At 42.9% G+C, this 71,216-nt stretch overlaps 3 protein-coding genes, 1 long non-coding RNA gene and 1 pseudogene across 6 annotated transcripts in view; 2 read left to right on the top strand and 3 right to left on the bottom strand.

Moving 5' to 3' along the window:
* The first annotated feature begins 3,248 nt into the window (after positions 1–3,248).
* On the top strand, positions 3,249–17,588 carry LOC114052564 (zinc finger protein 883-like). 2 transcript variants are annotated; one of them, XM_027875228.1, is made up of 6 exons: positions 3,249–3,309; positions 6,111–6,345; positions 6,996–7,081; positions 10,052–10,178; positions 12,566–12,667; positions 15,657–17,588. In XM_027875228.1, exons 2-6 carry the CDS (start codon positions 6,312–6,314, stop codon positions 17,405–17,407), a joined length of 2,100 nt encoding a protein of 699 aa, XP_027731029.1. In that variant the 5' UTR covers positions 3,249–3,309; positions 6,111–6,311; the 3' UTR covers positions 17,408–17,588. The 2 variants fall into 2 exon arrangements, with proteins under 2 accessions (XP_027731029.1, XP_027731030.1); XM_027875229.1 differs by lacking the exon at positions 12,566–12,667.
* An 11,024-nt stretch (positions 17,589–28,612) lies between these two features.
* On the bottom strand, positions 28,613–29,802 carry LOC114052600 (annotated as a pseudogene).
* Positions 29,803–33,367: 3,565 nt separating this feature from the next.
* Positions 33,368–52,445, bottom strand: LOC114052563 (zinc finger protein 260-like). 2 transcript variants are annotated; one of them, XM_027875226.1, is made up of 5 exons: positions 51,546–52,445; positions 50,682–50,767; positions 48,474–48,600; positions 47,738–47,830; positions 33,368–35,991 (listed from the first exon to the last, which is right to left on the bottom strand). In XM_027875226.1, exons 1-5 carry the CDS (start codon positions 51,577–51,579, stop codon positions 34,217–34,219), a joined length of 2,115 nt encoding a protein of 704 aa, XP_027731027.1. In that variant the 5' UTR covers positions 51,580–52,445; the 3' UTR covers positions 33,368–34,216. The 2 variants fall into 2 exon arrangements, with proteins under 2 accessions (XP_027731027.1, XP_027731028.1); XM_027875227.1 differs by lacking the exon at positions 33,368–35,991 and adding an exon at positions 46,144–46,374.
* A 160-nt stretch (positions 52,446–52,605) lies between these two features.
* Positions 52,606–58,380, bottom strand: LOC114052575. The gene is made up of 3 exons (XR_003570284.1): positions 58,317–58,380; positions 54,186–54,293; positions 52,606–53,125 (listed from the first exon to the last, which is right to left on the bottom strand). It is a non-coding gene; the product is annotated as an uncharacterized LOC114052575 (long non-coding RNA).
* Positions 58,381–68,735: 10,355 nt separating this feature from the next.
* LOC114052667 (zinc finger protein 84-like) overlaps positions 68,736–71,216 on the top strand; it is a 16,732-nt gene continuing 14,251 nt past the window's right edge. The window contains 2 exon segments of the mRNA XM_027875377.1: positions 68,736–68,814; positions 69,093–69,178. Of these exon segments, the coding sequence (XP_027731178.1) occupies positions 68,775–68,814; positions 69,093–69,178 (126 nt within the window). The 5' untranslated portion in view covers positions 68,736–68,774.

Raw genomic sequence — 71,216 nt, forward strand, 5'->3', positions numbered from 1 at the left:
TAATACCAAAGGAACTATATCCATCTGAACCAATACTTTGTCAAAGTATCTTTTCTGTGCTTTTGTCTCTCATTTTGCTTCATTCTAGGGCCTGAACCATAGGACTGGCCTGTGTCAGGTCAGAGGCATAACAAGTTTTAAGAAGGGAAAGCCATTTGCACTGAGTTACCCATCATTCCAGAATCACAGAATTGGAAGGTCCTCACCACTGACACTAACCTATAACCGGCAGAGAATTCCTTCTATAGCATCCCTTTTTTTTTTATCCCCTTTGCTTGACTATGATCTGAGATTTAGAGCTGGAAGGTCTAGTCAACTTGTTCACTTTACAGAAGAGAAAAATATATAGATATTAAGTGACTTATCTAGGGTCGCACAGTAATTCTGAGGCAGGATTCAAACCCAGTCTTCCTGGCTCCAAGTCCAGTGCTCTGTGTACTTGACATATGATATGCTGATAGTTTAAAAAAAAATAGATTTAAGCTGGAGAGGAGTAAGCCTAGTACAAGGTCAAGAGGTCAGAGATCATATCGATATGGGCATTCCTTCCCCTGGAACACATCACAATCAATCCATGGCTGTGCCTATGCCACGTAGAAATGTGTCTTTCTAGGTTTCTCCTAACATCTTGAGGTTCTCATTTTGTGTAAGTGGGCTTATAAATTAAATAAAGCACTGTATTATCTCATAAATGTGTCAGTTGTTTTAAGTACAGCCCAGGGGAAGAGTGTTTTTCTTTATTATTTAGTGGGTTTATACTCAACCTGAACTCTTTGAATACAATCCTTTTTGGCTATGGGGTGTTCTTCATAAGAAAATGAGATCATCTCTTCTGTACCTTTCCCCCCCTTCAAATTAGAAGATGGAGATTGAGAAAAATAAAGGGAAACAATTGAGGACTTGTTTAACTCTGAGGGACAGCCTTGAAAATTAGAAGTTGTCATCACTGCTTGTTAAACAGAATGGAAATTTGTTGTTTAGTCATTTCAGCTGTGTCTGACTCTTCATGACTCCATTTGGGGTTTTCTTAGCAAAGATACTACAGTGGTTTGCCATTTCCTTCTCCAGCTTATTTTATAGATAAGGAACTGAGGCAAACAGAGGTAAGTGATTTGCCCAGGGTCAGACAGCCAATAAGTGTCTGAGGCCAGATTTGAACTCAGGAAGCTGTGTTTATTTTTTTTTTTCCAGGCCCAGCACTCTAGGGTCTCAAAGATTAAAACTTTATTTAAAAAAAAATCATTTTTAAAAGTCTTGATATAGCATGGAAAAGGCCAGCATTGAATTTTCATGAAGTTATACATTCTGTGGGGTGTTAAAATACAAATGTTGGGAAACAGCTAGACAGATAGTGATTTTGTGGAAGAACTTCGAATTCTAACAATCACTCACCAGAGAACCAAAGATTAAATGTAAAAGTTGCACCTTAGTCTATAAAAGATTTAGAAAACCTTAAAGACGTTGTGCTGTTTTACTTAAATCTGGCCTTTTATTTTCCATGAATTTTAACTTTATAAAATAACAAGTTAGCAAACATGTGAATTACTTCAGCAAACTGTCATAAAACCCATTAAGTAAAAGTAAAAATGGGCAGCTAGGTGGCACAGTGGATACAGTGCCAGCCCTGGAGTCAGGAAGACTTGAGTTCAAATTCAGCCTCAGATACTTAGTAGCTATATGACCCTGGGCAAGTCACTTTTTGCCTCAGTTTCCTCATCTGTACAATGAACTGGAGAAGGAAATAGCAAATCACTCTAGTTATTTTGCCCACAAAACCCCAAAAAGGGTCATGGACGCCTGAAAAGAAAAAATACTGATGAATCATCATTCATTAATTTGTTTGGGACTGTTCCTTCTTTTGCCATTTTCTTCTAGAGAAGTTTCTTGTGCTGTTTGATGCATTTTTTCTCATTTTTCAAGAGTCTTGCGGTGGCCACCTCTTCCACAGACAACTGCCCTTTTTTGGAAAGACTTTTTGGGACATTTGACTTTACGTCTGCCCTTTCTGAATTGTTGTCTGTGACACTTTGTTTCCTTTGGGTGATGAACTTGCCCCCCTGCGAGTCCTCTGGGAGGCAGTGGATGCAGACAGCCCCCTCCCCAACCTACTGCACTAGCACCAACGCTAAGGTCACTGTAGATGCAGCTGTGGTCTCCGTGACTGATGATGACTTGAGTCAATTCCTGTCACGGGGGCTTGAACTTGGACACACTGTTTCAACAGCGCTGAGGACCGAAGTTGCATAGTCGCCTCTTTTCTCACCTCCTTTCTCCTGTGACCATTGACAGAAGCTGCCAAGATGGTGCCCTGGGAGCAGGATGGCAGCTGGTGCTCATGGAGATCGACAGGACGTGCCGGCTCGTTCTGGAGCCAGGATGGGGGCGGATCTCTCCTTTCCACCATGTCACACTCCGGTCTAAGGCCCCCTCCCTCCACCCGGCCGCCCCCACCCCTCCAGCTGCCACGCCAGGCCCTCCTGTGCGGGGGCATCCTAGCTGGCCCCAGCCTGGCCTCCCCCGGCTCTACAAATCTAGCCCTACGGCTGCTCGTTCCTCCCGTGGGACCTCGGCCCGGGGCTGCAGGGGGCGCGTCAGGCCGGGGGTCACTCCTGCCCAGGCCTCTGCCCACCCTGCGCTGGTGCTTCCAGCCCGGGCCTCGCTGGGACGTCGGTGGCTCTGCTGCGGGCGAAGCTGCCCCGGCCCTCGGACGAAGTTCAAGAAGCGCCTCCAGGAGCCAGGATCAACGTGAAGGGATAGGGGCCCACGGGCAGAAAGGAAAAAGCCCTGCCCCCCCTCCACTAACGGGAGCTTGCATTCCCCACGGGGGACAGTGGGTATAGGGCCACGCACCAAAGGCCTCCGTGAGCGTCCCTGCAGCTCTGCCAGAAGGGCCTGAAGGGCTGGGGGCAATCCGCCCTCTGCCTTGTGCGCAGGCGCACAAGTCTCGCTCCGGCAAGGAAAGGGGACCGTAGAGCAGTCTGGTAGATGTAGTTCTGGACAGAGCCTGAGCAGCGCGGCCGAGGCGGGCTCTGACGGCACCTGGACTCCATTTCCCAGAATGCTTCGGGAGGCTCCTGCGGGTCTGGGGCGCTTCGCGCCTGAGCCATTCAAAGAGGACAGGCGCATCGCGCTGTGCGTTGGGAGTTATCTCGTGAGGCCCGTCATCCGACATTCGCGCCTGCCCGGTGCGTGTCTTCGGCTTGGAGCCCACAGCGTTGAGTGGGAGCGTTTGCAGACATCCACGAGCCCAGTTCCTCGCTCCCCTACCCCTCCTGGCGGGGTGCGTCTCCACGCCCCTGAGCCCTCAGGGTGAGTGAGTGCGCAAGCGCGTTGTTTGGGACGGGCCACCCACCCCCGCCCTCTTACTCAACAATATTCAGGAGAGGGAGTGCGCAGGCGCGGTCAGGGAAGGGCGGGTGCTTGGGGCGTGTCAGTAACTGATACGAGGTGGGGTGGGGAGGTGGAGTCCAGCATCCGTGTCTGAATGGGGGAAAAGCCGTAAGTTTGTCCCTAGCCTTTATTAGGTGCGTACAGTGCACCTGGCGCTGGGCTAAATTCGGCTTGGGGGGAGGGGGTGTATCAAGAAAGGCAAAAGGCAGTCCCTGCCTTCAGGGAACTTCCAGTCTAATGGAAGAAACCACCTGCGAATCTCCATTACAGATTTTGTGTAGGAGCAATCAGGAAGGGCTTCCTGTAGGAGACGGATTTGACCTTTCTTGGCATGGAGCACAGCCCGCCAGGGTCAGGGGCCAGTGGCTGGCATCCCTGGCTTGCAAGAATATGGGGTGCAGAGCAAGAAGACTGGAAAAGGAGTGGGGCTTGGAATGCCAAATAGATTTTATATTTGATCTTGGAGGCAATAGGGAGCCAATGGAGGTTATTGAGTGTGGGAGTGACCTAGTCAGACCTGCGATTTAGGAAGACCACTTTGGTGGCTGAATGGAAGATGAGCTGGATAAAGGAGAGCTTTGAGCCAGGCAGACTCCTCAGCTGCTATTGCAGTAATCCAGGCGTGAGGTAATGAGGGTCTGTATTCAGGCTGCCTAATGGCCAGGGGTGTGCTGGCAGGTTTTTTTTTTTTTCCAGTTGCCGATTCTTTCCCTTACTCCACCCATTGAGGTTCTAAGAAATATGATGTCCATCATACATATGAAATCATGCAAAACTTATTTCCTCTTTAGCCGTGTTTAGAAAGGGAAAAAACGATAAAAATATACTTAAATCAGCATTCGGAGTCCATGAGCTTTCTGGAGTGGGATAGCATTTTTCATCCTTTGGAATTCAAGTCCTTTGGAATTGTCTGGGATCGTTGTACGGATCACAGGAGCTAAGTCTTTCACAATTGTTTATCTTTGCAGTATTGTTACTTTGTAACGTGGTGACTACATCAGTTCATATGAGTCTTCCCAAGTTTTTCCGAAACTATCCCTTTCATCATTTCTTACAGCACAGTAGTTTTCCATCACGTTCATATTTGCTGGTAGATGTTTAACAACTGGCTGTAGGACATGCTGTTGAGTTGAATCTGTGTTATTAACATTTTCTTTATCACTTCCTTAAATCTAGGTGTAGACAGTCAATAAAACCCTAAGTCAAGCCCTGATTTGTAGCCTTTGCTGATTTCTGAGGTGAAATATAGCAATGGGACTTCATATCTGGCTCTAGCAACCCCCTGCGATGGTCAGTGTCAGAGAAGGAAGGGGCAAGGTTTTTGACAGGCCTAGAATATGTCTTGGGAAAGGAATGATGAGTCCAGGATGATACCTAGGTGTTGAGCCTGAGTGACTGGGAGGATGGTGTTGCCCTCTACAGTAATAGGGAAGAAGGGAGAGTTTGGAGGGAAAGAGAATGAGTTCAGGTTTGTACGTGTTGAGGTTTGGATGTCTGCTGGACATACAAGTCAGATGTCCAGCAGGCTCTTGGAGATGTGTGACTGGAGGTCTGGAGAGAGGTTGAGCCTATCGAAGCAAATCTGAACTGCATAGAGATGATTCTTGAATTCATGTGGAAATGGGGGGTGGGGAATGAGAGGCCCCAGGACAGAGCCTCACGGGATATCTGGGATCAGTAGGTGAAAGCTGAGTGAAGATCCGGTAAAGGAGACAGAGGAGGAGTGGTCAGAGAGGTAGAGACAGAACGAGGAGAGAGGATTGAGAAGAGATGGACAGTGTCAGAGGCTGCAGAGAGGTCAAGAAGGAAGAGGACCTTGCCATTAAGAGATCATAGTAACTCAGAGAGAGAAGTTTCTGTGGAATGATGAGGTCGGAGAGTTGAGGGGAAAAAGATGGAGGTACCTATTGTAGGTGGCATTCTCAGAGTTTAGCCACGAAAGGGAGGAGAGATAGGGATGACAGCAGCGATTGATGGATCAAGTAAGGGTCTTTTGAAGATGGGGGAGACAAGAGCATGTTTGTAGGCAGCAGGGACGCAGCCAGCAGATGGGGAAGGGTTGAAGACAAGTGAGAGTGGGCAATCTGCTGGAAAAGAAGGGATGGAAAGCAATCTGGAGTTGCTTGGGCATGTAGAGGGGTTGGCCTTGACAAGGAGAAAGGGGTAAGACAGGGCTGAAGGAGCAGATGGTGTTAGGAGGCATCTGGGTGATGTGAGGTAGGAAGGAGAGGAGAGCAGGGAGTTACAGCAAAGGGCCTCGGTTTTGTTAGTAAAATACAAATCAAGGTTCTCAGATGAGAGGGTTGGAGGAGGGGAGGCCATGGGAGGGCTGAGGAGGGATGAGAAGGTTTGGAAGATCTTGTGGAGTTGGGATAATGATGAGTCAATTAGGGCAGTGTAAAGGGTTGCTTAGCAGCCAGGAGGGCGTGTTGATGTGTGAAATCCTAACACTTGGGAGATGTTCTTCCTACCTTGCTGGTAGCCCCCAAATGCTCTGTCTTCTTGGTATTTGCTTTCTTGCAAAGTTCGTGAAGGTCATGTCCAGGATGAGTCCTGAGTTACCCTTACTTCTTGAGATTGGTTTCCCAGCTCCTTCGGCCTCCATCATTTCTCTAGCATTAGTACCTCCTGATGGTCCTCAAGGGGCTAGCCCCAGACGTACAGTGTTCAGCTGGGGGTGGGGATCTGAACCCCAGAGTGAAGGTTCCAATTAAATTTAGGCCCCCAGGCTCCAGCTTTACTGGGAGGTGGTAGAGGGATATCCCAAGAAAAAGACCACGACCCAGGAGAAGACACCTGCCCTGAGACCTTCCCCCAAAGCTTGAGGGCAGCCCCAGCACCTGGCATTGCTGGTGCGGCGATTCCAGCCTGGCTGGGCAGAGACTACTGCAGTGGAGGAAACAGCGAGGAAGGAGTTGTCCATGGAGGACTCGTCTCTTATGCTTGAGGACAGAGGTGAGGACGATGGTGGTGTTGGGGGGAGGCCGGAATCCTGCCCAGTACGGGAGACAGAGACAAATCCCTCAGAGTGATTTCTGAGCAATTGTTCTAGGAGGGAAGGAATGAATACAGTACCTAACCCCAGCCTCTATGTCTCTAGCTCTCCTCTGAACCACCCAGTAGATACCATTAGGTGGCTCAGTCACCAGAACTTCTGGCCCATTGAATTGGTTCCATTCTATCAATCATTAAGCTTGCCAGTGTGGAGTGAAAGGATGGGAAGGGGGACAGCGAGGTGGCACAGTGCATAGAGCTCCAGCCTTGGAATCAGGAGGACCTGAGTTCAAATGTGGCCTCAGGCACTTGACACTTAACTAGCCGTGTGACCCTAGGCAAGTCACTCAACCCCGATTGCCTCACCAAAAAGCAAAAACAAAAAAGGATGGGAAGGAGGATCAAGGTCACAGAGGAGGGTAGAATGAACTTTCAGTGGTGTTGTTGGCAGCTTGGGCCAAAGGACTAGGAAAGCTGTGGGAGGTGGGTTCACATTGAATGTGGGGCTTGAGAGTGAGGTGGGGCTTGGGGGGGAGGCCCTCTAGAGTGATCCTGAGCAGCCGCAGGCAGGGTTGATCTCCCTCCCCCAGGACTGCTTTCTCCTCCTGCAGCTGGTCTTCCTCAAGACAACAGTATAGAGGAGGAGGAGGAGGAGGACGAAGGAACGACTTCTGGATTCTGCTCTGCCCGGGTTCAGGTGAGTTCATGTTTACTCTCTCCCGTCATTTCATACCATAGCATTCCTTAGTGTTTAGATAGGTTCCTTCCCTTCTTTTCATTAGTTTAAGTTGATCCCCTTCCTGTCTATATCCTACCATTCTCCAGGGGAGGCTCTGGCTGTTGTCAGTGATGGGTATAAAGTTTATGGATGATTAGAGTTGGAATGTCTTCATAATATCAATAGGCAGATTTTAGGGTGAATGCAGCGTTGGATAAGGAGTTTTTTTGTGGTTGTTATAACAAGTTAATTAATGGTGCAAGTTCAGCATGTGACTATGGCTTGAGAAGTTGGACTTGATGATCTCAAATTTCCCTTCCAACTGGTTTTTAAAAGATTTTTATCTGCATTTTTTGTTTTTGCATAGTTTAGATTTCCCCTGTATCCCTTCCTTCTGCCCACCTCCACAGAGCCATGTTGTATAACAGAATTTTTTTAAAAGAATAAACAAAGATAAAGAGGAGAAAAAAATTAGCAAAGATGAATACTTTGAAAAATTCTGACATTCTTTCCAACATTCCACATTCCTTTTAAGTTTGCCACCTTTGTTTTCTACAGTTGTTTTGTGGTTTTCATTCTTTCCATCTCCATAGTTGTAGTCATTTCCTGGCTCTCCTTACCTCACTGCATCAGTTCACGGAAGTCTTTCTGTGCTTCTTTGGACTCCTGGTTGTCTTTTCTTATAGTACTGTGATGTTTCATTATATTCAAGTATTTCAGGTTGTCCTGTCTTTCCCCAATTGATGGGCATCTGCTTCATTTCCAGTCCTTTGCTAAAACAAAAAGTGCTCCTAGGAATATTTTGGTGTCTCTGCAGCCTTTCTTTTTGTCACTGATCTCCTTGGGGACTGTCCCTAGCAATAGAATCTTTGGAACAAAGAATATGGACATTTTAACCACTGTACTTGTATAATCTCAAATTACTTTCCAGAATGGTTGTGGCTCATTCACAGGAACACCGAGAATGCATTCTCCAGACTGAATTTCCAGTCACCTCCAACAGTGATCATTCATTCCTGTCTTTTGTCATCTTTGCTAGTTTGCTGGATATGATGCCTCAGTTGTTTTGATTTGCATTTTTCTTATTATTAGTCATTTGGAGCATTCTTTTATATGGTTGTTAATTATATTAAAATTTTATCTTGTTCTGGTTCCCTTTTCCATCTCCCTGTTTCTGCTAGTTGTCTGCATATCTTGGACACCAAACTTTTATCTGAGAAGTTTATTATCCTGGATACATTAATTTTTTGGTGCAAAAGCTTTTCAACCTCATATCACTTTTATCTTTTTGAATTGCTTCTGTCCTTTATCTGGTTAAGAATTCACATCCTGCCCATAGCTGTAGGAAGTATATGGTCTGCTTCCCTTTTTTTTAGTAAATGAATATCTTCAGTATTTGGGTTGCATATCCATTTTGATTTTATTGTCCAATATTTTTAAGATGGTGGTCTAAGCCTCATTTCTCCCAGACTGCTTTCCAGTTTTCCCAAATAGAGAATTCTGTCCTAGTTTTCTGTTTGTCATACATACACTAGGTTATTGAGTTCCATTAATTCTCCATTTTTAAAAATCAGCACAATGCTCTTGCTGGTTGCTGCTGTAGAATACAGTTGCAGTTCTAGGAATGTTGTTCTTCTTAATTCCTATCTTATTTCTCCATTATTTCCTTTGAGAGTCCGTACTTTTTTTTAATTTCTCCCAATGAGTTTTTATTATTTTATCAGATTCTATAGAGTATCCATTTGACAGTTTGATTGCTGTGCCAATAAAGTAGAAATTATTTACTTAGGTAGCATTGTCATTTTTATTATGTAGTCACAAGCCAGACATAAACTCTTTTTTTTCTTTTGTAAATGGTATTTTATTTTTTCCAATTATATATAAAGATAGTTTTCAGCATTCATTTTTTGTAAGATTTTGAGTTCCAGGTTTCTTCTTCTTCCGTCCCCAAGACAGCAAGCAGTCTGATATAGATTATACATGTAATGCCGCATATTTCTGCAGCTATTTAAAATGCTTCTTTCCTTCCTGTTTAGGCACTGGGTCTCCCTCTCTCCCCCAGGGCAGGGGCCCTGCTCACACAGGGATTACAGGCTCGCACCACCACGGCCCCCATTCCTTATTTTTAGGGATGCTTTGGCATCGGATCTATGCAAGGGTTCATTGTGTTTTGATAGCTTGATATGCAGATACTTTATGCATTTTGAAGTTATTCTGAGTGGGATTTCCCTTTCTGTTGTCGCTTCACTAGATTTGATGTCATCATGTGGAAAAGCTGTGGGTTTTTATCGGTTAATTTTGTGGCCTGCAGCATTGCTGAAGCTATTAACTGGCTCAGTTAGTTTCTTTGCCGATTCCCTAGGACTTTCTAGGCGAGTCGTCGTGTGGTCAGCATTTGAGGACAGTTTTGTCCCCTCTTTGCCTTAGTACCTTTGATTTCTTTCCCTCGCCTTACTGATGTGCTGGCATTTGTACAACTCAGCTAATAATGGGAAGGGGGAGAATGGACTGAAGGAGCTGGGGATATTGAGGTTAGAGAAGAGAAATTTAAGGAGGAATGAGAACTGTGCTAGAGTCTTTGAAGGCTGTCCTGAGGACAGCGTGGCCCAGAGGGCAGAATTAGGAGCTGTATGTGGAAACCACAGAGAAGCTAGTGTGGAGGAAGTGAGGCAGAAGCTGCCCAGGGTGGTCAGAGGCACCGTCTCGGCAGGGACGATCTGACTTTTCCACAAATGCTCGTTCTCGGCTGTGGTTTGGGGATTCAGGGGCAAAGTGCACGATTGTCTCATGGGTCGTTTATGGAAAGGAAGTTTTCAGGACGAACTTGAGCGATGAAGGGAAACTGCTGGGATCACTGAGTCGGGGACAGAGCGAGGCTGACGGTCACCAGGTCACCAGGAGACATGTGGAGGAGTGGTCCCCGCTTACGCAGGAATGTGTTTGATTTAGGAGTCAGTGACCTTCAGGGACGTGGCCGTGGACTTCACCCAGGAGGAGTGGAGACGTCTGGATCCTGCCCAGAGGGCCCTCTACAGGTTCGTGATGTTGGAGAACTATGAGAACTTCATCTCCCTCGGTAAGCACCCCGTTGGTCCCCTGGGACTCAGGTCGGGCCCCTGGGGAGCCTTTGCAGGCTCCCTTGCTGCAGATACTTAGCTGTGTTTTGGCCTGTTGTGCAAGGATATTCAGCACTATGTATCACGTGAGGAAAGACTCAGACCCTTTATGGCCAAGAGAATTTCTGTTCTTTGTTCCCAAGTGGAAGGTTTTTGCTTTGTACCCATGGAAATGCCACGACTTCCCTGTGCTAGCCCTGAGTCTGCAGCCTCCCTAATCCCTGAACCCTTCAGTCTAAGGTCTTCTTAGCATCCCAGGGGCATTAGGAAACTGCTTCCTCTTCACCCAGAGATCATTGGGGCACCAGGGAGCTCTGTGCTGCATGGATTCTGTTCTTTCTAGACCTGATGCCCCATGAGTCAAGCAGATGTCATGTCTTAGGGTAACTTTGTATCTCCCCACGTCCTCCATACAGTTCTTACTACACAGGAAATACCTAATGCTGGATGAATCCTAAAAATATACATGTACGCTCAGGGAAGACCACAGATTGCAGATCACAGGTGTGAACACACTGTTGCCCTGGCCTGAAAGCGCCTGCTGCTCTGAGGCCCAGCCAGAGTGGCGCACTGCGGTTCTTCTCACAGGATATTAACGCCACCGCCTCCTCTCACTGTGTTACTCAGTCGCTAGTGACGCTTGCCCGGGATCTTCTGGTATTCTCTCTACATTTTATTCCTACTGAGATGTACACGTGCCACATTCCCTTGATCGAATGTGTGCTCCTTGTAGGCAACAGTTATTTCATTTTTGTCTTTTTGTCCCCAATGCCTGGCACTGTTCTTGGCCCATATTAGAAGCTTAAGATATCGTTATCTTGGGGGAAGTCTGTGGAAAGGTCTTAACTTTTCAGAGTGGGTAAAATGAGCTGCTGCTTTCCCAGCCACAGCTCTATCTGTGACCCATGCTCAAATCCTCAAAAGCTCTGTGATCTCTTCAGTTTCAAAGTACCTTCTAATAATGCAGATTAAAATTCATATACTCCTGGGGCAGCTAGGTGGTACAGTGGATGGAGCACCAGCCCTGAAATCAGGAGGACCTGAGTTCAAATGTAGCCTCAGACCAAACACCTGACACTTACTAGCTGTGTGACCTCGGGCAAGTCACTTAACCCCAATTGCCTTAAAAAAAAAATTCACATACTCCTGACTCTCTGCTGTGAGTATCGTCCGTGTCTTCCCATTGGCCAGGCCTGGGGATCCTCTGGCCATGCTGGATGCTTTCATTGCTTTCTCCTTGTATCCTCGGGGAGCGAGGGGAGCCATTCTGTGCACGCCCCCGTGACTCGTCCCTCTTCTCTCCGTGTCATGCTTCCTTGATGAAATGTCTTTTCTGGAGTTCCTCATGTTTAATATGATGCCCCTGTGTGCCCTCACCATTGCCCACAGTGTCATATTCGTGTTTAATTCTCTGGACACTGTTAAATTCCATTCTTTTCAGCACCACAAACAGAGTGTTGGGCCTTTGTTTCCATTGGAAGCCTCTGGTCATTGAAGATTTGTAATTTCTATGTAAGTTCACCAAAGGTGTTCCCCATAGTGGTGGAAGAGGGATTCTCTGTGGACAGTATTTGTTAAGTGCCTGCTATGTGCAAAGTACTGCAGATACAAATACAGGAAAACGAGATGGTCCATGCTCTCAAAGAGCTTCGCATATAAAGGAGAGCTGAAAATCACAGAGTAGAAAGTGGGAAGGAGAGGGAAGGAGAGTAGTGGTTCACAGGGGTAAGGCTTCTGATGAGGAGAGAGCACCATGTGGAAAGAGAATTGAGCGGGGAGAGGTCCTCTAGGCAGAGATGTCAAACACATGGTCTACAACACTGCTAAGGATGGCTCGAACCAGATTTAAATGTAGTTCCTATCTGATTGTTATGTGTCGATATATTAATAAAAAAAGAAAATATAAACGTGTTGTTTTCTAAGTCAGTATGTAATCCTCAGGGACCCTTATATATGCTTTGATGGCCCCTGTTTCTGAGTTTGACACCATTGATCTAGAGTAGTGTTTTTAAATGCGTAAAGTAAAATACTTAGCATTACAAAGGAAACCAATTCTATTGATATGCAATTATCACAATATTAAAAATAACAACAGCAACAACAAAAAACCCAACCAGGTTAATTGATCCCAGGTTAAAAATCCCTGATAAAGAACCTGCCCACTGTTCTGCATATATGGAAGTGACGGAACAAACAGAGACCTCGGGCCAGGAATAGTGACCTGGACCCTCTGGAATACAATATAGAACATACTCCAAAGGTTGTTTCTTGCTTTACCATAAAGAGAACTTCATTCTTTGCATGTTTTCTGTTCCTAGCACTTTATCATTTCTGTGCCTATGTGTAGGGCTTCCTGTTTCTAAAGTGGATGTGATCTCCCTGTTGGAGAGAGGGGAAGCCCCACGGCGGCCCGAGGGAGGAGGGCGAGGGCCCCCTGGCCTTTGTCATGGTGAGTGAGTGAAACCTTTTCAGTCTTCAGAGTCAAGATTGCCAGTTTTGTCTCCTGTGATCTTCTCTAGCTATCCCTGGTTTGGTCCGGACCTCTTTCCCTGTCCGTGTTGTGTATCTTGTCCCCAGTTATCTCATGTGTTCATTTCATGGCCTTTTTTAATCTATATCATGTATCTCTCAGGAATGTGTTGTGGCTCATGGTGTGAGATGTTGGTCTAAACCTGATTTCTCCCTGACTGCTTTCTAATTTTCCAGCAGTTCCTTGAATAGTCTTAGGTACCACCTGAAGTTGTTACTTTTGCATCTTCTGTTCCATTGATGAACTTTTCTGTTTGTTTATTTATTTATTTTTACCAGCATCAGACTGTCGATGGGTACAGCTTTGTGTGCAGCTTGAGATCTGGCACTGCCAAACCCCATGCCTTGCTGTGTCTTTTCATTGTTTCTCCTTTGTCTCTTCAGTCTCCCCTTGGCTCCTGCCTTATCTATTCATTCCATTCACACGGCCACCACCCAAGCCTAGACTATTGCAATAGCTTCCTAATTGGTCTCTTGGACTCAAGTGTGCATTTTGTGTGATGTAGAGTACTCAGTTTTACAGGGTAAGTTATTCTTTGTTATAAGTCTTAATCTTTTTGCCTTTTGGAATAGAGTATACCAAGATCTTTTCTCTTTTGCCGTAGTTGTAGCATAGTCTGATGTGATCCGGACTGGGGTTCTTTGGCATTTGAACTCTTTCTGGATGCTTGGGGTTTTTTTGGTTTGTTTTTTGATATGGCTATTACGGATTTTGGCTGACATAACTTTTTTTTTTTTTTAAAGGAATTCTCTGTTGTCCTGATTTGTTTTGTTTTGTTTTTTTCTTCCGGGAGATGACTGGTAGATGCTTTCTATTTAACTTTGTCCACTAGTTCTAATGTATCTGGACAGTTTTCTTTTATGATTCAGTGAAATATGGTGCCAAGGTTTTACGGAATCAAGTCTTAAATTTTCGCCCGTTAATCTGTTTTCTAGGTTCCTTGTGTTTAATAGTAGTTGCCCTACATTTATTTCTGTTTTTTTAGTCTTTTGATTTTGTTCTTACTTTTCATGGTATCTTATAGAGTTACTGAGTTCTTATTGTTCTTTTCCATTCACTAACTGCTCCTTCAGTAGGGTTTTCTACCTCCTAAACATTTTATTCTCTGTCCAATTTTTTTTCTTTCATGTTTTACCTCTTATTTAATTTCTTCTAGTCCTTTTGGCCAGGTCATTCTTTTCTTTAAAGCTGTATTTGAACTTATAGAGTTATTCTCTTCTAGAATTTCAGTGCTTCTTAAACTGTGGGGTTTTAACCCACAGTTTAAGAAACTCCAAAGGGGTCACAAGTAGAAAAAGTTTAAGAAGCCCTGTTTTAGGTAATCCATGGTATTTCTTTATTATGTTAGGTACTGTCTTCTCTTTACTCATACCTCTAGGCTTGGTAACTGGATTGAGAATTTGTGCTTGTACTCCAAGCTGAGTGGCTGAGCTCTGCTTACCCTGTGGCCCTCTGGAACCTGGACACTACTACTGCCTCTGCTCATTTGCTTTGTAGTTCTTTGCTAACATAAAAAAGTACTGTTATTAATATTCTGATGTTTGTGCATCCTTTCCTCCTATCTTTGGCTTTTTTGTAGTATGTGCCTCACAGTAGATTCTGGGTCAAGAGATGTGGATATCTTAATTGCTTTCTGAGCATAATTCCAAATTGTGTTTGGTTCAGTTCCCAGTTCTACCAAGAGTACGCCACTGTCCCTGCATTAATTCAGAAAGAGACTAAAATATTGAGCCAGAAGTCTCGCTGATAGACATACAGTCCAGGGAGGTCAAAGACAGAATGGTTTTATATATATATTCCTATATCTCCACCCTCTCCGCCCATTATTTCCCATGAGAATTTCAATATTTATTTTTCCAAATGAATTCTTACTTTGTCTAGCTTCATAAAGAATGACCTTGGTTTTCTTGGCATAACACTAAATATATAAATTAATATAATTAGTATTGACAGTTTTTATTATTTAGATCCATCTCAACCTTGAACAATGCACATATCTCCAGTATGTAAGTTGTTCTTTATTTCATAATTGTATTTATGCTTTGAGTGTACCTTAGGAGATTGACTACCAAATATTTTATTCCTTTTGTATTTATTTTGATAGGAACTTCCTCTTCTATTTTTTCCTCCTGTATTTTATATTTGATATTGTTGGTTTTGTGGCTTTATTTTATATCCTGTAAATTAAAATTTTTCCAATGGGCTTGATGAGTTTCATTGCTGATTTTCTAGGATTTTTTTTTTAAAGAAACCATCATTTTATCAGTCAGTATTTATAATCTCTTTGTCAGTGTTTATGTTTTTAATTTCTTTATCTTGTCTTAACTGTAGCTTTTGTAGAACTATGCCAAATAACATTGCAGAAAATCATATCCATGCTTTAGTCCTGGTGAATTACTAATGAATATTGATGCAAAATGTTGGAGTAAATCCTAGCAAAAATGCTACAGCAACATAGGCAAAAAATTATTCACTATAACCAAGTTGGATTTATACCAGGAATATAAGAATGGCTCCAAATTAGAAACTTAATGTAATTAATTGTATTAAAAACAACAATGCCTCTAATTCCATGATTATATCAATAAATGCAGAAAAAGTCTGTGACCATATATAGCATTCATTTATGCCAAAATACTCCATAAAGTCTGGGCTTAGATGGTGCATTTTTAATATGAGGGAAATTATATGAATAAAATGAAAAGTTAGCATTTTTTATAATTGTCTTTCACTTCACTTTCCCTTAGATAGTACTTGTTCTACATGGCCCAAATTAACATCTTGCTCTTTGTGTAAGAGACATTAACTAGAAGTTTAAGATATAATGAAGGTTCTTTTCAGTCCAGCCAAAAGTAATGAGTGACCTTTTTTTCTTTTTTTTTTTCTTTTTTTTTTTCATTTCTTTCAGATTCTCATAGTTGGCAGACCATGTTTGAAACCAAGGACTCAAATGTAATTCAGGGCATTTGCATGGGACCATCCGCAAAGAAAAGTCTGCCAAATGACAGTCCCTGGCATCCCAAAATGAGAAAACTTGGGGGATATGACACAGAAAACCAGATGGGCAACCAGAATGGAAATTCCCAACAAGTAATAGTCACTCCCAGAACAACTCCTGTTGGGAGAAGTTTTAGTCTGGAGTCGCTCTTTCTCGCACTATGGAGAGGCAGTATGGAAGAAAGTCTTTCTAAATATAAGACACTTGGACCGAACTTCAGGGATTTTTCAGACCTAATTACATGTAATACTTTTTCTTTGGGAAAGAATCTTTCTAAGTACAGCACATGCAGGAAGCCCTTTAGTTACCCCTCAGACCTAATCGAATTTCATAGAGAACAAGTTGGAGAAAAGCCACATGCATACAATGAATGTGAGAAAGCTGGTAGCAGAAGGTCAAGTATTAATAAACTTCAGAGAATTTCTATTAGAGAGAAACATTATGGATGTAATCAGTATGGGAAAGCCTTCAACCACAGGGGGAGATTGACCAAATTTAAAAAGATTCATACTAGAGACAAACTCTTTGAATGTAATGAATGTGGAAGAAGCTTCAGCCAAAAGGCATACCTTATTTATCATCAGAAAACTCATACTGGCATGAAACCCTTTGAATGTAATGAATGTTGGAAAACTTTCAATAAGAGGGGGCATCTTATTCGACATCAGAGAACTCATACTGGAGTCAAACCTTTTGAATGTAATGTATGTGGGAAAGGCTTCAGCCAAAGGGGAAACCTTATTAGCCACCAGAGAACTCATACTGGAGAGAAACCCTTTGCCTGCAGTGAATGTGGAAGAGCCTTTAGTCGGAGGACACATCTCATTTATCATCAGAGAAATCACACCGGAGTGAAACCCTTTGAATGTAACGAATGTGGGAAAGCTTTCAGTGAGAAGGGAAGCCTTACTAGACATCAGAGAGCTCATACTGGGGTGAAACCCTTTGAATGTAATGAATGTGGGAAAGCCTTCCGAGAGAAGGGATGCCTTAAGAGACATCAGAGGATTCATAGTGGAGTGAAACCCTTTGAATGTAACGAATGTGGCAAAACCTTCAGTAAACTAGAAACCCTTATTAGCCATCAGAGAACTCATACTGGAGTAAAACCCTTTGAATGTAATGAATGTGGGAAAGCTTTCCAAGAAAGGGGATGCCTTAATAGACATCAGAGAACTCATACTGGAGTGAAACCATTTGAATGTAATGACTGTGGAAAAACCTTTCAGGAGAGAGGATGTCTTAAGAGACATCAAAGAACTCATACTGGACTGAAACCCTTCACATGTGATGAATGTGGAAAAGCTTTCCGAGAGCGGGGATGCCTTAATAGACATCAGAGAACTCATAGTGGAGTGAAATCATTTACATGTAATGAATGTGGGAAAGCATTCAGTGAGAAGGGAAAGCTGATTAGACATCAGAGAACTCACACTGGAGAGAAAACATTTGGATGTAATGAATGTGGGAGAAACTTCAGCCGGAGAGCAAATCTTATTAGACATCAAAGAACTCATACTGGAGAGAAGCCCCTTGCATGCCACGCATATGAAAAAGCCATTAGTGAGAGTACACGCTTCATTTATCATCAAAGAATTCATACTGGAGAGAAATCTGTTGACTGTGATGAATTTGGGAATGTCTTTAGCCAGCATGCATAACTTATCATCCATCAGAAAACTCGGAGGGCTTTAGCAAGAAGGGATACCATATTTAACAACAGAGAATTCATACTGGAATGAACCTTTTTTAACACCTTCATTTAGAACAGTAGGCCAAAGTAAATGCCCATGAAGAGGCAGCTGGTGGCTAAGTGGATAGAGCACTGGACCTGAGTTTAAATCCAGCCTCAGACATTTCCTAACTGTGTGACCCTGGGCAAGTTACTTAACCTGACTGCCTGAAAAAATGGATCCACTGAAGAAGGAAATGACAAACTACTCTGGTATCCTTGCCAAGAAAACCCCAGATGGGGTCATGAAGGGTTGGACATGACTGAAATGACTAAACAATAACAACAAATGCCCATTGATTGGGGAATGGCTAAACGTCGTGTTGCATGAATGCAGTGATATAATACTGCTCCTATAGAAATGAGTATCAATGTGTAACATTGCATTATCTTGAGTAAATTTAATAAAGGTAGACTGAGGGACAGACTAAGCAAGATCAGTTTATTAACGGTAATATGTATAACTGTTAACAAAGCAAGTCACAGTGGCAACCTCAGCAAAGCCAGTGACCCCAGAGAAGGAGGAGACCCTCTTTATTAACATATAACAAAGAAGGGGTCTTGGTAGGCTTGGAGACAAGGTGATAGGTTGTAGGGTCGGGACAAGAACATTATGATTGTTTATACTAAGAAAGATGAGCTGGCATCCAGGTAAGGCTCATCATTTTCCTCTAACATTTAAGGAATATTAATTGTTTATGGAACCCATCTGTATCTTGTAGTCTTTGCTAAGAGATCACAACTAACAGACTTGCTGTCTAATTCCTTCAACTACATAAAAACAGGAAAGGACAGATAACATATCTTTCGGGATGGTAATTTTATGGGGTTAAACCAACATATCCATGAGGTATCCTAGGAGATACCAGCAGGAAAGATATTAATATTTCTTTTAAACTAACTTTAAGCTGGCTTAGCTGGATTCCTAAGCTCAAGTCAAGCCAGGTGGATGCAGACCCAATTATAAAGTTAAATCAGCATAAAATCAGTTACATCGTGGAATCAGTAGAGAAGAAATTAGAAGTAATATTAATTTTTTATATTTTCAGCATATACTATCAGAGTTGTTTGGTGTGTTGATTAATTTTGCTTAACTATTTTCCCCCCTTCATTCTTTGTTAAATTGAATATTTCTCTGGAAAGGTAAGGAAAGAGGAATAGATTCAGAAAAAAAAAGGTGACATAAATGCAATATGTTAATAGTAACCTATACTAATATTATTTGCTTCCCTCCCGTCCCCTCCCCAGGTTACTAAACTGATAGATCAGAGGAGTGCTGTAGATAAGGTTTACTTCAGCTTTAGCAAATCATTTGATCAAGTCAAAAACTATTCTTGTGGGCTAGAAAATAGTAAAATTAGAATGTTCCAAAACACATGGAAATTCAGGTCAGCTCCAAAGAGTGGTCAATGAGTATGTCAAATTAGAAGGCATATATGATGTGCTTCATGAAATTGTGCTTTTACTGATGATGGACACAGACATAGATAGTAAAATTATCAAATTTGCAGATGACAGTTTGAAGGGATAACTAACTTAGTCAGCATCTAGATCCCAGGGTCTCAACTATTGGAATCGGGAAGACCTGAGTTCAAATCATCCTCAGACATTTACTAGCTGTGTGACTCTGGGCAAGTCACTTAACCCTGTTTGCCTCAGTTTCCTCATCTGTAAAATGTTCTGGAGAAGGAAATAGCAAACCACTCCAGTGTCTTTGCCAAGAAAACCACAAATGGGGTCATGGAGAGTCACAACTGAAACAACTGAACAACAAAATGTTAGTTTTTGGAATTTGGGCATAGTCCAACAGTAATTTTTAATATTGAAATTTCAATCTGAGTTGTTTGTGTGATATGACAACCAAGAAATACAGTGCCATCTTTGGCTACATAAAGGGACGCATAGTTTCCAGGAATGAGAAGGTAACAGTCTTGCTACCCTCTGTTCTGGTCAGACACTATCTAGATTATTGTGCTTGGTTCTGGGCACTGTGTTTTAAGGACGTTGTTAAGATTAATTTATTCCAAAGGCAGTGGAAGGTGGAGGGCTTTAGGTTCATTGCCATGTGAGTGTCAGTTCTGCGGTGTCATAATCGTGGTCTTCAAGCATCTGGAGGACTATTGAGTGGAAGAGGGATCACGCTTGTCCTGCTTGACCTTAAAAGGCAGAGCTAGGAGCAGGGAGTGGAAATTCCCAAAAGGCACCTTGTACTTGATGTAACAAAAAACTTCTCCCAAAATCGATTCAGACTTGGGGTGAGTTGTTTCAGGAGGCAGTGAGATCCCTTGAATTGAAGATACTAATACTGAATAACGGCAAAAGAATAAAATGAAGATTGAATAACCACTGAGCAGTTGTCAAGGGATTCTTTTTCAAATGTGGGTTGGACTAGGTCACCTTTCCAACTTGAAATTCAGTAATTTTGTCTGAATCTGTAATTCTGTGACCATTGCAAAGACTTCCAGTCAGAGAGTGTGCAATGGTAATTGTCAGAGAAATACTCACTGGAGATGTAGCAATAAGAAAGACAGCTTATAATCATTCCTGTCTTGGCATGAGGGACTCCTCTTTTAAATCGGTCACCATTTTGATGTAAAATGAGCAGTTATTTCCAAACTCCTTTGTTCCTCCTCTTCGTTTCCCCTGGTGTGCTGGCCATAGTGCGTATTTGCTTTGTTCTGCTTCTTCAAAGTCACTGGCATTAACAAATTCATGCCCCACTTTCAAGGATAGCTGTCAATCTAGATTGAATGCCTACTAAACTCTATGGGGTGTCCCAAAAGTCTCAGTCCAGTTTTGAGCTTTAATAAATTCAGAAATCTATATGCTGCAGACTTTCCTCAACATTTGAAGGTTTGATGATTTAAGGTTTTGAAACATTAATGTTTCTTATTAAAATTCACTGTAACCACTGTCTTGTGCAATACATTACTCCAGTTGCTTTCTGAACTTTGTAAAAACTTTAATTAGTCTCTCAATGATTGAAAAGATTGCATTTTTAATCCTAGCCATAAGATCACTCAAAAGTCTGAATGCAGATCAAAGCATACTGTTTTTCACTTTCTGTGTGGTTTTTTCCTTTGGGTTTGTGTCTTCTTTCACAACATGATTAATAGGGTAATATGTTTTGCATGATTGAACATGTTTAACCTATATCCAATTGCTTACTGTCTCAGGGAGGGGGGAGGTAAGAGAGGGAGAGAAAATTCAGAACTCAAAAAAATTTTTTAAATGAATGTTTAAAAAATTGTCATTACATGTAACTGGAGAAAAATGAAATATTATTTTAAAAAGATCATCCAAAGAATGAGTTTTTAATGCATTTCTAACAGCTTTTACATGACGTCACAAGAAAAAGTAATGGACGAAGATCAGGTGACCAAGCAAGAGAACCTCCTCTACCAGTCCACCAGCCTGAGACAACGTCTTTCAGAAACTCGTACAGGCAGCGAGTAATGACAGGGTGCCTCATCTTCAAATTAAAATTTCATTCAAAATTTACAAAATTAAAGCATAAAGAAATTTAATTAAATTTTCAAATGATATTTTTTATGTTTATAGTGTTTCTATTTCTGAAGTTGTTAAAGGTTAAAATGAAGACTTTTGGAACTCCCTACGTGTATATTGCTCGAAAATTGTTTAAAGCCCACTTGACAATAGTGCTGTCATTCAACTTCCTTCTTCCCGTCATGGTTAATAATGAAGTTTCTCTACCTAGCCTTCCACAAAGTTTACATGCTGTGTTTCTTTCTTACTTTTTTTTTTTTTAACCATAACTGAGAGAAGCTAATGAATATGGGAAGGGTTTTAGGCATAGAGGAAAACACTTGTCATTAAAAAAAAAGTCTTCCTGAAAAGAAATCTCCTTTGCTAGATCTTCATCCAAATCTTGCCCACTGACCCTGGTTGTCCCAATAGGAGCTTATGTTCCACCTGGGGAAATAGCATATACATAGAAACACATAAAAATATGTCGGTATAGAAACTGTAAAACAAACAAAACCCTTTTGTCACTAGCGGCTGAAGGGATCCAGAAATATTTCGTGTAGGAGTATGTCACGACTTTCACGTGGAATGACACCTTGACGAAGAGATGTGGGCCAAGGACTTGATGTGGGGGGTAAAGCGTGTATTATTCATAGGACAGAACCTTGTCTTGCTGTGAACATGACACAGCATGCTATCCATCCAGTAGGACAGCGCCCCCTGGCTGCGCACTGCTGCCTCTTGCACTCCTCATGCTGTAGTCCCTACCATTTTGTACGTTGTGTGAAACACAGGCATTGAACAAAAGCCAGGTAACTGATGTCTGTATAAGAGAAAATTAAGTGTATGATATCATCCCGGTACATTTTGCTGTACATTTTCGTGTTTAGGTTCTCCCACTGTTTAAAAAAAATCTGATATGTACAAGTCTCTGGGTAGTGTACCCACATTAGAGCAAAACACAGGTACTAGGAGAAAAAAAAAAGCAGAATGTTTGTGAATTGTAGTTGTCAGAAATAGCATGGCAGGCCTTATTTGTGAAGAATAATTGCTTTTAGCACATGGAAGTAGTTTTTCACATTTCTTTGTATAAAGTTTGTATTAAATTATTGTTTTGGGGGAAAAAATGTGTCACAAGCAGAATTTTGAAGGAAACAGGATTCTGAGAGGTTGAGTTCATGCTGTGTGCTTCATGCTGCAATACTGTGTGTGTATGTGTGTGTGTTGCCCTAGGACCTGCTTTCCTGATCGGGGAGCCTTTGGAAAGAATCAACATTCCATGAAGGGTCCCGCTATATGCACATCATTTCCTGCTCAATTCTCTGGAGCGCACCTGCTCACCAACAGCCTCGCCCCTTAAGAGGTCACCTCACCATACTCCCTTCTGTCCAGCTCCCCTTTATGTTTTGTCTTCCCAAATTAAAGTGTAAGTTCCTTCCTGACACTTAGCATAGTGCTGGCAAAGGGTAAGCACTTAATAAATGCTTTATTTGTCTTTATCTGGATGAATTAAAAAGCATTTTAAAAGTTAAATTTTTTAAATTATCAAGCATTTATTTTTTTCTTTCCCACCTCTCCCCCTGCTGAAAAAGAAATCAGGAAAGCCCTCATAATAAAGAAGCATAACCAAGCAAAATAAATTCCCATACGGGCAATGTTCAAAAATGTGCGCCTTATTCTTCACACGAGCCCATCATTTATCAGGACATGGGTAGCATTTGTTATCTTGTCCTCTAGAATAATGGTTGATCATTGGGTTGATCAGAGCAAGGTCTTAAAACTTCCTCTGTTTAATAGATAGCGGTCATAGTATAAATTGGTCCTGCTCACTTTACTCTGCATTGTTCCATAGTCTTCCCAGGTTTCTCTGAATAGTCTCATAATTTCTTATAGCGCCTTAGTATTCCATTATATTCATATACCATAATTTGGTCAACCCTTCCCCAAGAGGTGAGCACCCCCTTAGTTTCCAATTCTTTGCCACCACAAAAAGTCTCAATAAATATGAAAAAAGGTAATTAAGCACACACACTGTATGCTAGACATTATGTTAGGGGCTGGGGATATGAATACAAAAGTCAGGCAGTCCCTGCTTTCAAGAAACTTACATTCCATTAAGAGAGATAAATACATACAGGGTAACGAGGCAGGGAAGGGGCTTGAAGCTTCAGAAGCCACAGGAATGCTTAGCTGATCCATAAAACATTATGCTTCATAGTTGCTTGATCCGGGTAACTAGAGCATGAAGTGGAAGGTGGAAGTGGAGGAGGCGATGTGTGGTGGCAGAGCAGATGGCGGGATGGCCAGGATCGCCGGCTAAATGGGATGTGGAAAGTGAACTGGTCTGGGCTGGCTGGATTTAATGGACTAGGTGATTTTGCATTCACTCACCAATCAAGATGGTTCGGCCACATGGCAGAAGTTCCAAAACGGAATGGATTAACAGCCCCACTGACTGGGAGTGTGGTTTTTGAGGGTGTAGTCAAGGGTGCTGTTTTGGGCAGGGAAAGGTGGGGCAACAGCTGGGGAATAATAGGGCAATATGAGCAGGATAGGTGGTTGGATGGAATGGGAGATATCTACTTGTTAGGGGCCTATTAAATATAGTGCTGGAGCAGCTAGGTGGTGCCATAGTGCACAGAGCACTGGGCCTGGAGTCAGGAAGACCTGAGTTCAAATCCAGCCTCAGACAAGTACCATCTGTGTGACCCTGGGCAAGTCACTTAATCCTGTTTGCCTCAGTTTCCTCATCTGTAAAATGAACCAGAGAAGGAAATGGCAAACCATTCCAGTATCTTTGCCAAGAAAACCCCAAACGGGGTCATGAAGAGTCAGACACAACTGAAATGACTGAACAACAAAATATAGTGGGCTATTGGAGTTCACATTCAGTCTTCGATAAAGAATAGTTCACCCAAACTTCCCTTCTCTCTGTTCCTCATGCAGTACATTATCTACTGTCTATGAACAACAACAAAGCTACTATTAGCCCATGTCTCCCTCTTATCTACAAGGCTGTTGTGGGAGACTTGGTCCAGTGCTTTGCAGAAGGCTGGACATTCCCCTTACCTGCCAATTAAGAAACATTGTCAGAAAACAAAATTAGGCTTGCCTAGCAAGACTTGTTCCTGATGAAAACCTAATGGCTCTTAGTGACCACTGACCATTTCTAAATGGCTTACAAACTATCTCTTTAATGTGTTGTAGAAGTTAGCCGGGAATTGAAGTCAAGTTTCCCAGCCTACAGGCTTTACTGCAATGGGAGGTGGCAACGGTCAGAGGCAGCTTCAGAGTCAAAGGGTCACAGATCAGGAGCTGGAAGGGACCCCAAAGGCTACCCAGGCCACTCTCTCATTTGTGGAGGACGACACGGGTGAACTGATTTGTGCAAGGTCATACAAAGGTTTTCGGTCTGCTGTAAAGAGACAGGCCCTGCATCTTCCCTCTCCTGGCACGAATCCATCTGGAAACTAGCCTCCATTTCTGTGTCAGCGGGCAGTGTCACTTACTTCTTTGTGCCTGAAAGCAATGACAGATTAGCCAATCTGCTCCCTCTGCTTCAATGTGAGCTACACTTCCCAAGAACAGCTGGAGACAGCTTTTGATCCAAGGCTAACTCCTTCCACGTCTGTTCTTTTCCATCTGCTATAAATGCTGGTGGGAAAATAGCATGTGTTCAGAGTTCCCTTAATTTAGAGAATGCTCCTTGTACATGAACCTTTCCATACCATAGCTTGTAATGTGAATAGGAATAAAGTTTCCTTACTGACTTAGCTCTTAGATTTTGAGCGGTGAGTGTTTTAATTACAACAGACTGAAATTAAAATTTTAATTTAACTTTTCACTCAAAGAAATCCTTTCCATTTGCCTGATTTCTCTGAGTAAACTTTAGTTTTTGGTAATTCTTACCAAATGTTACCTTAAAAAAAACCCCTATCATTTCTCAGAAAGTTAAAATCTTCTCCACATATGAAATTTCATTTAAAGCTATCAGTTTTCTGTCTAGGTAAGTCAGAATAGCCAAGGCCACGGAAACAATTTCCACATGGAGCTCTCTTTTTCTCTTTCTGTCTTTCAATCTGTTTGCACTCACATGGATCTGGCCTCCCCAGATAATTCTGCATTTCAGTCCATCCCCCTTCATCCTGAGGAGATGGGCAGAATTCACCTTGTTCCCTGCTGCAACTTCCAAATTCGACCTTTGCCGCGGTCACTCAGCAAATTCCTCTGAAGTTCATGCCATCTCAATTTATCATCTAATCCAAGCCACAGTGGCTGTTGTTTACTGATCCCGAGGTAATTCTGTGCCAGTATTCCTCCTCTCCCCAGTCCCCACTCCTATCCTAGGAGACGTCAAGGCCCATGTTAATGCTGCTTTAAACACTTTAACATCCTGGTTCCTCAAACTTCTCAAATCCCATGAATGACTCCTCTACTCCATGTCAGCCATGCATAGGGTATCTCACCAATAACCTAACATGATCTTCCATGGCTAAAAATATATGCCAATCCTCCAACAATAACATCCCAATATTCCTATTCTCCCCATGGCTGACTTCTCCCTCTTGCCCAGGAAGCTGTTGGGAAAACCTCATTGTCCAGCAAGATGCCATCAGCTCATTACCCTCTGCCCCGCTGACTGAAGGATGGAACCATGAACTCCCAAACTTCCCATTTAAGGAGGGAGCGCAGCTCAGCGCATCCCATTTCTTTTCTGTCTGCACTGCTTTGGGACAAGTCTGACTTCACCATGCCCTCTCCTTGGGCACCTTGCTCCATTCCCCCGGCAATCCTCCTAACTTTTCAGCTCTTTCTGTGTATCTTCCTCTATCAGATTGTAAGCTCCTTGAGGGCAGGGACAGTCTTTCTTCTTTCATATTTGTATCCCCTGTACTTAGTACAGAGCCTGACACATAGCAGGGGCTTAGTAAATGTTGACTATGACCTTGAATCCTTCTCCTTCTAATTTTTTTAGGTCATTAATGCTGATCTGACTTTATTTTCCTTTTCCTAATATAAACCATGTGATTAGCCAGTTCAATTTCACTGTTTTTCACTCTCAAATTTCTTGTCCCCGTCCTATTGCCACACAAGGCTTGCTAAATCTTAACCCTGAATCACTTCTACCATCTACCTCCTCCATTTGTGCATGCTGCTAAACAGAGCTAGAGAAAATCATGGCACCAAAGTGACTGCGTCCAAGGCAGATGTATGTTGTCTAACCTTAACTGGTCATCAGTCCTGCAATACTTTTATTTCTCCCTAGTGGATTTTCTGTCCTACACATACAGTCATCCCAAAACTCCTCTTTAACAACACCCCTCACCTCCCCAAACATCTCAGCTGGAGACCTTGCTCTCATATCTTACTGATAAAATGGGGGTCCCTCACCATGAGTTCCCTCTTCTTCATTTTATAAGATCATAGATTTAGAGCTAAAAGGAACCACAGTAGACAGCTGAACCCAACACCCCCAGTAAACACTCAAACAAGGCACTGAAACGTAGAGACCCTGTAGTACATCACGCTGCCCATCCAAACCCCTCAATATCACCTTCATTATCCTTTCCTCCAATTTCTGAAGCGTCTGTCCTTTAACCCCTCTACGTGTCTACTTGATCCCTTCTTTCCCAGCAAACCCACTCTACTCCTCAATCTACTGGTTCCTTCCATACTGACTTCAAAATGGCCAAGTCTTACCCAACCTAAAAAAAAAATCAATAAATCCTGTCATGTCTTCAAGCTATCATGCTGTATCTCTCCTCTTTCTCAGGTAAACTTCCAGAAGCTGTATATATGCCTTATCTCCATTTCCTCTCCTTTCACTCATTTCTCATGCCTTTGCCATCTGATTTCTCATCTTCTGACTTCTCCACCAGAACTGCTCTCTTTAAGCTTATGAATTATCTTTTTAAAATGTTTTACTTAAACATCAAAAAAGAGCATTTCCAGATACACAACACAGCACAAAAGGATTCCAATATGAAAGTATGAATCTCCATTTCATAACACTTGCTTTTTACAATGTATATTACAAATCCTACATTTTATTTTCAAAACTGTCCTGCTTGTCTGTGCTTCCTTCTCTTCATTTTTATTGTTTTCCCACTTTGTAATAACAGATCTTGTTTAATTCTAGCACCTGGAGCTCAAGGGTATATACTTTATCAGTGTCATGGGACTGTTGTACACATTTGGTTGAGTGGTAACTATGCAACAACACAGCATCTCAAAATTAGGGATCTTTGCTTAAACACAAGCCATAAAACTTTTTTAAAAGTTGGAAGTCATTCACGGTAAGAGTCTGTTCAAAGTTGTGCAGTTTAATACTTAATGTAAACAATCCATCTCTCCTAAGGGCTACTGAGAGCAACTTTGATCTATGTCCTGGGTTTCATATCCTGTGACAGTATCTTGGCCAGCAATGTCACTGGCCATAATTGGGTCCCACTAAAACCCAGAAGAGTAAGTTTTACCATAGTTTTTGCAAATTTCACATGCATTTTTTTTTGTTAGAAGTAAACTGAGAAAATTAAATACTCACCTTTTGTACATACATGTTATGCTACAAAAATGTACCAACAAATATATGAAAATGATAAGAAAACAAATGAAAGGATAAAGCAAATACATTAATCATCTCCAACCCTACAAAGATTAATTACTTTTTATATTACATTAAAATTAGTTTGTTTTTTTTTAATTCTTACCCCTTACTAGCTGCGCGACACTGGGCAAGTCACTTAACCCCAATTGCCTTAAAAAAAAAAACCCAAAAAACAAAAAGAAATTCTTACCCAGAAATAGAAAAAAAGAAATTACTGTTTGACCTGAGGGAGCTTCCTAAGAAACTGAAATACTTCTGTCCAGAATGAGTGCAGGTATTTGGTCACAGAGAACAACACCATCATTAACCACACAGCAACAATGAGAAGAGCAATAAAAACCCTATAATTATTCGGACACATGGGAGAAAATACAATAAGTGGTTGGATGTTTTTAGCCTCTGGAAACCAGAAGCTACAGTAATCCATGAGGTCTAAGATACAACATTTTTGCTAAGTCACTTCAGTGGCTTTAAGGCTGACTGAAGTTGAAATAAAAATTTAATTTCTTTGGTAAAAAAGCTCCTTCACATCTCTCCACCACAAACAAAATACAAATAAGAACTCACCACAAAATTCCCCAAGTTTTGATTTAGGGTGATAATAGGCAACATGATATCAGAAGTAAAACTTAATCATTTTATATATAGTTTTAACTTGGATGAAAATTTGGGCCCCGAGGGTACTATATCCCCATTATAAAACCTTAAAGTGTGTGTATTGTAGGTATACGCATCTAGCTTTTAAAAATAATAATTGGATGGTCTTAGAGAAGCAACCTTAGTGTTTTTTTTACATCTGTCCAGACATGTCTATAACATTGTTATCTCCAAGGCCAGGATTTAGTCCTCTTCTTGGACTAAAGTTAGCCATTAACAGAATATGTGTGTAAGGCCAGAGAGGTATCCAACAGGAGAATGTAAATTAGGAAGGAAGGAAAGGAACAAAAGAGAGACTTTTCTGGAAGTCAGTAGCTAAGATACATGAAATTCCTGGAAATAATACAATGACTTTTCTCATCTTTCTCTTCCTTTGACTGGTTCTCAGGCAGAACAGTATTTCTTCTGGAAGTTCTTAATACCCCATACAATTTCGTGGAAAGGTTGGTCTAAGTTCATCCTAATTTTTGCAGATGCCTCCATGAATGACTGAGTTTGCTTTGCAGTTTGCTATCCTCCTTGTGTTACCCATCTTGAATGGTTAAGATCTCCTTTATCATGAACTAGAATGACTGGAAACTCATCGTGGTCTTTTAGTCTGAGGATCTGCTGATGCATTTTATAGATTTCTTCAAAGATTCCTTGATAGGTGACTGAAAAGACCAGCAGGAAATCCTCTCCAATCCTTATATCTTATATTCTCATCACCCTACACTCTTCTTGCCCTTTTGTGCCAAGAATATCAAACCACTTCCCTAAAATCTATCCAGTTTGGTGTATGAATCTTCAATTGTTAGATCATAATCTATGAGATAGGACTGGCTGAACTGGATAATGAATGCTGATTTGCTGACACTGCTTCCAATGACCACCACTACTTGATACTTCTGTCCAGTCAGGACACCATGGCCTTGGGGTGTTGCAACTATTTGGGCCAGTCCAGCTCATGCTTACGCCCTGGTCTCCTAACCCCCAACCAGAGGTGGAGCTAGAAGTTGTTCTCTTCAATAGCAAGGGAAAGTAGACTCAAGCTTATTCATAATACAAATAGTCTGTGAAATTTAAAGCATTTTAAAATGGGCCCTATATATATCACTAATTCTAATCCACTCCCTTGACCACTCCCATTAAAAACCATGAGGAAAAAAGTTTCATAGCAAATAAGCATAGTCAAGCAAATTGCATGTGTTAAATATCCATCTCCAAAATGTCTCTGTGCTTTGTGCCCATACCCTCTCTATGAGGAAGCAGGTAACACACTTATGTCCTCTAGGGACAGGTAGTGATTGCACTGATCTGAGTTCGTGAGTTTTTCCAAGTTGTTGTTTTTTTGCAATGTTGCTGATCTTGTAGAAATTGTTCTCCTGGGCTTGCTTCCTTCACTCAGCGTAATTTCTTGTGGTACGATAATATTCCATTCTTCATATATTACACCTTGTTCAGCCATCTCCCGACTGACTAAGGCAATCTAAAGCAATCTTTAGGTCCTAGTTCCTTTCTCTCCCCATTTTAATTTTAGGATGAGGAAGTTTGTTTCGTTTGTATGTTCCTTCCATGGTATTACCTTCCTCCATCTTAGCTCCCTTCCCCAAATCCCTGTTGAGTTTGGCTAATTTATACACCAAACTGCCTGTGCGTTAAACTCCTTTGCCCATTATATATACGAATAATATTGTTTACCCTCTCTTCTCTTTCTCTTCTCCAAACCCTGAAAACAGCAGTTCACTCCAGGGCTTTCCGTTTAACTCCCTCACTACCCTTTGAAGACATTAAGGTTCTTAAGCAACATGTGTTTCTCCTCATGAGCCCAAACAGAATGTTGGTACTACATAATCATACAGCGTATTCCAACTACTCAAATAAACTTACCTTCAAGGTTATTCTGTAATCTATTTGCATTTCAAAGTTCCTACTAAAATCTTGTCTTTTATCAGAAACACTTCAAAGTCCTTTGTTCCAGGAAAGGTCCATTTCCCCAATCCCTGGTAGGATTATACTCCACATTGCAGGTTAACTCTGAGTTGCCTTTTGAAATATTGTATCCCAAGGTCTCCTCTGGTTTTCAGTAGAAGCTGATGGATTTTAGATGAACTGTAACTGTAGTTCCTTGATATTTGAACAACTTCTTTCTGTATGCTAGGGATACACACATACATACACACACACACACACACACACACATATTTTATGTGAGACAGGAAGCATTGTGGCTCTAAGATTCCTAGAGTTTTTCCCTTCAGGAGGTGATTAGTGTATTCCAGCTTTAATCATCTAAATCTAATATAGTCTCCAGGCTTTTTTTTTTCTTTAGTTTTCTGGGAATTCAATGATACTTGTCTCTACTTTGCTTGTTTTCCTTATCAGTTCTTTCTGATATGATATTTTACTTTTTCCCCCTTTTTTCATTCTTTTGACTTTGTTCTAACATTTCTTGCTGCCTTACAGTCAATGATTTGTGCTTGAGGTAATCCAGTTTCTAGAGACTTTCTTAAATGAAGCTTAGGGAACAGTTTTAAACTATTTTATTACTAATTCTTTCCTCTAAAGCTTTTTCTTAATTTTTTATCTTTTGCTTCATTTCTTCTAGGTATTTATGTAGTACTTGTGCAACATTCTTTGACTTTCTGCTAGCAGTTCTTACAGAGTTGCTCATTTGGAGAATATATCTACAAAAATTTCTGATACAGGTCAATATTGTCTTACATTTACCCATTTCTCTAGCTTTATTTCCTAAACTAGGCCTTTGTGCCAGGGCCAGGCTCAGGCCCCTAGTGAGGTTTTGGTTGACTCTCCTTTGGTCCCACTTTGGGTCACCGGGGCTTTTAAACTGACTTCCACCTCACAGGGTTAGGCCCCCTAGATTCTTTGAGGTTCAGAGACCTGGGTCTTCTGGCCCCTCTCCAATTCCTCAAGAAGAGTATTGGGGTCCTCAGAATCCCTGGACCAGGGCTATTCTATTCTGAGGGCAGCTGCACTAAAGTGGTCCCTACTGGTTCCCACTCCCGGGGCTTCTAATGTCCCCACCCTGGGGCCTTCTTGAAAGAGCTCTCTGCTCTTGCTGCCTCCACACACATAGACTTGTAGACTCAACATGACCCTGGCCCAGATCTGGTTGTGCTGGGAGGCTATCCTTTGCTGGTACCAGACCTCCAGTGACTCTCTTTCCTACTGTCCTCAGGTTTCTGGTTAGCTTCTTATGCATTCAGAAATCACTTACGGTAGTTTCTCATGGCATTTATAGATTATTCCACATGCTGTGGTCTCCAGGGCTTTGTTGGAGTAGATATGTGGGAACTGAATAGTCTGACTACAATGGAGGTAGCCATTTTAGCCAATATCAAAGCCTTAAATTTCCCAATTAGTTTCTTTGCAGATTCCCTGGGATTTTCTATGGAAACCATTATGTCATCAGCAAATAAGGTATAGTTTTGTCTCCTCTTTGCCTGTCTTTATAAAGCCTTCATTTCCCCTCCCCTTTTGCTATTGTAGCAACTCTAAAAACATGCTATAAAATAGCAAGGAAAGAGGCAGCCTTCCTTTCCTTCTATATTTCTTGGGGAAACTTACACTGTTCCCACACTGCATATAATGTTAGCTTTTGTACCAATGCTTTTCTCCACAGTAAAGTTCTTTCTATGCCTTTGCTTTGTAGGATTTTTAGCATGTGTGTTGTACTTTGGCAAAGGCCTTTCCCCTATCTATTGAGTTAATTGTGTGGTTTTAGATGGTTTTTAATATAATTGTTCTAAATTGTTTTCATAATGTTAAACCACCCTTGAATCCCTGGTATTAATCCAACTAAATCACAGCTAACGATTGGGTGGAGGGGGTGTTTTTATTTTGAATGCTATGAAATTATAGTGAACAAGTTTAGCCCAAAGAAAGTATATATACCTTTGAAGTATAGATACTTCCTGACAGACTTGAGGGTACTGAGTGTGGAATACTGCATCTAATTTTTTTTTCATTTTTTCTATTATGTTGTTTAGTTTTGTTGAACATTTTTTTCATTACGTTGAACTTTTATCCCTCTTTATTATTTGTTACAAGGAGTAACTCTCTGGAAGGGAGAGGAATACAATAGGAAATGCAGGTGATGTAAAAATAAAAGACATCAATGAAAAAATTAATAGAAGTTGGTAGAATTTTTGAAGAGACATTTGAATAAGATACATCTGAGAGTCCAGTCTTTACTAGATGAGTGAGCCCCACTTACATTAGAAAGCAATGTCAAAAAAGTGAATGAACAGAAAAAAGGGAAAAGAGCATTTAGGGGGACAGACAAATAACAGAAGCTATCTAAGAAGTACACTCCCAACAGAAAGTATTGTCAAATGAGAGGCCCACCTCGGGGAGGGAGTCAGGGGAAGGTAAGCAGTAAAGTCAAATACAAGATAGAACAGACCAACTCCGCAGTAACATTTGGTATGGCAGACTAGTGTTAGGATCTCTTCCAAGAATAAGACCCCAATGTCCACAAACAAGGAAACATTCCATTCCACATCTACAGCATTCATACTTGCCGGCCCAATCTTTGGGGTCCATCAACACTGAGGATGATGGTACCTTTCTATATGGAAGTACTCCAAATGTGTTGGTTTTTGATATTTCATTGAGTCATCTACACTGGCCATGTACTCTCCTGCTAAACCAATTTTTTCCACCTGGAATAGCATTCTCTGGGCAAGACCTCAAGAACCTATAATCCACTTTGCCTCGGTACACTTGTCCTGGGGGTGAGCTATCCTAATTGTTAAGTGAATACAAACTCCACTGGCCTTCTTTATCTAGTTGGCCCCAGATCACGATATGCTTACCATCTTATTCAACCACTCACCCTATCTATTTTGACATGCCAAACAGGGCAACAAGCTATCTCCTGCATATGAGTTTTCTTCAGAGAATAAAGTTTTCCCTCTGCTCAAATCTTTCCCCACATTTATTATATTCTAAGAGTTTCTTTTAGTATAAATTTCCCAATGATACCCTCTGGCTGACAGATTTCTTAGTTTCCATTTAGGTTTCTTTTAATTATGAACTCAAACATCAAAAACAGAAGAAAAATATACAAAGGAAAAAGAATTTACATGAATATGTAAGCTATTATGTACACTTTAAATGAATATTAACTTTAACAGGATAGTAACAAATCTATCCTTGTCAGAATTCATTATGTATAATTCTGTGTAGTTTGTTTTAGAAACTTTTATTTTTTTATATCAGTATCAACCCATGCCCTCCCCCGCAACATTTCTCATGCAAGGTAAAAGCTCTCTGTTGTAATAAATATGATTAAGTAAAATAAATTAACACTAGTCATGTCTGAAAACTTCTGAATCTTTACTCCAGGAGTCAGCAAATTTTGGCCTTTGGAAGGCCCACCACCTGCTTCTGCACAGGTCCAGATAAGAATGGTTAATACATTTAAAAACACAATAAAACTTTATAATATAAAAACTATTCTCGAGTTTCAGGCCATAACAAAATAGGCGGTATGCCGTGCTGGGCCCAAACCCCTGCAGTAGGTCCATCATTTCTCTGCTAAGCAGTGGGAAGAATGTTTCAATATTTCTCTTCTATAGTGATGATTGATCATTACATCGATTTCTGAAGTTGTTAAAGGTAATTTTCCTTCACATTTTAATAGCTGTTATATAAATTGTTCTCCTGGTACTAAAGTATTCCCTACATTCAAAGGATTTCTCTTTATAGTATGTCCTTTGATATCTGCCTAAAAAGACTTTCACTCCAGCTAAAAAAGCCTTTCCCATATTAATTTTTCAACAGTGAATTCTGATATACAGTGTATCTACTCTCAATGACATCTTCCCCACATTTATTACAAAAGGTTCTCTGATACCTAATTAGGTTTGCCCTCCACCTGAATCCTTTGCTACATTCATCACATTCAATGGGTTTCTTTCCAGTGTGAGTTCTCTGGTGACTTTTAAGAATGTTATCACTGAAGGCCTTCACTTATGTCTATATTTAAATGGTCTCACTCTTGTATGAATGAATTCTCTGATGGCTTTTGAGAACATTACTTGAACTGAAGGCTCTCCCACATTCATTGCATTCAAAAGGTTTCTCTCCTGTATGAGTTCTCTGATGGCTTTTGAGACCATTACTTGAACTGAAGGCCCTCTTACATTCATTGCATTCAAAAGGTTTCTCACCAGTATGAATTCTCTGATGGCTTTTGAGAACATTACTTGAACTGAAGGCTTTCCCACATTCATTACATTCAAATGGTTTCTCTCCAGTATGAGTTCTCTGATGCCTTTTGAGCCCTTGGCTCTCACTGAAGGTTTTCCCACATATATTACACAGAAAGGGTTTTAGTCCAGTATGAATTCTCTCATGGGCAATAAGTTGTTCTCTCCGGCTGAAGACTTTCCCACATTCATTACATTCAAAAGGTTTCTCTCCAGTATGAGTTCTTTGATGTCTATTAATGGATGCCCTCTCACTGAAGGTTTTCCCACATTCATTACATTCAAAGGGCTTCAATCCAGTATGAATTTTCTGATGTCTAATAAGGCTTCCCTTTCGGCTAAAGCCTTTCCCACATTCATTGCATTCGAAGGGTCTTTCTCCAGTACGAGTTCTATGATGGGTGATGTGTATACTCTCACTGAAACTTTTCCCACATTCATTACATTCAAAAGGTTTCACTCCCGTATGAATTCTCTGATGTCTAATAAGATTCTCCTTCCGACTAAAGCATTTCCCACATTCGTCACAAACAAAAGGTTTCTCTCCAGTATGAGTTCTCTGATGTATAACAAGGCTTGACTTCCACTGAAAGCCTATCCCACATGCATTACATTCAAAAGGTTTCACTCTAGAATGTGTTTTCTGATGGCTTTTGAGAACATTTCTGTCACTGAAGGCATTCCCACATACATTACATTCAAAAGGTTTAACTGCTGTGTGAGTTTTCTGATGAATTTTGAGAACACTTTTCAAACTAAAGGCTTTTCCACATTCATTACATTCAAAGGGTTTTTCTCCAGTATGAGTTCTCTGATGTCTATTAAAGGACCCTCTCTGACAGAAGGCTCTCCCACATTCATTACACTGAAAGGGTTTCTCTCCAGTATGTGTCCTCTTATGCATAATAAGATGCCCTTTCCAACTGAAAGCCTTCCCACATTCATTACATTCAAATGGTTTCTCCCCAGTATGAGTTCTCTGATGGCCTTTGAGTACCTGGCTCTCTCTGAAGGCTTTCCCACATACATTGCACAGAAAGGGTTTCACTCCAGTATGAGTTCTCTCATGAGTAATGAGTTGTTCCCTCCTGCTGAAGACTTTCCCACATTCATTACATTCAAAGGGTTTCTCTCCAGTATGAGTTCTTTGATGTCTAGTAACAGATGCTCTCTCACTGAAAGTTTTTCCACATTCATTACATTCAAAGGGTTTTACTCCAGTATGAGTTCTCTGATGTCTAATGAGGTTTGACCTCCAGCTGAAGCCTATCCCACATTCATCACATTCAAAGGATTTTTTTCTAGTCTCAATTTTCTTCTTTTTAATCAAGCTTCCTCTATTGATAAAGGTTTTTGCATAGTTATTACACTCGAGTTTCTCTCCAATATGAATTTTCTGATGTCCAATAACATTTGATCTTCTTCCAAATGGTTTTCCACATTCGTTGTGTTCGTGTAACTTTTCTCCAGCGTGTATTTTATAAAATTTAATTAGATCTGAGTGGTAACTGAAGTGCTTCTTCAACTTGTACTTAGAAAGGTTCTTACCTAAGGAGAATGCATTACAGGTAAGTAGGTCTGAAAACACCCTGAAACTCTTTCCAAGTGTCTTATATTTTTAGAGACTTTTCTCCATAGTCCCTCTCCATAAAGGAACAAAGACTGACTGGAGGAGTAAACTTTTCCCCAAGGTATGACACTGAGGTACACTCACTCACTAAAAATAGTTCTCTGAGACACTGTTCCTTGTTAGCTTGCCTCTCCTGGCCAACCCTCTGTTTCTCTAAATCAAGGTCACACTCCACAGCTTCCGTCTCTGTTGACGGCCAAGAACCAGCCTGTGTTAGTCTCATCTTGGCTGATGCTCTTGTGAAATGTCCTGCATCAGACTTGGTTCTCTGGTGTCATACCTGGCCTCCTGCCTAAGAGAATCTGAAAGATAATTTTTAAAAGTTACTAGCAATTATTACCTGTGATGAGAGAAAGGAATCTTTAGTGCAAGTTCTAGTTTCTAACTATTCCAACAAGGAGAATAAGGTTATCATTGGGGTCCGGTAGAACCAATATTGTTTAGGGGAATTGAAAACAAAGACAAATGAAGGGATAGCAGAGCATCTACCCGACCTGGATGCGATGAATCATATTCCTTGGAATTGAAGACATTTCTAGGTGTCATTAAAAACAACACTCAATGACACATAGAATTGTCTTCTGTATGATAGAATAGTGAAAAACAACACAGTAAAGGGGGGGAAATAACTCCAAAAATAAACGAACTGAAAAACAAAGAGTATAGGCAGACAACTATGATGGATCAGGAAGAATGAGTAAAGTTAGAAAACTTCAGAATTACTGATCTTTCCCCACAGCAAGAACAAAGAAATGTAACCAATACATTTCAGAAAATTTTTTCATTCCCCAAAATAGTTAGCAGATGAAACAAATTTGTTGAATAACATGAGTAAACACCTGATTTAATTAACGCAGGTAAATTCTTGTCAGTCATTAATAACAGAATGACAAAATGATTTTAAGTCTTCCATGAATCACAAAATCAGAATTTGAGAGTTGGAAGGGATCTCAGTGGTCATCCCGTCCAACTCTTACCTGAAAGAAAACCCCACTATAACCTACTCTATAAGTGCTTATTCACACTCTCTGCTAGATCCCTGAGGAGGTACAAGGTGAAATTGATGCCTTTCAAGGTGGCCCATTCGCCTTTTAGACAGTTCTCATTGTTAGGAAGTCTTTCCCAAATCTGCCTGTTTAAAACTTCCACCCCCTGCTCTCTGGCTTTACACAGAACAAATCTAATTACTCTTCCATCACATGGCAGCCCTTCAAATATGAGAGGCAACCATTATGTCTCCCACAAGTCTTCTCTTGACTAGGCTAAACATGTCCCTCTCCTTCAAATGATCCCCACATAACATAGTCTCCACACCTTTCACTACCTGGTTCCTCTCCTCTGAAAGCTCTCCACCTTGGCCTTAAGCCATGGTGCCAAGTAAACACAACACTCCAGATGCATGCCACCAAGGCCCAAGTATGGTGACTCTACCATCTCCTTACTCCTGGATACCAAGCCCTCTTAACATAGTCCAAGATGACATTGGTTATTTGGGCTCCTGCGTTACACTGCTAGCTCATACTGAGCTTCTAATCCCCTTAAAACATCAGATTTCTTTCAGAACTATATATCAATATTTTCCTCTCTTTATATCCATGAAAGAGACTGCTCTGTGTACACACATGTAAGACTTTACATTATTGCCATTACATTTTATCCAAACAGTTTCAGCCCCATGCTTGTATCCTTCAGAACTTGACTCTGACACCCCCTGTATTAACTATCTCTCCCCACTCTGTGTCATCTTCAGTTTAAAGAGCACATAATACATGCCTACAACCAAGCCTTTGATAAAAACATTAAACAGCACAGATTCTAGCATACTTCACTAGAAAACTCCTACCACATAACATTGAACCATTAACAACTACTCTTTGAATCTGGCCATTTGACCAGTTCATTATCTAATCCATATCTCGAGATCTTCTCCACAAAAATAGTATGAAATCCTTCATCAAAAGCTTTGCTAAAATCCAGGTAAACTATATTCACCACATACTCCTAAAGTAAGAGAGTTTAGTAATCCTTTAGAAAAAGAAATAGGATTAGTTTGGCATGACTTTTTTTTTAAATTTTTGTTTTTTTGTTTTAAGGCAATTGGGGTTAAAGGGTCACACAGCTAGTAAGGGTCAAGTGTTTGGTCTGAGGCTGGATTTGAACTTAGGTCCTCCTAACTTCAGGGCTGGTGCTCTAGCCATTGTGCCACCTAGTTGCCCCTAGCGTGACATGTTTTTGATTAAGCCATGATACACTGGCTCTTTTTCAATTACTCCTTCCACAACTGTATATTCACCAACTATCTGTTTAATCATCCAATTCTAGAAATTTTCCTAGAAATTAAAGCCAAGTTCATTGGCCTACAGTTTGAAGGCTATTCTCTTTTTTGACAAACTGTGACATCTGTCTTTCTCCAATCCTGTACTACGTTCTCCTGTTTTCCACAATCTTTCAAATACCACTGAGAGTGGCACAGCAACCATATCTGCCTTTTTTTTCCAGACCTGAGGATGTGATGCATCTGGAACAAGAGACCTGAATTTATCACAGGCAGCTAAGTGCTCTCTTACTTTCTCCTTCCTTATATTCAGTATTATCTCCCTGTTAGTCATTTTTCTTCTTTAATTTTTGGTGTAAAGATCATTCTCTCTTGTAGAAAAAATAATAATAAACACTGAACAGCTCTATTTCTCTGTGGTCTGTTATCATCCATCTGTCATCCCTTTATGGATCCTCTTTTTTCTCCTAACAGAAGAAAGGCATGACATATAATATCAATTTAATTTACACAACACTTTCTGTGAAAAAAAAAAAGAGAGAGAGAGTGTAGGGTCCCTCTGGACAACTCTGTCAACATCTGCCAGCACTGAAAAATACGGTATTCAACAAAGCCAATACAGTTCACCAAGCCCAATTGGTGTATTTACTTAATCATCAGCTAGTTGAAGAAACGATGTGTAGTGACAACCTAAGGCTCAAGGACCACCCAGGAGAACATGTAGGACAAAAAAACTTGGACACCATGATGAAGAAAACAATAGAAAAGAGCTACCCAGAACTTCTGAACATAGAAAATTAAATTACAATAGAAAGAATTCACAGATTGCCTCCAGAAAAAAACCTAAGGCTGAAAACTGAAAGACACATAGGAGCTAATTTAACAGTTTAATGTGGAAACACGCTGTGCAAGCCATTAGGAGAAGACCTTCAAATACAAAGGAAAGGACAATCGAACAATGCAAGCATCCACTAGAAGAAGTAGGAGGAGTTGGAATAGTGTATTCCGAAGAGCACTAGATACCTGGCAAGTCTGAGCCTAACCACATAGCACAAAAGATGGATGTTCAATAATATGGAAGAGTTTTAAAGATTTTTAGGAAGAAAACCAAAACTGAAGAGATTATTTGCTCCTTCAACATGCAAAACAACAGAAATGCAGGAGAAGCGAATACATGCAGACAACAACAGCATCAGAATGAAAGAGAAAGACCATTAGGAGACTTCTTTCTAAATAAATACAAGGAGACAGGGATGAAGGTGGAAAGGGGCACAAAAAAAATGAAATTTTAAAAACTAATGAACAGGACTAGCTGAAGTGGAGGAAAGGACAGGGGAATGGCCTGAGAAGAAAAAAGAGAGGGAAGAATTCTATAACCAGATAAAAGCAGGAGAGAAAAAGGAACCAACAAACTGGAGGCTGCTGTTCTTGGTAAGTAATTGCTTCCTTACACTATAAAAGGAAAAGGATAACAAAGGAGAACAGGGGATCAGAGGTGAAGGGAAAAGCGCCAATGGGAACAGGGCCACCTTAAAAAAATAATAAAGTGAAATAACTGAAGGAATGTGATACTGTTTACAGCAGAAGAAAACTCTTAACTTAAGAAACCCACAATTTTAAAGACTGAAGAAAACATGACTCTAACTCTTATAACTTAAGATGCGAATGGATTAATTAATCCAATAAAGAGAAAAAGATTGACAGATTGGATAAGAAAACAAAACTTATAATCTGTTGCTTATAAGGAATACATGTAAAAAACAAAGACATACACAAAATAAAACTGAGGGAATGGAAAAAATTTTACTATGCATCAAGTAAGTCCAAAAAAGCAGGAGCTGCCATTATGCTATCAGGCAAAGCAAAAACAAACATTCAAAAAATAAAAAGGGATAAACTAGGAAATTATATCGTGCTGAAAGGAATCACAGACAACAAAAACATCAGTAATAAACTTACATGCACCAAATGTCTTGCCATCCAAATTCATAAAGAAAATATTATTAGCGCTTCAAGAAGAAATAGACAGTAACACAACAGAGACAGAAAGCTTCAATCTCTACAAAAATCTAACAGAAAACATGGAAACAAATAAATTTCTGGAAAAACTGTAGTTAAAAGATTTGTAGCATCTTCTAATTGGGATAGCAAAAGAATGTACATTTTTCTCTTTACCATATGGAAATTTTTACCAAAACTTACCATGCATTAGGGCACAGAGATATTGCAAATGAATGTAAAAAGGCAAAAAGAATTAATACATCCTTTACAGACCATAATGTAATAAAAATAGAAATTGGTCAGGGACCATAAACAAAAGATGCAGACCCAAATGAAGACTTAACAATGAATTCTTAAATAATGAGTGGGTTAAACAAGAAATCATAGAAATAATTAATAACGACATGAAAGAAAATGATAATGATAAAACAACATATGAAAATTTCTGGGATGTGGTTAACGTGGTCCTCGGGGGGAAATCTTATTCTTACAATCATACATTTACACAATAGAGAAGATTGATGAACTGAATATGCATTTTAAAAACAGAAAATCAACAAATAAATCTAAAATAAACACAAAAGAGAAGTTATTAAAAACTAGAGAAGAAACCAATAAATTGGAAACAAAAACCCCATAGAAATGACAATTAAACTAAAACCTGGTTCTTTGAAAAAAATTAATAAAATTGATAAGCCCTTAGCCATACTGATTAAAAAGAAAGCACAAATCAAATCAATAAAATAGCAAATAAGCAAGACGAAATCCAGCAAAACTAGAAGGAAAAAAAGAATAATCAGACTATATTACGCACAGTTATATGCTAATGAAACCAAGAACACAGAAGAAAGAGAGGAATATCTTTAAAAACATCAATTACTCAAAACTATCTGAAGACTAGATAGGGATTTTAAATAACCTGATCTCAAAAAAGGAAATAGATCTAGCTGTAAAGGAACTACAAAAGAAAAACTCCTAATCCTGATGAATTCATAGGAGAATTCTATTAAACTTTTAAAGGACAGTACCCATAATTCACAAATTATTCTCAAAAACTGAGAAAGAACCCTACCAAAATCCTTTTATGAGATAAATATAGTCCTAATATCTAAACCAGGGAAAGACAAAATACACAAAGAAAACAATATGCCAACATAATAAAAATGACTACCACCAAAATTAACTTACACTTTTAACACTACACCAATCAAATTATCAAGAGGATTTTTTCCAGAACTTGATAAATAACATACTTGAAAAAACAAAAGATTTAGATAATCAAGGGAAATGATGAAAAGACATAAGAATGAAGGAGGGAAAGCACTTCCAGACTCCAAACTATTTTAAAGCAGCAGTCATCAAAAAAATCTGGTACTGGTTAAAGAATAGAAGGATAGATTAATGAATGGAACAGATTAGTCAAGGGAAATTCAGAAGCAATAGAACTTAACACAGCATTTGATAAAACGATAAACATAAACTACCTAGGGGAAAACTTCCTATCTGCTAAAAACTGCTGGGGAAGCTAGAAAGTAGTGTGGCAGAAATTAGACTTAGACCAACACCTTATCCACACTCCACAATATATTCTATATGGATACATCACCTTAATATTAAAGATTATACTACAAAAAAATTAAAAAGAGAAGCAGATCACAAACTTCTCACAGCTATGGATGGAAGATGTATTCTCACAAACAAGATACAGAGGCAATTACAAAAGATAAAACAGATAACTTTGATTACTTGAAAGTGAAAAGCTTCTATATAGACAATATGAATGCATCTAGGATAGGAAAGGAAGTGGTCAAATTGGAAAACATCCTTGTATCAAATTTCTTTGGTAAGGGTTTGGTGCGCTCTCTCTCTCCCTCCCTCCCTCCTTCCCTCCCTCTGTCTCTCTCTCTCCCTCCCTCTCTATGTCTCTCTCTGACTCCATACTACACACACACACACACACACACACACACACACACACACACACACAATTAATAAATGTATATAAGACTAGCAGCCATTCCCCAATAGATGAATGCTCACAGGATCTGAACAAAAAGTTCTCAAAAGAAGAATCGTGAAGTATTCACAATTACATAAAAAATGCTCCAAATCACCAATAAGAGAAATGCGAATCAAAACAACCCCAAAGTTTCATCTCACACTCTGCAAACTGGCAAAAATGAGAAAAAATAGCAACAGTCATACTGGAGGGGGTTTGGGAAGATAGGGATGCTAATACATTCTTGGTGGAGCTGTGAAATGGTACAACCATTTTGGAAAGCAATTCAGAACTATGCAAATAAACCAAGATGTCCATACTCTTTGAAACAGAGACTCCATTACTGGGCTTATTCACATAGGAAGCCATCAATAAGAAAAAAAGTCCTCACAGACTCCAAAATCTTTATAGCAGCACTCTGTGACAGCTAAGAATTGGAAACAAAGTAGATGCCCATCAATTGGGGAACAGCTAAACAAATTGTGGTACATGAATGTAATGGAATATTACTGTACTATAAGAAACAATGTGTGTGATGACTACTATGAAACATGGAAAGATTTACATGAACTGATGCAAAGTAAAGTCAGTACAGCCAAGAAAACAATATACACAGTGACTACAATGATGTAAATGGAAAGAATGAAGACGTACCAAAACATCAAAAACACAAGAAGCAAAATCATAAAGATCAAACAGGACTCAAATGAAGACATGGGAACACACCCCCAACCTAGCCCTTTGTGGAGGTAGGAAGTCCACAGGGGTCACACATGGCACAGGTTTTTGGATTCCTCAATGTATTGGTCAGTTGTGCTCTTTTTTTTTCTCTAGAATATACTATTTGTCTTACAGGATGTCTCTTGAGGAGGGAGAGATGGGATACTACGGTGATGTAAGAAATAGGAAATATCAGTAAAAACTCAATTTAAAAAACACTGAGAGGAGTTACTCTGGAATTTACAATTAGTCAGGTAATGCTTATCATAAAGCTGAGCCAGAATTTTTACCCCTGACAAGCTAATCATCTGGAAGACTGCTAAATTCCACACTGTAAGGAAAGCCTTAGCTGGTTACATGATTTTCCTTACAAATAAAATGGCAGTATTGGAACCAATAGAAAGGAAATTAAAAACTCTTATAACAAAATTGATAGGGAATTGTGAGTTATGGTTTTGGGAGTATTTTAACCCAAAAAGTAAGGAGAATTTAAGGTGGCTTTCTGGGTACCCATGAGAAGCATATGTAAAGAATGTGTTAGTTATAATTTGCAACTCTGGGGAAGCAGAATATTCTTATCTATTCAACAAAATGAAGCATTATTGAAGGAATAGGTTTGATTATATAAAAATATAGAGTTTTTCCAAAGAAAAAGCAGTATTTCCAAATGAGAAAGAAAAGAAACAGACTGGGAAAATATATTCTTAATAGATTTCTTAGAAAAAATGAAATCCTGACAGAAATGGAGGCAGCATGGCACAGGGGAAAGAACAATGCCTCAAGAGTCATGGGAACTGAGTTCAAATCCTCCATCTCTCAACACCTATGTCGACCTGGATAAATCATTTGATTTCCTGCACCTATTTCCTCAACCGTAAAATGAAGGAACTGAACTAGATGTCCTCTGAGGTAGCTTCAAGCTCTGGAGCTTTGATCCTATGAATGAGAAATTCCATTTGGGTTTATTTCTTTTAAATGAATTTTTATTTATATGTGTTTTTACATCACCTACATTTCCCACCATGCCCTTCCCTCCTCATCCTCCCAAAGAAACATTCTGCATAATAAGGAATTTTTAAAGAGAAAGAAAAACAAACAAAAAGCTAACCAAGATTTCTAAAAAGTCTGAAGTTATGTGAAGTATTCCACACCCACGACTCTCAACGACAACGAAGGATCTCTTTCTTTCAAGCCAAGCCGGGGCATTATAATTTTGCAGCATTCCGTTTTGATTGTTTTATTATCCTTTCCATTTATAGGGTTGCAGTTGTGTGTTTTTTTTTTTCCTGGTTCTGATTGCTTCATTTTGGATCAATTCAAACCAGTCTTTCCAAGAGTCTGTCTTTATCGTATTTCTTTTTTCTCACAGAACAGTAACGGTCGGTTACATTCACGTACCACAATTTGTTTGGCCATTTCTCCAATTAGTGGGCATCTACTTTGTTCCTGATTTTCTGCTGGACTCCTCTCTCATTCCCAACATGCAACGCCTTGTGATTCTCCCTTTCCAGCACCTACGTAATACGCTCCCTTCTCTCCTCTGACACGGCCCCCACCCTGATATAAGTCTTCACCACCTCACACCTGGATTGCTGCAGGAGCTGCTGGTGGGTCTGCTGCCACAAGGCTCTCCCCACTTGAGTCCTTCCTCTGCTTGGCCATCAGAGTCTTTCTAAAGCATAGGTGTGACCGTGTCAATCCCTTCCCCATTCAGTAAAGTCCATCGGCTCCCCATGACCAGTAGGATCAAATCTAAATCCATCTTTTAAAGCCCTTTATGGTGCGGCTCCTTCCATCGTCTTCAGTCTTCTTATATTTACTCCCCTCCATGAACTCCACAACGCTTTGACACTGGCCTCTTGGCTGTTCCTCACAAAAATGCTCCATCTTCCAACTCCAGGCATTTTCACGGGCTGTCCCTCCTGCCTGGAATTCTCTCTCTCTTTATCTCTGCCTCCTGGTTTCTCATAAGTCTCAGCTAAAATCCCAACTTCTGCAAGAAGTCTTTTACAGTTTCCCTTAATACTTCTGCCTTGACTCTTAATTATCTCCAATGTATTCTTCATATATTTTGTTTGTACATAATTCTCTGCACATTGTCTTCTTCATTAGAGCGTGAGCTCCCCAAGGGCAGGGGCTTACTACAAAGTCCGGCACACAGAAATGCACCTAATAAATGTAATAACAGTAACGTGGCCCGATCAATGCTGGCTGACTTACTGTCACAAAGCGATGCTAGGAGAGAATTACCAACCCGGTACTTTACATGTGATTTTACTCTGTAAGTGATCCTAGTCTGAAACCATATTCTGTATTCCACGTAATAGCCCTAGAGCCTCCTCTGCCTCTGAACGGAGAAGCTCACGGGCGCCAGAGCTCAGCCGCGTCTCTCTCTGAAGTTAGATCCCAAGGCTTCAGCTTTCCCACAACGGCCGTTAGTGGAAGAAGAACTGTTCTCGATCCTCTCATAAACCATCATCTCAGCGTGCGCCGCAGGGTTTGTGGACTAACTGACCCTCTCCCAGCTTTAGCAATTAAAAAGATGGTTCGGTCTTCTCCTCTAGTCACCTGGGTCCTTATCAGCAACCTCAGGACCCACAACATTTACAAAAGCTTTCCTTACAGACAGAAGGCAGTGGTCTTCACTCCACGTGGGGGCTATGCCCACTTTCTTCAATATAACCAATCATGATTCCCTAACCCCCTGATGTTATCATTCCCATAATCAATGGCATGATCTCTGTTCTGTGCTTATAAAAATGACTTGCACCTTCAATTCAAGGTCTTTGGCATAAAAGGAGGCAAGCCCTGACCTCTTCATTGTAAACATGGCTCCCTGTTAATAAACTGTTATCTTGCTTGGAGAATTGCCTCAGTTTACCTTTTTGTTAAGTTTCATACTACAGCTACAAGAACACTCCAGGCGTCTAAAGTCAGGAAGACCTGATTTCCAATCTGACCTCAGCAAGTCACCTAAGCTGTTTGCCTCAGTTTCAATTGTAAAAATGGGAAAATAATTGTACCTACTTCCCTAGAGTGGTTGTGAGGATCAAGTAAGATCATATTTGTAAAGCCCTTAGCCCAGTGCCTGGCACACAGAAGGTGCTTAATAAATGCTTCCTTCCTTCAGCCCATGTCTAGCCAAGGTGACATGCAGAAGCCTGAGGGAACCAAAGGAGGGGGTCAAGCCATAAAAGCCAGGGCCAGGGCAGAGCCCCTAGTCCTCCAGTCAGACCAGAAATGCTGCAAGGGCACCAGGGACTTCTGTTCCACGTAACAAGGAGCAGGGACACCAGGATGCTCCCACTGCGGACATGAGAATAGAAGGCGACGTCAGGAAAACAGTGATAAGTCTGTGATGCGCGGGGGAGGCTTTGAGCCCTCCCAGCCTGCTGAGCTGAGCTGAGCTAGCCTGAAGGACCTCAAAGGACACAGCAGCCAGAACCAGAACGTCTCCTGGGTCAGAGAGGGAGTCACAAGTGCAGAGAGCCCAGGGGTGATGCGGTTCTAGTCTCATGGTCTTCAGATAATGAAGAAAAAGGACTACACAAGAAGGCAGACCATCCTCTCTCACTGATCAGAGTGCAACAGGCTCCCCACCCAGGCTCTGCTGAAATACAGTGAGGAATTGATTAGCCTGCTTTGAGCCTATCTGTGGTCATCAGGCAATCTACTATCCTGTCAGATCCTCTTTCTTCCTTCTGCCCCATGGCATGTTAGCCTTCTGCTACTGCTCCAATTCTTTTACGTCGTTTTCCTGTCTAATATTCCACTATACGCACAAACCATCACAGGCTCACCCCTTCCTCAATCAAAGAACACCAAATCTGTTTCTTGGATTTTACTTTCACAACTGATGCCGCTGGTAATACTTTCATTAAAATGAGTTTTTTCTCTTCTTTACCTACCTTTATGCCTTTAATTTCTCTTCATGTCTTACTGCTATTGCTAGGATTTCTAAGACTGGGTCACAACAATAGTGTGGAAAGAAGGCATGCTGGCTTCACTCCTATACCTGCTGGGAAAGCACCTGCTATTTCCCTACTATTTCCCCACTACACATAACACCAGCTTTGGGTTTAGATATTTTTAAATCTTATGTTAAAAGATCCCTCTTATACTTTGGCAAATGTTTTTTTCTGAATCTAAGAGAAAAATAACGTAGTTTGGATATTTTTGTTTTTAATATCATTAAGTATGTTAATTATTCATGTAAATAGTTGTGCTGAACTGGTTTTTTATCTTCTTTTATTCTCTGGAAAGGGAAGAGAAGTGATATGCAGAGAAATGTAGACGGCATCAAAACAAAAGCTATTGACAAAATTTATTTCTAAAAAATAAAGTTAATCTACATTTTAAAGTAACTGAAAATAATGGAAATTTGTAGTTTGAGATATTACTTATCACTCTTCCTTGTGTATAAGGAATCTTTTTTGCTGATGGTTATTAAACTGAAAATTATTTTAAACAACACAAAAGAAGGAGCATATCTTATTCACTGAGACAGGAAAGGAGAGAGAGACAGATTTGGGGACAGTGAAAAGTGAAGTTCATACTTTGCAGCCCAAGGTCTCCCCACAAAGCCCTGGAGGTAAGCTCCCTGGGCACCAGGGATTAGAGGAAATACTGTTTGCAACGACTCCCCTTTACCTGTTTTGAGCTCACTCACCTGTACGAGAGCCTCTGGAAACTTCTCCTTCTGGCATCCATTGTACTTTTCTCTCTAATAGGGAGATCACATCCAGTTTGGAAACAGGAAGCCCTAGGAACCGGGTAGAAATGGGAGAGGGCTGAAGACAGAAAGTTATCTAACACTTCACTGCTAGTCCTAGAAAGAGGGATAGCCAAAGAAGCACATAGCTGGTGCCAAGGACCTCTGAAACAAGTGGATAGGCCAGGGCCAGCCTGGGGAGGGTTAGGAATGGTAACCAGAAAATTTTACATTTGAGCCTAGGGGCCAAAAGGAATCCTTTAACGCCCACATCAGGGGAGGTAGTCAGGCCTGGGACCTATTCATTAAGTCCCTGTTACGTGGAAGAAACTGAACTTCAGAACACAAGGTTCAGCCAAGAGGTGTTTGCTGCTGGCCTCACCTGGACAGGAGAGAGATCAAGGCTTCTGGGAGAAAGAAGCCTTCCCACTGCTCAGGGACATCAGCCTGCGTGTCAGCAGAACAGGGACAGCACAAAGGACCCACGGGTTGCTATCAGCTCCAAGCAAAGACTTTCACTTGAAAACTTCCCTCAGTGGGCCATGAGGGACCTAGGACTTACCACAGGTGACTGGTAATCTTAAATTCTCTTATGTAAGAAGCCAAAACTCAGCTCACCTTTTCAGATGTACCCCACAGTCTGCAGGACCCTGTGGCCAGACTCTGAGTCCCAGGAGACCAACGGGGTGCTTACCAAGGGAGACCAGGTTCTCATAGTTCTCCATCATCACGTCCCTGTACAGGGCCCTCTGGGCAGGCTCCAGGTAACGCCACTCCTCCCAGGTGAAGTTCACGGCCACATCCTTGAACGTTACTGATTCCTGAACCAAACACATCCCTGCTTGTCAAGGACCACTCCCCTCAAAGGCCTTGAGACACAGGAAGCTGAAGGGCGTCAAGGCAGAAGTTTTCATAGCACTGAGAGTTGGAATATTTCGTGTCAAATATTTCTTAAATAACAACTTCCTCTAGGCTTCTCCTTGTTCCACTCAGTGGCATGTACAGTTTTACACGAGTGCTCAAGTTCACCCTTTCCACAGGTGAACCCCAAGAAAATCATGCACTTTTCTCCCAATGCCCAAAACCTCACGAGAAAAATCAGCAAACACCTGACAGATACATCACACTGACATTAGCACACTCCAAATATGAACTTAGAGTTGGCTACATGTGCCCATTACTGATCAACTTATTGGAGGCTTATTCACTCAGGACGTGGCACCCCACAAGTGGCCCGTCAGGCAAGGAGCACTCTCCACTGCCCGCCATGAATGGCGCTCTACTCCTTCTCAGAGGTCACTGATTCCTCTGTACTTTGGAGACCTGGAATAAAATCAGTCCTGTCCCCCACCTTCCACTCCCACCCCTGCGTAATCATAACATTTATTGTGGTTTCCCTCCATAGGCACAGAACTCTGTTACATTCCAAAGGAATATACCTGCTGTCTTTCTGATGACAGTTTTCTCTCCAAGCAAGATGATAAACCAGCCTCTGGTACCTTTACAGAAACCCCTCCCCATCCCCACCAAGGGTCTAACCAACAAGGCTTTCTCTGGGCCTCTTACCATGTCAGGGCACAAACACAGCCTGACGGGTGGGCAGCCCACCTTTTCTGTAGTTCTGCCTACTTGATCGGTCCCCTTCCTCTTCTTTTTCTGAGGGAGACTTATCGACTTTTTTATTTGGGGCTTAGAGTGCCAAGCACTATGCTAAGCACTTTACAATTATTACTTTCTCCTCTGTTTATGATGTTACCTGTATTGTCTCAGTAACATCTATTGAGATCTCAGAACTGGGCATCTTGGTCTACACCTAATTTCTTGCGTACCATTCTCCCGTTTTCCAAAGAGTAAGACTTTCCCCAAGTAGCTTGGGTCTTTGTGTTGATCAAACACCAGGCCAATAGGTTCACTGTTTACCTGTTCCCCTGATCAAGCTCTCTATTTTCTAACTGGTACCAAGTTGTTTTGAGAATTATTGCTTTATAATGGTTTGGGATCTGGTATGGCTAGGCACTTTTATTCCCACTTTTTGCCTTATTTCCTTTGAGAGCCTTGACCCATTTTGCCTCCATATGAATTTCATTATCATTTTTCCTAATTCTTTGGTAGTTTGATTGGTATGGCATTGAATAAGTAAATTCATTTAGATAATAATGTCATTTTTATTACATTGACTTGTTGAGCCCATCGTCACACAGCTAGTAAGTGCCTGAGGCTGGATTTGAATTCGGGTTTTCCTGACTCCAGGCCCGCCACTCTATCCATCGCACCACCTAACTGTCCTCACTCCTGAAATACGGGACCACAAATTGAACGCTATCCTCCAAAAGTAGTGCCATGATGAGGTGCTGGGACACTTTCTTTCACCTCCTCCTGCACAGCCCTCTCTCCCCGACTTTCTAGTTTGCTCCCACCCAATCTGTCTCCACAGGCCTCTTCAGGTACTGTATTACTTTCTTAAGTCTTTTATATGCATATCCATCTTTATCTTTGCATCACCACTGCCTCGAACTGCGGGAGTTTAATAAATGTTTGCTGATTTGAACTTTTTAATTGACACAACAATCTTAATTAATGCCCCCATGCAGATGCTTAACGTCCATCATTCATTCACAGGTGCTACAATCACACCTACGCATCCTTATCAGAGTATGTACAGCCTATCTAAAATTTGTCCACTTACATCTCATGGAGATAGCTGAGCTCTAACGACAGATAAACTTTGCCTAATTGATGAGAAAAGCCTCAGGTTTCTGCAAAGAAGAATTCAAGCCAAGCTCCTTAGAAGGGATTTGGGTGAACTGATACCACTGAAAATAATGCCTGACTGACAAGGGAAAGAACTGTCTACATGCTAAGAAAAGAACTGCTTCTCAGGAGGGAGTGTAAATGAACTCACCTGAAGCCTGGCTGGGAGGAATCCAGAAGACATTCCGTGCTCAGTCCTCCTGTCTGGGGGAAAGGCAAAGCCTTGGAGAGGCTGAGCTGGATAAGACAAAAGAAGTCACCCAACCTGGCTTGCAGTCCCTAAATGAATCCCCCACTAGCCCCTCTCACCCCCTCCCCCAAACCCTTCTGCACTGCCAACTTCATGCTCTACACCAGAGGTGTCAACGCGGCCTGCTGTTCCACAGCCTGGGTCAGACCAGATTAAAATGCAACAGGGAAATATGTAATACATAAAAATACAATGAAACATAGAAAATGTTAACATGTAGTTTTCTAAGTCAACATGCACCTGCAGGGACCGTTATGGACAGTTCAGAGGCCCTGCTCCCGGCTCCAGGTCACCCTTTTGATGATCTCCTGCTCTCCTCTTCCTGAGCTGCCAAGGGCAGCCACAGAAACTTGCTTTTAGACGAAGGTCCTTGGAGCATTTTCTAGACCACTGTCGAGGAGGCATGGTGAATGGACGAGCTAGGAGTCTGGCTTTCTCTCACTTCTCTAGAGGCAGAGACTCCAGCTCTGGACTAAGTGTCCTGGAGATCCATCTTACCCTCATCAGAGTCCCCATTATCCCACCATTTCATTCTGGAGTGGCAAAGAGACACTTAATATAGGTTTGCTGACTGGCTGACTAAATGTACAAGAGTAGCCTCTGGGAATCGCTGGAGAAACAAGGCTGGTCACCACGTGTAGTAAGTGGGAGAGGGAAGAGGGGAGAGAAAGGGAAAGAAGAGTTGGGGTATCTGCTGTAACTGCTCATCGCTCCCCACCAGGGTCACTCCCTCACAGACCCGGTCTGCTATGTCAAGACACTCACCTCTCTCCCCAAGCAGGAGGGTCAAGTCCTCCATGGTGCTGGCCTGGCTGAGTCCTCCCTGCCAGGCAGGACGGGCAGGAGTCCTTTGCTGCCCCCCAGGCACTGCGAGGGGCTGATCCTCGCGGAAGGTGCTGTCTCAGGCTGTGCACTCAGACCTCGGGTAGGCGCATCTCCTGGTGGGATTCCTCTTCATGTAGGAAAGGCTCCACCCCCTTCACTTCACAGTCCAGCTGGGGCCTGGGGGCTCAAAAGCAAGATCACTCTACCTGGGATCTTCCACCTGGGGCTCGGGCACCCGCCGTCACCTGAGAATTGAGGCTCTGGAGGCAGCAGGAGGGGCCAAGAAATCAGAGTCTCACCAGTCACTCAGGACCTCTGGAGACAGTCGCAGACCCTGGATGTAAACACGGGCCAGTGATGAGTTTCACTCATTCGTGTAACACTGAAGGAAAACCCACTCTGTCACACACTGGAGGGTCCGTGAGGAGGAGGAACATTGGGCGATACAGCTTTTTTCCCACAGCCATACGCTGTCCACTAACGCTCAGAGGTGTTGAGGTCACCTCCCCTCTGCACATGCAAACCTACCAACAGGCCTACGTGGTAATCTTCATTAGTGGGTGGGCCCACACACCCTGAATGGGTTAAAACTTAACTAAACTCACTTTTTAAAAATGTTAATGATTAAACTTTACTTTAAAAATATAAACTTTCCAAAAAGCCACTTTTATTCAGACTCTTTCCCTTACCAAATGTAATACTAGCCTCAATGGCTTCTTCCACAGACTGTGGATACTACTACCAGCTCGGTAGCACAGTGGATGAGGCACCCTGCCTGGAGTCATGAAAACCTGAGTTCAAATTCAGCCTCAGACATTTATTATCTGCATGACCCTGGGCAAATCATTTGACCTCTATCTGCCTCAGTTTCCTCATCTCAGGATCATTGTGAACATTAAATGAGATAAAAATTACCAAGCTCTCAGCACAGTGCCTGGCACATTAATCTTAACTTTTATCATTATTATTGTTGTTGTGGTTGTATTTTTCAGATTTGATGAATTCTTGGACGTTGTAACTGTCATCACTGAGGAAATTTCGAAAAGCGTTTCTTTAAAATTCTGAACAAACACCAAATAAAATGAGCACTTCTGTATACAAAGTAGAAGAGAAAAAAAGAGGACGCTACACGAATCTAAAGATCTCTATTATATGCAGCCTGTTTTTCCTTTTATGATATGACTATGATAAATTCAACATGTGATTTTCTTCATTGTGGCTGCACGTTAATGGATTCCTTATTGGTTTAAAACCACAACTCTGTCAGGGTGAGAAGAAATGTCCTTTGATGGAGCAATCTTGCCGCTGAAGTAAAAACTCATCCCGATCCAGCGTAAAATTCCAGGACAAAGAACAGATAATTAAAAACACCAACTGCTGGATGTTAAAATCAGAAGCAGAGTCACTGAGATTTTGGTGCCCTGCACCCCTGCTTTTCAGGCTGAGCTTTAGCTAACGCTCTACAGATCTTGGCAAGAGAAAAGGGTTGTTCCTTGCTTGTGTTCATTCTTGAGATGATCCTGAGTGAAAAAAACAAAATGAAACAAAACACAACACCAAAATTTCATATGCCCTGGTTGGTCCTAGAGGAACTTAAAATACAGGCAACTTACAGTCGCACCCACATTTATCACCTTTCCCCCTAGCCAACAAAAGTTTCGACTATCCTAAAAAAATTTTTAAAAATACACACACGTAACTCCCAAAGCTACCCTCCTCATCCATGTCCTTCTGGCCTTACTTCCATCATGCAAAGAAACACTAAAGAACAGAATTGGGTGGAGGTCCCAAGAGCTGAATGATGGGGCTTGACTTCTAGAATCGAGAAGTCAATAGCTGTTGTGACGATTAAAGGTGACTCTGGCTGTGAGCTTTCTCACATCTGATGCAGCATGAAAACAATCATTTATTTCCTTATTTTGTTATGGATTAAATTGTTCACTGCAAAGCTAGTGACTTTGACATTCGAATAGGTCCTGGGGGAGGGTACAGAGATAAGCCAAGGTTTGTGGGAAGAAGTTTCCCCAATTCATTTCATAATATGTGATAAATAGGGTGGGGGCTGAGCTAATTTGATAATTAATGAGGGAGATGTTGCAGCTCCAATTATTAACGTCCACAGAATATAATTCTTGACTGACTTAGAAGCCAAGATGAGAATGAATAAGAAAATGAGTCAGTAGCAGGTAGACAGAGGGGTGACCATCTGATGAAGGCCACACTCAGAGGGTGTAGACCCTAAACCCTCATACGTCTAAAATGCAGAATAACCTTTTTAGCCTTAATCTTCTTGGTATTTAAAAAAACAAAAAACTTTCCCAACCAGCTCTGTTCTTCTCCCCTGGCACTTTATCTAGGAGAGTGGGCAGGGGAATCGGCAGGAACAATAGCCGATAACCACAGGCTCCTCACACATCCTCCAAAACTTTTCAGTGTCACTGGCTGGGGCTTCTTGGGCTTCCTGGGCTTCCTTGGCGCCTCAGCTAAAGCCACAGCTTCTGTAAGAAGCCCTCCCCGATACCCCTTAATTCCACTGCCTTCCCTCAAAGGCTGCCTCCAGCCTCTCCTGTTAGGTCTCACCTGCACATAGTTGTTGGGGTGTTCCTCCCCCACCAGACCAGGAGCTCCTTGGGAGGCAGGACTGCTTGGCTTTCATTTTCTGTGTCTCCCCAGTGCTCAGCAAAGTACCTAGTAGTAGGCAATTCATAAATGCTTACCGACTTGATGCCAACCCAAGCCATACTGTAAAATCAGAACTCCAATGAGACAAAGGAGAAGAGATGTCTAGTGGGGTTTCCCCTGACCTGGTTGTGCACTGGAGTCCTTGGGCTGAAGGGGACCATGGATGGGGAAAAGAGGGGCCCCAGCAGGCAGGAAGGGGGAAAACAGAGAACTTGCCTGACCCCCACAGGATGCGGGCTCCTCCAGAGAATCACCTCCAAAGTAAGTGAGACACTACCGGTGAGAGAGTCGGCAAGAGGGTGGTGGAGGGCTCCTGGCCTGTGAACAGGTGACCCAGTCACTGGGCACACCTTCGTGCTCCCGTGCCAGAGCCTTACAACAGAAACACAAATGGGGGGGGGTGTGGAATCAGCAAGAAACAGACAGATGGAGGAGCACCGCCATGGCTACAGAAATAACCGGTATCCTCAGGGCCTGGTAAAACAGTCCTGTTCCCTACGGCCACACTGCTGGCTCGATGAGCTGGGTTCGGGCACCCTGTACTGACCCCCGTGTACATACAATTGACCTTTAAACTTACACACACTCAAGCACATTCACAGCCTTCACACACAGAGAGCACTCCAAGCACAGCCAGGGTGGCTGGACCGCTGTGGTAGGGAGAGGCCTAAGGAAGAATAAGGAAAGGAAGGCTGGGGCCTGTGCCAAATAGAGGCATTTCTCTTTGATCCTGCTCTAGTTGTGAACCCATTTGGCAATCTAGGGAGATCTAAGGAAGCCAGTGCAGAACAATTGTTTTAAATGCCTAAAATAAAATGCATAGGACTTACAAAAGAAACCCATCATACTGACAAGCAGTTATCAAAGTGTTTTGTTTTTAAAAACAAGTCTGAGATCCCCAGGTTAAGAATCCTAAAGGTAACAGAGAGCCCTGGGAGCTTCCTGAACAGAAGTGACGTGGTCGTATGGACGCTAGAGGAAGACCAGCATGGCTGTGTGAGGAGAACAGATTGGAGAATGGAGGGACTTGAGGCAAAGGGACCAAATCGGAGGCTACGACCATAATCCACAAGGGATGAGGGCCCGAATGAAGGGACAGCTTGGTGGAGGGAAGGGGACAGATTCAAGAGCGAGCGAGGAGGGAGAGGGACGACAGTCAAGAACTGGCAATGGGTTGAACAGGCTTGTTCAGGGATTGTGAGGAGCTAAGGACAACAATCAGTTTGCAAACCCGGGCGATGGGGAGGGCTGTGATGTCCTTGGCGGTAACAGGGGCCGGGTAAAAGAGGGAGGATTTGGGATGAAAGTCACACTGAGTCTGAGCTTCCTACTGGACGTTCAGATTGTAATGTGCAATTAAGTACTTGCTGAAATAGGATGGGAGCTCAGGAAAATCAGGACTGAGAGTAATCAGGACAGAGGCGACAATCAGATTCGAGGGCTGTGCCCAAGCACACAGTACATTGTGCCAATCCTTGGACCCATCCGTACCACTACCAGGTCTGCACCCCAAGGAGCACAAAGAAGGAAGAAAGGACCCATATATACAAAAACATGGAGAGTAGCTCATCTCATAATGGCAAAGAACGGGAACACGAGGGGGTGCCCATCCACTGGGAAATGGATGAACAAAATACAGTCTAGGAACATAATAGGATACCGTCATGCTGCCATAAGAAGTAACAAAAGGGACAGTTTCAGAACAACCTGGGAGGTCCTGTAGGAAATGATGCAGAGTGAAGGAAGCCAAAGTAGGAAAACAACTCAGACAAAAACTCAGACAAAAACGACGACACTCTAAAGACAACTTTGAACAACTGATCAATGCCATTGATAAGCCAAGATTTCAGAGGAAGGCAGATGAAGCAGCTGGCCCAGCTCCTGCTGAAGAAGGGACAGCATCAGGGCATGCTTTAGGGCGTGGCCGATGTGGGGATTTGTTTTGCCCGACTATGCATGTGTTTAGGAAAAAAAAAGGTTTTGTTTTTATTTTCTTTCTCAATTGCTGAGGGGTGAGTTGGGAGGAAGATAAAATAAATGCTTATAATTTTTAAAAAATTAATCAAAACAAATTAAACTCACGTGAGCTAAGGCCAGCAAGAGTACTCAATGCAGACAGGAAAGGGAAGAGGGCCAAGGAGTAAGCCAAACACATGAGCAGGGGAAGTGAGGATGAGGATTCCCACACTCCCCCAGATTGTATATTCTCATTCACCACAACTTTCCCACCCCAAAGCTCCAATCTCCCTGGAATATGTTTCACAGGCAACAAACTTCCCATCATCCCTAAATCTTTTCCTCTCCCACTCCTTCCATCTGCTAGCTTTTCCTAAACCTGGCTCCCCGCAATGATGCAGACTGCCTGGTCACCTTTCCTCATGTGTCTCGCCTCACTGCTCAAGATGGAACACACCTTGCTCCCCACTGCCACCTCCACGTGCTCCCCCTTCCTCCATCACTCAGTGACCTTCCCTCCTCTGAGGTTCATGCTGTTCCCATCGATGACCCAATTAAAATCCTGGGAGCTGTTGTCTAGAGACCCCTGGGTCACTCCCCTTCCTTCCTCAATGAGACTAGTACATAGCTCACAATTTTTCTCTCCTCCTCAACCCCTGCCCTCATACTATGGGACTTCAACACACATACTGACTTCCCTCAGGCGTCCTGACCACTCACTTCTTCAACCTACTCTCCTCCCAAGGACTACCCCACCTCAGCCACCCTGACGGTGCCCGCCCTGGCACGAGCCTTCATCACCTCATACCTGGATTATTTCAATCGTCTATTGCTGGGTCTGCCTGCCTAAGTCTCTCCTCACTCCAATTCATCTTTCATTCAGCCACTAAAGTGATATTCCTAAAGCGCAGACGAACACAACATGCTGTCCGGACTTCGAGGCACTTCACACCTTTCCCATCCTCTCCCGTTCCTCCCCAGCCAGCCCTCTGGGCTCCAGGGGCACCCACCCAGCGTGCTCCAGGGAGGAGCCCCTTGCCTCTGGGCTCTGGGCATTCTCTCTGGCTGCCCCCCTCCTCTGCTCCACTCCCTGGCGTCCCCGCTTCCATCCCCACTGGAATGTCCCCGTCTGCAGGAGTGGGTCCCACTCAAACAGAACGGTCCCGTGGGATGCTGACTGACTTAAAGCCCGAGCTAGCATTACCTACGGTCCAATGTATTTTTGCTGGGTTAACTATTTCCCAATTGCATTTTAAAGGGCTCAGGAGACAGGCAGGCTGAGTGCGACCCCTCTACCCGACTCCCCTTCATCCGGGCAGCCTCCCCCTTAGAGGGGAAGCTCCCTGAAGGCAGGCGCGGGGCCCGGGACACAGTAGGCTCCTCATCCACGTCTGACTGAGAAGGCGTTGAAGAGGGAGAGAGAGCAGGGGCCACCCCCAGGGGGAGGGGGAATGCTGAACTCGGACAAGACCCCCGGCCAGGGTCGTTCTGGCCAAGGGAGGAGGGAACAGGGCCTATGGGAGGCCCTGGGTGAGCTGAGAAAAGAGGGGAGGGGCCGAGGGTCTTCGGGATGGGGGATATGTGGGCTTGGGGGTCTGCCGGCTGATGAGGTGGGGGGCGATCTGCGGGAAAAGCTAGGAGGGGGCAGGGCATGGGGGGAGATGGGAAGAGAAATCGGACCCACGCAGAGAATCCAAGCCAAACTCTCCAGATCAGGCCGTCCCGCGTGGCAGATCACACGCACACGGACACGCGGCCCACGCCTTGAAACCTCACTCCCACGTGCAAGTACATATACGCGCGCGCGTTCCCGGAGGCCCCACGATCCTCCACGGGAGCATAACCGGGCGCACACGCGAGCAACCCTGTGCGTACACGAGCAACCGCTCACTCCCCCACCAGAGCACGGCCCGGAGGGGGCGGGGAGCGGGAGGGGACGCCGCGCCTGCGCACTGACTCGCCCGCAGGAGGCGCCCGGCAGGGCCCAGGGGCGGTGCGCAGGCAGGGGGAGGCGTCGGCGGGGGACGCTGCGCGTGCGCACTCCCTCCCTCAGGCCCTCCCTTCTGCACTCACGCGCTGGCTCAGACCCTCGAGCCGCCCCCGGAGCCCCGGGCTGCGAGTCTGGCCTCCTGGAAGGAACACGGCTTCAGCCTTCTGACACCCGGGAGAACGCTTCCCCAAAATGGGAAGTCTACGTCATTCCGCACCTGAGGGGCCTCCCGGTGCATTCTGGCATATGGAGTTCAGAAGCAGGACGGCGCCTCCTGGCCCGCACTGCGCAGGCGCCGCTTCAGCCATTCACTTCGACGGGTCCGAGCTTTCCTCTCCCGACGGAGTCTCTGCGCCTGCGCATTGGGAAGGGCGGCGCTCATACACCGCCCCCGGCGCCGGGCGGGGTTCACCCTTCGTCCAAGGAGGGGCTCACCGGAAGGGTGAGAGCCCCTCCCCCAAGGGAAGTTCCAGAATGCCATTCAAAGAGGATTCTCCTTGTGCGCGGCCTGGCTGGGAAGTTCCAACTGGGGACCCCAGAGCCCCCCGAGGGAAACGTCTCCCGTGGTCAGGATCGCTTCCGCGGGAGGGGCCTGGACCACGGCCTCCTTCCCCTCTGGGCCACGGCCCGAATTCCCGGCATCCCCTCCCGGGAAGCTGGGGTCCTTGGCCGGATTCCCTTTGGTTCCCTTCGACGGTGCGGGGCGTGACGCCCAAGCCCCATTCACAGGGCTTTGAACACTGTGTTGCACCCTTCCCAGGTCTCAGTTTCCCCATTTGTAAACAACAAGAGAGGTGGATTAGAGGGTATTGAAGGTTTTTTCCAGTGTTGACCTTCTCTGACCTCTACCTTTGGTCTATTAAAACCATGACCGCAAAGGCTAAGATGATGGCATGATGCGATACCAAAGTGGGTAGAGGCAAATAAAAAGGCTTCATTTATAGAGGTGGAAGGGATCTCAGAAACTAATAATTTCCACAACCTCCCCCCCCCTTAAACAAAGGAGGAAACAGGCTTATGTCATGACGCTGGGTTACCTGGCCAGAATTACACAGCTACCAAGCATCTGAGACAGGATTCAAACTCACATCTTCCTGTCTCTAGCCTCTATGTGAGAGAGAGAGCCCTGGGCTTGGAGTCAGAGAAATAGGAGTTGAAATTCAGTGTCAGACACTTACTAGCTCTGTGACCCTGGGCAAGTCACTTAATCTCTTTCTCAGGTTCCTCAACTGTAAAGTAGGGATACTAACAGCACCTACTTCCTTCACATGGTTGTTTCGGGGATCAAATGAGATAATATTTGCAAAGTGTTTAGCACATTGCCTGCTGTAAAAGCATAAAAAATGGGCAGCCTGGTGGTGCCGTGGAGAGAGCACCGGCTCTGGAGTCAAGAGGACCTGAGTTCAAATCCGGCCTCAGACACTTGACACTTACTAGCTGTGTGACTCTGGGCAAGTCACTTAACTCTGAATGCCTCACCAAAAAAAACCGCATAAACTGCCCCCCCCCCAAAAACTTATTAAATGCTTACTATGTGCAAAACATCCTTGCAAACAGAAGAGATAGTCCTTGCTGGCAGGGAGCTCATAGTCTAGAGGAGAAGACAACACATAGATCTCAGCTGCAAGCCAGACGGAAAGATCCCTTGAGGCATGTTTTCCTGTCTCCCACAGTACACAGATTCCATTGCCCCACCAACACTTCTCTTCACTCATCCACCCTCTCATTCAGCTTCAGTCCTTTCTGCTCTCAAAGACTATCAGTAATCACTGTAAGACCAGGGTTCCAGGACTTGCTCCCTCCTAGCGGATGGTGCCCTGAAGCTTCAGTGAAAGGTCTTGGGGCAGATGTCTTCTCTGGGCTGGAGTCCCTTTCCTGGGTGAAGCTGGGGCTTACAGACCCAAAGTCAAGGTCACTTGACCTGGGGCTCAGACCCTCAGCCCAGCTGGACCCTGCTCTCCCCTCCCTCAGGACTCCTCCAGGGGCTACCCAGGCCAGAGAATGACTGGAGGTAGTGGGCTGGACCATGACCTCATGACCACACACTGTAACTGGGGCCCTGGACATACAAAGTGACAGGAGATCAGTTTCATTCTTTTCATGAACCTACTTTTTAAAAAAAATATTTATATTTAGTTTTCAATATTCACTTTCATAAGATTTTGAGTTTTAAATTTTCTCCACCTCTGTCCCCTCCCCCCATCCCAACTTGGCATGCAATCTGATATAGGCTCTACATATACATTCATATTAAACGTTTTCACATTAGTCTTGTAAAAAAGAATTAGAACCAATTGGAGAAACTACAAGAAAGAAGAAACAAAACAAAAAAAAAGAGCATATAGTATACTTCCATCTGCATTCAGACTCCAGCGTTCTTTCTTTGGATGTGGATAGCATTTTCCATCATGAGACTTCTGGAGATGTCTTAGATCCTTGCATTGCTGAGAAGAGCTAAGTCTAACAAAAGTCAGTCATCACACAACATGGCTGTTACTGTGTACAACCTTCTCCTGGTTCTGCTCACTTCACTCAGCATCAGACCATACAAGTCTCTCCAGGTTTTTCTGAAGTCCACCTGCTTGTCATTTCTTATAGCACAGTAGTATTCCATTACATTCATATACCACAACTTGTTCAGCCATTCCCCAATGGATGGTCATTCCTCCAATTTCCAATTCTTTGCCATCACAAAAAGAGCTGTTATAAATATTTTTGTATATGTGGGTCCTTTTCCCATTTTTATGATCTCTTTGGGATACAGCCTAGAAGTCAAAGGGTATGCACATTTTTATAGCCCTTTGGGCATAGTTCCAAATTGCTCTCCAGAATGGTTGGATCAGTTCACAACTCCACCAACAATGCATTAGCGTTCTAATTTTCCCACATCTTCTCCAACATTTATCATTTTCAGGAACCTAATGCTACCAGCGAGGGCAGAGGTCAGACACTGGCAGAAGGCCCACCACCTGGCATTAAACTGTTTGGGGCACAGCAAGTCATCAAGAACACCAAAATGTGGAGGGGGTGAGACCCCTGGCCAACCCCTAACCTCCCACACATCCCAAGTACCCTCGAGGGTACACGCTTACCCATAAACGCCTCCTCCATCCACACTCTAATAAACTAATAAATGCTCATTCATACACACACACACACACACACACACACACACACACCGGATCACAATTATGCTTTCACGTGTCTCTACGGGTAGGACACACCGCCCCCCCATGCACACAATCCTGCTCCCCCAACACTGACCCACCCATGCCCTGCACAGCCTTTCCTGCATCCCCGGGGCCATGCGCGTGCGCATACACTCTTCAAAGACCCCCCCCCCCCCCCCCGCCCTGCAGGGAGAAGGAGAGGCTCGCATCCGCTCTCTCCTCTCCAGTTCAAGGGGAGTGGAGGCGATCGGTCAGAGCATGCGCACTCCTCCCCTCCCGCTCTCTTCCCCCGCCCGCCCCATCGAGGAGGAAGTTGGGGCTACGCAGGCGCAGTCCTCTGCTCCCCAGCTCCCTCCCTCACTGGCGCCCTCAACCGCTGGGGCGCTCACCAGGAGTCCGAGCTGGAAGTCTCGCCTCAAGCTACCAGACCAGGGCTTCTCCCTCAGGGCCCATCCTCACGATCTATTGTGGGACGTGTCTGACAAACGGAGGGATCCCGCCCTCCCCCCAACAGGCATCAAATTCATGGGCATTCTGGGAAATGTAGTCCGGAAGCAGAAAAGCTTTTGCGGCCCTCCCGAGCAGGCGCAGTACCGACTAGGAGCCACGAGGGGGCTCCATGAGCCTCCTTTCCCAGGAGTGGCTTAGCAGTCTGTACACTGGGCTGCTCTCGGGTGTTCCTTGTATCCTGGTTAGCTGAGCCAAGTGTTCCGTTGCCTTCTTTCCCAGACTGCATGGTGTTCATTTGGTAGAGATATTCTGCATGTTCTTACACTGGTTCTTATCTTCCTCCATAGACAATCCGCCCCTTGGGGAAGTTCCCTTTCGTTTGGGGCTTTTTATCCCCAGCCATCAGCAGAGTGCCTGGCACACAGGAGGCAGCTAATAAATGCTCATTCAGTCATCATTTTTTCATTCATTCACGAGAGGAATCTTCATCTCCGTGAAGAGGTGATTTCCCCCCTTAAGTCAAACCAGTTAAGATGGTGGGAATACTCAGAAGGGAACTTCTGGATCTTGACTACTCATCTGGTGGTTAGTCAAGTAACCAGTATTTGTTAAAGATTTTCTACGTGCCAAGCACCGTGGCAAGTGCTGGGGGATACAACACAAAAAAGAAGCAATTCCTGCCTTCAAGGAACTTGTGTTCTATTGAGGAAAAACAAGGTGCAGATCCAGAGCTGGAAGGGACCGTCTGGTCCAACAGCCTTATTTCACAAGTGAAAAAGCGAAGCATCAGAGGAGAAACGGAATGCCTATGGGCACGCTGGCAGTATAAATCATAAATACACACTGGCAGTATAAATCATAAAGAGAAACTGAACTCATTCCTTTCAAGGTCAGGCTAGGCTTCTTATCCAGGCTGCCCAGCCATTTGACAAAGATAACAAAGATGGAAATAGTCAGTTTTGGAGGGATTGTGTAAAGGTAGGCACACTAATGCTCTGTTCATGGAGCTATGAATTAGAATGCCCGTTATGGAAAGCAATCTGAAATTTATGCAAAGAATGCACCTTTTGTTTTGGTTGGGCAATGGGGGTTAAGTGACTTGCCCAGGGTCACACAGCTAGTAAGTGTTATGTATCTCAGGCCACATTTGAACTCAGGTCCTCCTGAATCCAGGGCCAGTTCTCTATCCACTGTACCACTTAGCTGCCCCTAAAATGCATCTTTTGACCCAGAGATTCAACTTCTCTGTCTATGCCCCAGAGCAGTCATTGACAAGAAGAAAAGCTCCCTATATATCCTGCCTCTGAGAAATTATTTGTTTTATGTTGTTTGTCAATCTAAAGTTTCAGGTGCTTGGACCTCACTGGAGCTCAGATCCATCCCAACCTTGCAGCCAGGATTCTGTGTGGGATGATCGTAGCCAGCCAGCTAGCCTGGAGACCAGCCGGGAAGCCTGGGAAAGCCAGAGTGCTTGAGACTTGAGCCCAAAGAGGGTTTAGGATTTGGAACTTGGGACTGTGCTCTGTAGGAACTGAGCTGAGCTATGAACCTAAAGGAGAGAGGAGGATTACGCCCCATATGTTGGCGAGTAAGTTTGTATATTTGTAATTACGCTTTTTCAAATAAATATTCCTCCATAAAAGCTAATCCAGCTAAATGGAACTGGGGTTCAGTGGATCTCCCTATAATTAAAGGGAACACCATTAGTGGCGACTAGAGCTATTTGCAGAGAGCCTAGATACCCCCCCCCAACCTCCCCTCCCCCTGAAGGAGACTGGGGAACCCTGGGGGAGGGGTAGAGATTTAATATCTAACCTTGGCAGTGGAGGCCAAGGTGGTCATTGTTATATGTTTTGTAGGATCTGGAGTAAAAGAGACTGAGAGGGGAAAAATATTGTCCCTCCTAGTTCAGTTTGTGGCTCTGGAGCTTTGAGTGAAAGAACCTTTGCTGGCTTCACAGCCAACCAAAGGAGGTTGTGTCCACTTATGTGGTGGGGATCTGAGTAGCTCTATGTCACACGATCTAGGTGTGCCTAAGACATGCACCTTTGAGAACCTCCACGTTAAGCAAACTGGGCATGCTCCAAATGCCCCTACTAGAGTAAGACAAGAAAGATACATTAGAAGAATAAGGAAAAATAAAGAGAAAACAAAAGTATCCTTTTTGCAGACGATAGAATGATTTATGATTTGACTCTGAAGAGTCAACCAAAAATTAATTGAAATATCAATTCAGTAAAGTCCCAAAATATAAAATAAATTCATATAAATCATCACCTTTCCTGTATATCATATACAAAACCCAGAAGGAAGAGCTAGAAAGAGAAATTTCATTAAAAACAACAACAGAAGCTATAAAATATTTGTGAACGCATCTACCAAGATGTGTACACGAACCATAGGTGGCACAGGAGTCAGGAAGACTTGAGTTCAAATCCACCCTCAGATATTTACTGCCTGGGCCATCCTGGGCAAATCACTTAAACCCCAGTCTGCCTCAGTTTTCTCATCTATAAAATGGTAATAATAGCACCTATCTCACAGGGTTATCATGAGAATCAGATGAGATAATATTTGTAAATCTCTTAGCACAGTGCCTGGCACATAGTAGAAGCTTAATAAATTCATGTTTCCTTCTCTTCCCCATATAAATCCAACTATAAAACACTCTTCAAAAAAAAATAAAGACAAATAATTGGAGAAACATTAATTGCTTATGGAGAGGTTAAGTAAAAATGACAATACATTAATTTACCAACTCAGTGTTATACCAAACTACCTATTTTATAGAGCTAGAAAAAATGGTAATGAAATTCATATAGATGAACAAAATATTTAGGAACCTCAAGGGTAATATTGAAGCAAGTGAGGAGGAAAGGATCTCAAACTGTACTACAAAGCAGTCATCATTATTTGGTGCAGGTTAAAAAATAGAGAGGTTAGGTAAATAGGTACAATACATTCAGAAGGAAGCAAACATAGTATCCCAGTGTTAGATAAATCCAAAGACTCTAGTTATTGAGAGAAAGGCCGACAAAAACAGCTGTTGAAAATGGACAGAGACTTGGCAGAAATTAAGTTTAGACCAACACCTCACATAATACATCAAGATAAACTCCAAAAGGATCTTATAGACTAGCTTACATGACTTGGGTCACATCAAAAACAAATTAGAAGAACAAAGAAGAAATCACCTCTCAGACCTATGGATAAGAGAAAAGTTCATGATTAAAGAAGTGTTAGGTAGTATCACACTACATTAAAATGGACAGTTTTGGCTATATGAAATTAAAATGTTTTTCATAAACAAATGTAATGTGGTCAAAATTAGAAGGAAAACAAGTAAATGGGGAAAAGCTTTGCAAGAAGTTGCTCTGATACAAGTCTTTAATCCACTATATGAAGAGTTGATGCAAATTTATAAGACTAAGAGCCATTTCCCAATTGTTAAAGGATATGAACGGGCAGTTTTCAAAGAAAGAAATCCAAGTGATCAACAGCCATATGAAAAAAGTGCCTTAAATCTGTAGTAATAACGGAAATACACAGTGAAGCAATTTTGAGATTCCGCTTCGGATCTTTCAGTCTGACAAAGATGACAAAAGATGAAAATGACAAATGTAGGAGGGGCTATAGGAAAATAAGCGCACTGGTGTATTGTTGGTGAAGCTGTGAATTAGTCCGGTCATTTTAGAAAGTAACCTAAAACTACGTCCCCAGAATTACTAAATCATGCATGCCCTTTGACCCACTTATACCAGTACTAGTCCCTACCTCAAAAGAGATCATAGAAAGAGGCAAAACATCTTTATGTTAGAAACATACTTGACAGACAGTGAATGTCAAAGCAGCAAAATTTACTACAGGAGAATCTACGTTTCTGGCTAGAAGCGGGCTGCACTCTCCTTCAGGGAGGAGTGAGCACTGAGTACAGACAGGAGAGCTTTTCACTGTTAATTAGGCGAGAGCCCTCCCATCAGAAAGCTGGTTGGCCAACCTTCTTCCAGGTCACAATCTTCCTCATATGTCCCTCGTATGTTTGCTCCCTGATGTGTCTAAAACATGTTATCATGCGTTCCATGATCAGTTAATGAGGCTCTAATTTTATGCAGGGTGTGTCAGTTAATATTATATTAGCTAATTAAGCATTCGCTGTAGCAATTTTGAGTCATCCTGTTGCTACCCCTAACCGGTTTGAGTCGGATCGGTTCTTATCCTAAACTTGCATTTTTCTTGAAACTACCGGCTTACTTCTTATTGGCTAAGCCCACCTGCAGTGCAACTGTTTCTTTCTACTTTGAAACAACTTGGTTATCCATACTCCCAGCACTATCCTATCTCTGTGGAAACCTATCCCTTGCCTGACTCTCACAGTTCCCAGCATTATTCTGTCTTTGTGGAAACTTAACCCTTACCTGACTCTCACATTTATGTTCACAAATGTCTGTTATAGCAGCTCTTTTTGTAATAGCCAGAAATTGGAAACTGTGGGGCCATCTTCCTACTTTGGAATGGCTCACCAAATGATGGTACATGAATGCAATGGGATATTACTGTGCCATAAGAAATGACAAAATGGACAATTTCAGAGGAAACTGGGAATATATGTATGAATGATGCAGAGTAAAGTGAGCAGAGTTAGAATTTATGCAATGATAACATTATAGAGCAAAAACAACTTTGAACGACGGAAAAATTCGATCATTGAAATGATAAGACTACCAATCCAGAAGACTGATATTGAAATACTCGTCTTTAGCCAGAGAGGTGATAAACTTAAGATGCAGAGAGAGACAACATTTTGAGGCATGGCAGATATAAGAATTTGATTTGTTGGTTTACCTATGATGAGGGTTTACTTTTTCAGTTTTTATTAGTCCATCTGGGGGTCAGTGTGTGGGACAGATTATAAATATATGTAAAAATAAAAAAAAAACATGAATCTGGCCATGTTACTCATCTACTCCAGTTGCTCCCAATTACCCACATGCTCAAATATAAAGTCTTTGCTTGGCCTTTAAAGCTCTTCCCAACTTCACCCCTCTCCATCTTTTCTGTCTTCTTAGACTTTATTCCTTTCCACAAACTCAATGATCGTGCTCTGTTGGCTTACTTACTGTTCCCCATGTTCTATCTCTCATTTCTGTGCCTTTAAGCTGGATGGTCTCTACAAATGGAACGTTGTCTCTCCTTTCTACCTTCTCCTAGAGGCCTTTTCCAGTCCCAGGAGTTTTCCCTTTAAGGTCACCTTTGATCTGTTCTGTGTAAATCTTGTATCTTTTTTTCATCTCCATGCCTCCCAAAAGAGAAGGTAAACCTTCAAATAACAGAGATTCTCAGTTCTATTTATGCAGCCCCTTTTCTGTTCTGCTTTACACACGTCAATAAGTCATTAAATATTTATTAAGTGCCTACTATGTTCCAGGCTAAGCTCTGGAGATAAAAAGAAAGGCAAAGACAGTCCCTGCTCTCCAGGGACTGAGAATGTTCCTTTTATTTGGTATTTGTTAATTTCTAAAACTGAAAAAAAAATGGAAGCTGCTTGTGGGCAGTGAGTTTCTGCCTTTCTTCGGGTCCCCAGATTTCCTTGTGTCTTGACCACTTTTTAATGGAATAGGTCCATTTAATTAAAGTCACTTAGCCTCTCTAGGCCTTAGTGTCCTTGGCTTTAAAATGAGGGGAGGGAAAAACTATATTACTCCTAAACTCCTTTCAAGTTTCATGGAAGGAATGAAGGAAATAGAAATTCCTAATCTGAGTTCCTAATCCTAAATCCTAAATCTGAGTTCCTATTTAGGAAGTTTGCATCCATTTAATTTGGAATGCAATGGTAATGAGCTGGAACCGGAAACCGAAGACCCAGGTTTGAGTCCTGGCTCTGTCCCGGGCAAGTCACTGGCCCTCTCTGGGCCTCAGTTTCCTCATCTGCTCCACGTGGGAGTTGGATTCAATCACATCTATGACTCCTTACAGCGTAGACGCCTCCACCTCTCGTCCCCTAGAGGGAGCGCTCTGCTCTCTTTCGTCTGGGAGAGGAGGGCCGCGGAGCACTCTGGGAGTTGGAGTCCGAGACAGCGCGTGCGCGGGGCGGTCCGGGCGCCGTCTCCGGACTCCATTTCCCAGCATGCATTCGCCCCCCCTCTTCCCTCCTCCCAACCCGGTGTCCAGGATGCTTAGTGCCTCTAGCCAGTCCAATGAGGGACGCCCCCCCCCGAGCGATGCATTGTGGGAGTTCTCTATCGAAGAGTACAAAGCTCCAGGGCTGGTTTCTCAAGCTGGTGCCGGAGTGTGGGGCGGCAGGGGGAGGGAGTCTGAGTGCGCAGGCGCCACTCCTCTTCTCCCCCCCCCCCGCTTCCCTCATTGCCCCGCCCCCTGCTCTGAGAGCCGGGCTCAGAGTTCCCGGTCCTTGGCGGTGAGTGAGTGAAAGTGTGTGTGGGCACGAGAGCTGGTGCCCACGCGTGTCCGGGAGTGTGCGCGCACCCGTGCACGGCTCTGGGCTGCCATGGCCCGCTCCGGATCTGCGGGCGACTTTATGGGTGGGAATGAGGTGGGTTCGCCTGCGAGTGCGGAGCGGTGTGGAAGGTCGCGGGTGGGCGTGGGGGGCGCGCGGTTCTGGGGACCTTGCTGTGGCCCGGCAGCTGCGTTGGCAGAGAGCCCCGCGGGGGTGGGGGGTGGGGGTCGCAGTGACTTAGATTGTCTCTGTCTTGGGTAGACGAGGTAGAAAGCCTGAGTGCCCACGTGTGACCGTGATGCCTTCCTTGCCCCTGCTGCTGCCCGGGCCCCCAGGACGGTGCCCACCCGAGGACAGGCACCTGGACTCATTCCCGAAGATGAAGGCGGCGAAGGGGACCCCCGGGCAGAGGAAGCCAGCCCACGGGGGTTGGGGCAGCCCCTGATCTCCGACGTGGGAGCAAGCGGGAGATGACCATGGACAACCTGGCCCCGAGGTTCGGGGAGAGAGGTGAGGACGGAAGTGGGGGTGGGGGCTCCCACGCTCCTCGCCCTCAGTACACCGCAGTGGGCATGGGCTGGCACCAACCGACTGGTCAATAGCGAAGACTTCCTAGTGGGTAGGCTGCGGTTGACTTCTGGGGTTCCTTCCTCAGTGATTGGCAGCTCAGGAAGAGGGGGCGTGAAAGCGGGTGGAAAGGTGGGCTTTGGAATGCCCGTGGGCCTGCGGCTTGGGAGGCCGGGGGCCGGGGTTGGGGTGCCACGCGTGACCGCTTTGTCTTCATGCAGCTCAGCCTTCCGTCACTGCTCCCCAAGACCGCGGCAGAGAGGATGGAGAGGGAAGGACTTTGGGGTTTCCCATATTCAGGATTCAGGTGAGTTCACGTTGACTCTGTCCAGTGGCCAGTATGGAGCCCCATCTGTTCACACGGTAACATTTCTTTACTGTTTCTTGGGTGGTCTCAATTCTCCAAGTCCCGTCTAAGGACCTGAGCCTCATTTATTGTTCCCCAGAATCCTCCAACTACGCTGAGGGCAAACATAGATCGGTAGAACTGAAATGTCTCCATAATACCAATAAACAAACTTGAGGACAAGTGTATATAATTCTGAGAGCAAGCAAATTTATGACTACAAGTAGATGATGGCAGCCGGGTGGTGCACTGGGTAGAGTCAGGAAGACCTGAATTCAAATCCAGCTTCAGACACTTCTTAGCTGGGCAAGTCGCTTCATCCTGTTGGCCTCAGTTTCCTCATCTGTAAAATGAGCTGAAGAAGGAAATGGCAAACCTCTCCAGTGTCTGCCAAAAAAAATCCTAAATGAGGTCACAGAGAGTCAGACCCAACTGAACAACAACTGAACAGCAAAAGATGTTGGCAGCTCTAAAAGTAGGCTAAAAAGTTGTACTAGGTGACCTCATGGGTCTAATTCAACAAATATTTAATAAGATGCTTCTATGTAACAGTCACTGGGGATACAGATACAAATGAAACTGCTGAACTCAAAGAGAGGGGGGTGTGTGTGTGTGTGTGTGTGTGTGTGTGTGTGTGTGTGTGTGTAAATATGAATCAGTTAATCATTTAGCCTTACGTCAAGAGAGGGATATGTGTGTGTGTGTGTGTGTATTTTATATATATATATATGTGTGTGTGTATATATATGTATAATATGAATCAGTCAATCATTCAACCTTTATTAAGCACATGCTATGTGCCAGGCACTGTGTTAAGTGCATAGATAAGAGACAAGGAAAAGAACATAACAGAGGAGGAGGGAGGGAGAGGCAGGGAAGAGAGGGCTGAATAAGAGCAGGAAAGAAGGTAAGTGGGAGGAATTGAAAACAGACAGAATGTGGTTCATCATCACTCTGCGTTCAGTCTGCCATGGGACTTTTTAGGAAGGTGTTGATAGGAGGAGTGTGCCCATAGTAGACCGTCCTGGACCAGAGGGTTAGTTACATTTAGGTTTGAGAAGATAAGGTTTAGGCGGAGCATGAGAACTTTGCTAGCTTCAGACGCTTCTTAGCCATGCTTGTTCCTTATCCTTTGTAACATTCATTTTTTGGTTTTTTGTAGTTAATGAGCATCAACTTTGTTTCCAATTCTTTGCCATCACAAAAAGTGCTGCTATAAATGCTTTGCTGTGTATGGGGACTTTCTTCCCATCAATGGCCTTCTTTGTGTATAAACCTCATATAATTTCTGCGTCAGAGGGTATAGATATTTTTAGTCACTTTATTTGCACAATTTTAATTGCTTCCAAAATGGTCATACCTGTTCACAGTTCCACGAACAATGCGCCACTGTACCTGGCTTTATCTATTCCTCCTCTAACTTTAAATGTCTCCTCTGTTGTACTTACTTTGCTTTTACCTCCTTGTCAGCTTTCTGATTATTAAAAATGTACATTCAGCTCATTAATCCTTTCATTTTTTAGGTTTTGTTTTAATGCATGCTCTTACAGTTACAATTTTCCCCCTGACAATTGCTTTTGGCTGCATCTCAGAAATTTGGGTATGTTGTATCATCGTCATTTTCTTTCACATAATTATTGGTTGTTTCCATAATTTTTTCTTTGACCCACTCACTCATTATTTAGGATTTTATTGTTAACTCTCCATTTGAGTCTGTGTCTTTTGCTTGTACGTCCTAAAGTGATTAATGTTTTTATTGTGTTGTGCTGTATTAAAGACGTATTTACTATTTCTGCCTTTTTATGGTAATTTGGCAGTATCTCTGTGCCCTAATATATGGTTTATTTTTTGGGAAAGTTACATGTGGTACTGAGAAACACATATTCTTTAGTAGTCCCATTTTAAAGCTGTCTTAAGTCTTTTAGCTCTAGTTTTTCCAACAGTTTATTCATTTCTGTATTTTCCCTTTTGTTTGTCTTTCCATTAAATTCGTCTAAAA

The sequence above is a fragment of the Vombatus ursinus genome, unplaced genomic scaffold (assembly GCF_900497805.2).
Source record: "Vombatus ursinus unplaced genomic scaffold, bare-nosed wombat genome assembly UNPS02014808.1, whole genome shotgun sequence".
NCBI lineage: Eukaryota > Metazoa > Chordata > Mammalia > Diprotodontia > Vombatidae > Vombatus > Vombatus ursinus.

Bases quoted from the DNA above. Each gene is read 5' to 3' on its own strand.
- LOC114052564 (XM_027875228.1), top strand. From the start codon at position 6,312: ATGGAGGACTCGTCTCTTATGCTTGAGGACAGAG. The intron at 6,346-6,995 runs GTGAGGACGATG...CTCCTCCTGCAG, and splicing joins TCTTATGCTTGAGGACAGAG to CTGGTCTTCCTCAAGACAAC. The intron at 12,668-15,656 runs GTGAGTGAGTGA...CATTTCTTTCAG, and splicing joins GCCCCCTGGCCTTTGTCATG to ATTCTCATAGTTGGCAGACC.
- LOC114052563 (XM_027875226.1), bottom strand. From the start codon at position 51,579: ATGGAGGACTTGACCCTCCTGCTTGGGGAGAGAG. The intron at 50,768-51,545 runs GTGAGTGTCTTG...TGTCTTATCCAG, and splicing joins CCTCCTGCTTGGGGAGAGAG to CTCAGCCTCTCCAAGGCTTT. The intron at 47,831-48,473 runs GTAAGCACCCCG...CCCGGTTCCTAG, and splicing joins TGAGAACCTGGTCTCCCTTG to GGCTTCCTGTTTCCAAACTG.